Source organism: Blennius ocellaris, assembly GCF_963422515.1.
Source record: "Blennius ocellaris genome assembly, chromosome: 3".
In the NCBI taxonomy this organism is placed as follows: Eukaryota; Metazoa; Chordata; class Actinopteri; order Blenniiformes; family Blenniidae; genus Blennius; species Blennius ocellaris.
This window is the reverse complement of record NC_137652.1, coordinates 20,421,354-20,493,442: the sequence shown is the minus strand read 5'-3', so window position 1 is coordinate 20,493,442 and position 72,089 is coordinate 20,421,354. Positions and strand designations below refer to the sequence as shown.

General features: G+C 42.4%; 3 protein-coding genes across 3 annotated transcripts; 2 read left to right on the top strand and 1 right to left on the bottom strand.

Annotated features, from left to right (window-relative positions):
• The first annotated feature begins 2,075 nt into the window (after window positions 1-2,075).
• On the top strand, window positions 2,076-9,375 carry LOC308145882 (aspartate aminotransferase, cytoplasmic-like). The gene is made up of 9 exons (XM_080517473.1): window positions 2,076-2,298; window positions 5,667-5,848; window positions 5,954-6,077; window positions 6,159-6,271; window positions 6,743-6,847; window positions 7,117-7,267; window positions 7,343-7,508; window positions 7,587-7,729; window positions 7,962-9,375. The coding sequence occupies exons 1-9, from the start codon at window positions 2,190-2,192 to the stop codon at window positions 8,099-8,101; spliced, it is 1,233 nt and encodes a 410-aa protein (XP_080373599.1). The 5' UTR covers window positions 2,076-2,189; the 3' UTR covers window positions 8,102-9,375.
• A 6,823-nt stretch (window positions 9,376-16,198) lies between these two features.
• On the bottom strand, window positions 16,199-32,206 carry LOC308144724 (metal transporter CNNM1-like; the record flags this gene model as incomplete). Its single annotated transcript, XM_080515904.1, is given in 12 exon segments — window positions 16,199-16,278; window positions 16,929-17,033; window positions 17,843-17,947; window positions 18,845-19,130; window positions 20,852-20,997; window positions 21,501-21,591; window positions 21,847-22,016; window positions 22,215-22,355; window positions 22,438-22,581; window positions 30,664-32,139; window positions 32,142-32,166; window positions 32,168-32,206. Coding segments are annotated over 12 exon segments (2,808 nt in total), but the record flags the coding sequence as incomplete, so codon positions are not given.
• Window positions 32,207-35,799: 3,593 nt separating this feature from the next.
• On the top strand, window positions 35,800-55,243 carry hoga1 (4-hydroxy-2-oxoglutarate aldolase 1). The gene is made up of 7 exons (XM_080518350.1): window positions 35,800-36,297; window positions 36,829-36,957; window positions 41,584-41,711; window positions 42,376-42,510; window positions 45,862-45,958; window positions 49,651-49,784; window positions 54,623-55,243. Exons 1-7 carry the CDS (start codon window positions 36,090-36,092, stop codon window positions 54,770-54,772), a joined length of 981 nt encoding a protein of 326 aa, XP_080374476.1. The 5' UTR covers window positions 35,800-36,089; the 3' UTR covers window positions 54,773-55,243.
• Window positions 55,244-72,089: the final 16,846 nt, after the last annotated feature.

Here is a 72,089-nt window from a genome sequence, read left to right as displayed (position 1 = left end):
TTGTAATAAAGTATTTACAAATATTTACAATTATTACCAATTAGTCTTCTTCATGAATGATCTCCCCACGTAAGTTGCATAAAGCGGCGCAAATTCTCAAGATTTTGTCAAATTTGGGAGCCAGGTTAATGGGTACAGTCTGTGAAATGACTCTGAAGTTTTTCAGACGGCGGATGACCCGGTCCACATTGGCAATGCGTCTGGTGTTGCTTGTGTCCTCTTCAGACAGTTGCGTCCCTTTTTTGGTGAATGCTGGCATGATCAGCTTCACTTTTTGCTCACAAAGGAGATCTGAAACTACAAATCCTCTGTCCGCCATGACCTCATCTCCTGGGCGCAGGTACTCCAAAAAGCCACTATCTGCTGTTGCTTGAATTGTCTCCCTGGGCAGCCAAGGGATGTAACTCCTCAGCTTCTCCTCCATGATGTCGTACCACAGCGATGTAATCTTGCTTACTTGTGACTGTGACACATGAAATCTTTCAGCAAGGTCATCCTGCAGCAAATTTAGGCGGAGCTTCATCAGTGACATAAAGATCTGATCACGAGCATCCATCTGAAAGGAATTTTTGTAATCTTTTGTCAGCTGATCAGCCAAAAAACCAAAACCTTCCAAGGGCAAACCAGTGTACAGCAGGCTTAAGTGATCAGAGCGTAGGAGTTGTCTATACAGTTCGGGGTGACCTGAACACTGTGTTGCCTGATCACATTTAAGTGGCTGGTCTAATATTGGCCCAGTATCTGTATAGTTGTGGTCAGGAGGAAGTGAAGGTGTTTCTTCTTCATGGGTATCGTCTTCCACAGCACAGGTGGCAGATGCAGCTGAAGACACAGACAAATTCAATTAGTTTTTAAGAAATTATACAACATTCAGGGGCAAATTATAATTTCTATTGACAAAGCACACTGACCAGAGTCGTTTTTTTTTTTTTTTTTTTTTTTTACCAGAGGTGGGTAGGGTAGAGTATAAAAATGTATACTTAAGAGTAACGTTATTACAAAACAATAGTAGAGGTTACTCACTGTGATACCACCACCAAAGCAAGAACATCAATCATTTTGGAAGCAGTGCAAGACACAGAAGTGGTTTTATATTGTCAAAATAAAGCTTATTAACAAAAACGTTGACAGTTAAAAAATATTATTCAAATGCATTACAAGTATATTACTTTAGGGTGTCAGAAAATGACTCATAAACGTACAAGTTTACTTTATGAAAATGTTACTCAAGTTAACTATAGCTAGCTAGTGTGAATGTAGCTAGCTAACAGTGTACTGCCCACCTCTGGTTTTCATAGTTTAACAAAATGTTACATAAAACACATCACATAGTTACTTAACATAATTTTAACAAATCAAAGAATGAAGTTATCGTTTTTGGTTCGAGATCAGGCCTCGTCAAACGGCTTGTTTAAAGTCGATATCAACTTACTTGATTGTCTTACAAGCACCCGACGAGGTTTCTTCAGAGGAGCGACGTAGCCCAACCATTTCTCTGGGTAAGGATGTTCAGGTGTAGGTTTACCATCCACAAAGTGAAAAGAGCAGACAAAAGGAAACTTCGGCGGATTCTTTAAATTCAGTGCCTTCAGCCAAGCTCGCCGATCCTCGTCCTTGGTAGGGGGGCGGTGCAAGGTAAACAAAGGACCACAACACTCAGATCTCTTCTTCTGATGTTCAAAACAATGCTGCGACAGAGTTAGGTTCCTTTTTCTCCAGCTATTATGACAACCACGCACTGCGCAATTAACGCCGGCCATCTCTGATAGCTTTAAATTAGCTTTAAATTGGAAACAATTAAACAGACTGGTATCGCAAATCAAGTAGCGCGGAGCTAAACCGCCGCCCCGCAAACTTCCGGAATAAGGTAAATAAATCGTATCATGTAGTTTTTGATGCTTTATTCTAATTGGCTGGTTTCAGAGCTGCGTCCGTAGACGTGCCTTCCCATTGGCTGTTGCACCGTCGTCTGTTCTTCGACTTCCGTGAACCGAATTCGAACTCTCGCTCACTGATTGGCTGCTTTTGGGGCTGCGTCATTCGACGTGCCTTCCTATTGGCTGTCACCCCGCCGCTTGTGTAGCGTGTGTCCTGAAACAGCAGTGAAGGTGAACCCGGGTCCGTCTCTCTCTCTGTCAGCCGCTGGAACCTCCACGTCCCGTCAGCTCCTCCTGCACCGCTCCTGAACCATGTCCATCTTCAGCGACGTCCCCCAGGCCCCGCCGGTGGCCGTCTTCAAGCTGACGGCTGACTTTAGAGAGGACAGCCACCCTCAGAAGGTGAACCTGGGAGTCGGAGGTAAGAGTGATTCGCCGTGGGCTCATCCCAATGCTAACGCTAGCTACCCTTCCTTCAGCGAGGCACAAACTCTGGCCCTCGCGGGGTTTTTTTGCCCCTCGTTGGCCTCCGAGCTCTGTGAGTTTGAGCGGTTATGGAGCCGTCACGCTGCCTCACGCGAGCAGCTCACTGCCGTGACCTTCGAGTACAAGCTAACACCGAAGCTAACAGCTGTGGCACCGTCCAGCTCCTCTATATATGGAAAATTAGCAAATATGAGCATTCTGCACGTCTTCTACCGTTTAGAAACACTTCAGGACTTCGTCTCGTCACTGCTTTCTTATACGACCACCCCCGTCTCGGTTAAAGAGACCTCAGTTTAACGTGGCATAGTATTTATAGGCAATATTTACTTGTTCCACTATCATTTGTGTCCTTGAACGCATCATTGTGCTCTGGTCTCTAATAGAGAAATCTCCAGCCTGTTTAAGAGCATCATATGGGCACATTTTAAAGCCTGATTTGGGTGTGGAATTCATGTTGATAAAAGTTTTGTTTACCTCCTGAAAATGTGCATCCTTCATTTGGACTCCTGACCCTTTACAACCTGGTCATGGCCATACTTCTTAAATCACTGAGCACTGTTGTACTACTAACATTCCTGAAATGTGTTGTGTCGTTGCTATGAGATTTGATTAGCACCGTGATAATCTGCATTCGTCTAAACGTGAGGGGACGAGTGATCCTGAAAGTGGTAAATGTGAGTTGCTTTTCTTGTACTGCAATCATCCAGCTGAAGCAATAACTGTCTTAATTCCAGTATTCAGTTGAACATGATGTATATCTGATCAGAGGATCATTTCTAAGAGACCACTCAAAATCCCTGAGATTATACAGTGCTTTGTCCCTATTACAATCTCAAGTCACTAAAACTTATTTTTAGTTAGTCTCGATCAGATGACGTAAATCAGCTCTGCAGCTGTTAAAAGGAGCACCAGCTTTTGTGTTGTAAAAATATGTTGGTTTTCGCTACCATATCGAACCTGTTGTTGTAACTCACTGGTTTCTTGTAAATATCTTTAAGCATTAGACTTCAACTGAACAATCAGAGGTGTTTTGGCTTTCGTCGTCCAAAATGATGGAAACAATTGGACATTTATTATTGTGTGTGTCGTGTGGAAAAGTTGTGAATTATTTATTTTAATCATTTAAAAGTAGTTGATTAATAAATCAAGTATTTATCCAAATAATGTTTCTAATGCTTATTTCAGAAATTATTTTTTGTTCTTTTGGACCTTTAAAACTTTAAAACCTTGTCATCTATTGTGGATTACCTTTCTGGACACAAGAAGATCTTGTAGTGAGTTCGATGGTTTTCACTCATTTTGTTTTGAGAATTTTCTGACATGAAATAATAACCTGAATCGGATTGGCCAAATGTTTCAAAATACAGATGTTTATTGCAGAAATCTAGAATGAACCAACCGTCAGAGTGAACCAACTTATATTCTCTCATAATACAATCTGTAAAAGATGGGGGTTTTGCTAATGATTCCTAACCATTTTGTTGGACTGACTATCAATCTCTGATTTGTCAAAACAGTAGAGTGAAGCCAAAATCTACTTCATCCAAACTATTAGCAACATACAAAAGCAGGCAGTTTCTAAAGTCTTCCTTTGGTATTCTTTGAAAATCTCATTTTGATAACCTTTCAATGGTCCCATGTGATTTCTGGTGTCTCTGTACGATTCAGAGCCAGTTCTTTCCACTAAATAACCTGGAGATGTTTCTCATGTTTTGTCACAGTAAGTTTCACAACTGGGATTAAATTGCAGTGTGATTTGTTTAGCTTGCCTTTTTTTTTCTTTTTTTTCTTCATTTGTTAGAGTGTTGTTGCCCGCCCTCTGCAGGGGTTATTCAGGTGCATAGGGTCTCGTGGTTCAAGAGCCCTGATTGTCGCTAAGCTTTTTCAAGTTGTTACCAAAACATGTGAGCACGAAGCCGGCTGTTGGCGGCGGTGTGGAGCCGCCAACAACTTTATATTCTAGCCAGGCGCCAGGGTTTGGTGTTTGTTCATGTAAACTGTCTCTACGATCATCAGTGCACTCGGCGTGGCCACCACCTGCTCCACATTTCACAGCAGAATCCTCTGAGCTCTTCAGAATGACTTTATCTTCCTCTCATTCCAAACTACAGCGAGGGCTTGTTTGACCTTCCCGGTCACAGAGACGGCCTGATATACGACACGCTTCTGCATAGCATGAGGGAGCAGGAGTTCTTCAGGAGTCAGATATGTCTCTGCTCTGCAGCTGACCTTAACAGGGTGTGTGACGTTACATAAGATTATCTGAAATGTTAGTTCGTGAGAAATGTCAGCTGTCTGCATGAATCCATAATAATATGTAGAACAAAACGTGTGCTGATTCATGTCGCTCAAATCTTATCAAAAGCCGTGGAAGGAAGTAAACCCTGGATTTAATCAGTTTGGACCAGATGTGATTCAGCTCAGAACGATACCCATCTGCTTCAAACAGCTCTCCGAGCTTGTGCTGGAATATCTCAGCTCTGTTCAACCTGGATTCAGCTTGGACCCCGATGCTGAACACGCTGAGGTGTCTATTCATCATTAGTGCTACAGAAGCAGTGTCATCGCCATGCCTTTCTGTCGGCTTCTTTTCCGCTTCCTAAACCGCATGCCGCTGGTGCAGAGGCTCAGCCGGGCGAACAACTTTTAAATCATATTGGGTCCATTTCAGTGTAAAGTGAAAGTCAAGTAGTGAGAGTATCGTTGCAGCGCGGTGGGTATTGCAGCCCTAGTTTTGGGCATTCTTTTATATGACAGTGGTACTCCGAGTCACTGAGAACGCAACGACAAATGGCTCCCGAGATGGACCTTTTTGAAAACGCTCAGACTTCGTCTCCATGTAGAATAGGTGGTGGAAACGGTGTTCCCTGCATATGCGCCACGGCCGTAGTAAATAGTTGTGCACATGCTCAGTAACTGGACAATAACAGTGTTTCCTCCAGAGTGTCATGACTCCCAGTCCATATTCTCCTGGGACTTGGTCGGTTTGTATGTGAGAGTAACCGTGATAACAATCCAACTTGGTCGTCTGTACTCTCATTGTTAATATTTATAGTGTATTGTTCTCTGTGTGCACGTGTATGTGGTTTCAATACAAAAACAAACGGCACACACCAGTGGCCCAACACAAAAACTACATAGTTTTCAGCATTTCTACGGAAACTGAGGACAAAACGTTTCTGAAATGAAAACACAAAAACAGTGCATTCACCTGAAGTGTTTGGTGCGTAAACAAGGCCTCTGTCGTATGTTTCTGGTCTGCGCACGGTCGGTAAGGATGCGTGTGGTGTCGTGTCCCCCCAGCTTACCGTACCGACGACTGCCTACCCTGGGTGCTGCCGGTTGTGAAGAAGGTGGAGCGTCTGATTGTGGAGGACAGCAGCCTGAACCACGAGTACCTCCCCATCCTCGGCCTGCCCGAGTTTCGCTCGGCTTCGTCCAAGGTTGCCCTGGGAGACGACAGCGCTGCCATCAAGGACAACAGGGTGAGGCCACCAAAGAAAGTGTTAAATTAATAAATTAATAATAATAAAAAAAACTCCCAATGGTCTTTTTATATGTGGAGTAAATGTTCTGGGTCCCTCCACCAGGTGGGAGGAGTCCAGGCTCTGGGCGGGACCGGGGCCCTAAGGATCGGTGCTGATTTCCTGCGGCGGTGGTACAATGGCGTCAACAACACGTCCACGCCCGTCTACGTCTCGGCGCCCACCTGGGGTCAGTAAGCGTCTCCTGAGAAGCTTCACAGCCTCAGCTTGGATCTGAGGTTTTATGGCCTCTCGTTTGGTTTCCTTCCAGAGAACCACAACGGCGTGTTCGCTGATGCCGGCTTCAAAGACATCCGGCCGTACCACTACTGGGATGCCGCGAAGAGGGGCCTGGACCTCGCCGGGCTCATGGACGACCTGGAGGTGAACAAGGACTCACCAAATGAGCAAATTATTCTCAAGCGCAATGAGATAAGCATTTATTTTTACAATAAATGCTCAGATTTCATGCAGTGGGCTGTGCTGACTGGAAAAATACAATCACTGTTCATCCCTTCGACAGAATGACTTTCAAATGAAAACCCCAAACTTGTATTAAGTCTTGACTTAAAAAAAACACTGAATTAGTGATTCCTAGAAACTGAACATTTAAATTTTTTCTAAAACTTTTCTCCTGCCACTGTTATCTAAGCGTTGTCCCCTTGAATGTAAAACATTTTTACAACTTTCTTAGTCGCCACCCGAGGCTCCAGTGGAGGAAAATATTGTGAAGTGTTGAGTTAAAAGAGCTGAAGTTATGACTGCAACTGGCGTCGGGTACAGATTAGACCAAAGGACTGGGACACTTAGAGAGTACAAACTCATGAGCTTGTGTGACTTGCTCTCTCTCCCCAGAAAGCTCCGGAACACTCCATCTTCGTCCTTCACGCCTGCGCACACAATCCCACTGGCACCGACCCCACCCAGGAGGAGTGGAAGAAGATCGCAGAGGTCATGAAGGTAAAACTGAGCAATCCTTTTAAAAATATAATCAATGTTTCACTCAGACTTTAAGCCAAAATACAGTAATAATGGTTTATCTGTGGTACTGTTAACAGCTTTCTGTGGTCACACAGTGACATCGAGTTGGCTCAACTGATATATAAGTCGTTCTTCATATAAAACACACATAATTGGCTAAAAAACACAAAAAAATGTTACGATCTTACCAAGTTGTTTTGGTTTTTTTTTTCCAACCACATTTTCTCTCTTTCTTCGCACGTTTCTAGAGGAGGAATCTGTTTGTGTTCTTCGACTCGGCCTACCAGGGTTTCGCCTCCGGCAGTCTGGATAAAGACGCCTGGGCCATCCGGTACTTCGTGTCTGAGGGCTTCGAGCTCTTCGTGGCTCAGTCCTTCTCCAAAAACTTTGGCTTGTACAGTGAGTCGTCGCGTTTCGGTTCTTTCCCCTCTCTCCAGAGTTCGTTTCGCCCCTAAGCCGTCTCTCTGTCTTCAGACGAGAGGGTGGGGAACCTGACGGTGGTTGCCCGGGACAATGAGAACCTGACCCGCATCCTGTCCCAGATGGAGAAGATCGTGAGGACGACCTGGTCCAACCCCCCGTCTCAGGGGGCGCGCGTTGTCAGCAAGACCCTCAACTGCCCCGAGCTCTTCGCTGAATGGTACGAAACGTCACGTGAGCGACAACCCGAGGTCTTTGTGCGGTTGCTGGCTGATGCTCCCGTGTGGTTCTTCTCCAGGAAGGGCAACGTGAAGACCATGGCGGACCGCGTCCTGTTGATGAGGGATCAGCTGAAGAGCAAACTGCAGGCTCTGGGAACTCCCGGGACCTGGGACCACATCACCCAGCAGATCGGCATGTTCAGCTTCACCGGCCTGAACCGTAAGTGGAAAACAGTTTTTTTTTCTTATTATTATTATAATGAAGCCACTCGCGCATGCACCCAAACAGGAATGCAACATCACTTCCTGTGTTTCTGTTGTTACCACGTCGAAGTGAAACTTTAAAAAAAAAACTAAAAACTCTGCATCGTCGCTTGAAACGCTGTGTAAACGGGGCCCCGAGTGATCGGTTGGCATTTCTCCCGTGCTAATCCCAACATTTGCTTCTGCAGCCAAACAGGTGGAGTACATGATCAAGGAGCGCCACGTGTACCTGATGGCCAGCGGACGCATCAACATGTGCGGCCTCACCTCCAAAAACATCGACTATGTGGCACAATCCATCCACGAGACCGTCACCAAAGTCCAGTAAAGGCTCGTCTCCCCCAACCCCCTTGTCTTTCATTGTCCCTCTGCTGGAACCACGGCAGGGATTCCTGTGATTCGACCGGAGGGACGATGAAGTCCTTTGAGTTCTCGGATGAAATTATGAAAGTTTCTGGGAAGTGCAATGTCTTTTAAGAGACCCTTGAACGCACACAGTCGGTCTTCACAGACTCCACGATGTTGTAAAGTGTTTAAAAGCTACAAAGTTAGCATCTTTTATCCTATGGTTTCCCATCAAATACTGCCTTCTTTTTTTTCAATTTTTGTCCAAATCATTTTTGATCCCATCTGACTGGTGGATTAAACACAATCTCCACCAGCAAGGTCGTTAATATATTCACAATATATTCCCTGCAGCTTTCACAAAAAAATTTTAAAATGCATTTTAAGTAGTAAAACGTGCATCGTATCTGACCGGTGCCTTTCACTGCAGGAGATAAATGTTAAGTTTCCAACTCTCTTATAAAATTCAATGTTGGATAAACTACAGCAGCCAAATTAGCATAAGCTGCTAACATAGCCAAGTTAGCAAAGACATGCAGAATAATTAAAGTGGCAAAACAAAACCCAGAAAGCCTTAAGGCCTTTAAAGTGTAAAATTAGCTTTAATGGCTAAAATGTGAAAAATAGCTGAAACTAACAAAAACTGCAAAATTAGCTTGACTGATAATATAATGGTTCTTAAATATAGTTTGAACTGTTTTATCCTTGTTTCAACAGATGCTATCTTTTGCTGCTACAGGCAAACTGTATTTCATGGAAAGTGGTGGAAAAACGTCTCTTCTGGTGATAAAAACGTGTAGAACAAACTGCAATGTAAACCGTTTGTGGTCCGACTCACTTCACGTAACACTGCACTCCCGCTTTCCTCCAGATCTTTAGAGCAATGACTCCAACAATCACCTATTCAGCTTGTAGAATCCACAAATAGCGGAGCGACACTGTAATCTGAATGTTTTAGCCTGAACCTGTCCAACTGAACGGCACAAGTCCTGGACGAGTTCCTCAAATGATCATGGTCTCTGTCACGGCCGGTCTGGAAAGGTCACATAAAGGTAAACACGCATGCCTCTTGTCCAAAGTGTTTCCTCGCAGCTACGTTAACGGCCGCGTCAGTAGATTGATCCTCTTTGTGTGCCGAGACTCGACAAGCTCCTCTCGCTCCTCGTTGTGTTTTCTGCGGTGCTGTGACTGTTACTGTGGCAAGCCACTCCCATCATTGCGTTGATAACGAAATAAACTATAAGTCACTGAAACAAACTGCTGCTTCTTTGTTTTCTTTCCTCAATTTCTAAATGCAGGGTTGAGGGGTCGGAACACTGAGTCGGGTAAAGATGATTGTTTTGTTGATGGATGATCACAGAATTAACCATTTGAGGCTACCAAGGTGAATATGTGTGACCTGCCTAATGACCCATTGATGGATAGATTATTAATCTTGAGGGAAGTTCAAAGACAAACCAGGTCTCAGAAATTGTTCTGTTGTATCTGGTACCAAGTCATTAGAATAAGATCCTCTTAAGACCTGGAGATTTTAAGTCGTATCTTCCGAGGTTTGGACTATTTTGTGCTCCACAGAAGAACAGATTCCACTTGTGGTGGTTCAGTATCGGGTTAGGAGGTTCACCAGCTGGGAGAAGGTCCCGAGGTTGACCTAGAACACAGAGATGACATGTGGTTTGGTCTGGGAGGAGCTTGAAGAGAAGTTCCAGTTGACCTGGAGGGAGCTGTGGATGACGGAAATGTTTGGGTTTCATTGCCCTCCATACTACCAACTGTGACATCTTGAAAAAAGATAATTTGATGGATGGATTAGTGTTGTAGTCAAGATAGAGATCAGAACATCCCAAGAGCCAGACCTTGAAAACAGGATCTCAGGACAAAGACCTCTCTCAAATACTACAAGATGAGAATAAATGGAAATTCTTTTAATAAGAATAATTTTTCTTGCCAAATGAATTGTCTTTTTGTGACCTGAACATGTTAAAAAAAAAAAACTCCCCAGATTTGGCACAAAAATCAGCCCCCATGAAAATGTCATTGGTGTCACTCATGGGCAAGGCAAAGATTTAAAAATTCGTAAAATAATCAATGGTTTCACCGAGGATGATGGAATTTGGGATGCATGTGAAGTGTCAGCTTGTCAGATCTGCAGGTTTGTACATTTTTGTCAGACTGACATGTTGCCAGGAAGTGATGTGTAACTCTACATGCTGCAATCTACCTTAAACTGGACATGTTTAATTAAAGTCCTGCCCCTGGTCACCGCCATGCACGGTCAGAGCGCCACCTTATGGAAGCAAAAATTCAACATTTTTGACAGTTTGATGAAGGATTGGTTACCACAATTCCATCAAACTCTGACATGCATCACGTTCCAACAGTACATGAGTGCTGTCGGAGCCTAAACGCAGTTCATTGAGCTTGGTTAAAAAGGTAAATAATTTAAGTTGATCTAAAACAGCAACAATGTAAGACGTTTAATTTGGTAGGAATTAGGAGGAGCAGTTACAAGTATTTTAGTTCACATGGGCAATAATGTAATAAGTTAATCATTTAAAATGTTGTGGTTGATTTAAGTGGATAAAAGTTAAATTTTTATATTATTTGCAATGTTTGGGAAGGGATAACTGTTTGGTGTTTTTTGGTGGCTGTGCACCTTTAATTGTTTGTTGATGCTCCCGGGTGGGGGAGTTTCGGGGGATTACCTGTGACAGGAAGTCAGGCAGGTGAGAGTGGAGCCGCACGGTTTTTTGACTAAAGTGTAGTTTCCACTGAGATGTGGCCATAGCTTGACGCTCTCTCTCTCTCTCTCTCTCTCCCTTTTTTCTTTTGTGTCTTGGGTCTTGGATGATTAATACTGACTGGATTTAACGGACCACTTACATAACTTGGAACACCTTTGGACATTTTTTCTGTACCACCCTTTTGTTTGTTTCTTTGAAAAGTAAACTGTTAAACCTTACGAGTGGTCCTGTGGATTTTTTTTTTTTTACTTGGTTACGATGTGGATGAAGGAGAGGAGAAGAGAGAGAGCGTCAAGCTAAGGCCACCTCTCAGTGGAAACTACAAGTGCGTGCGCAGCTTTAACTGTATTGTTATTCTTTGCAAATGAAGACAAAAAAATGCATCCTGCTGCCACATGATCCTTAGGTTCAGCCCAAACTGTTTGACCTGTACGCAGGCCCGCCCCTCCCTACACGCAGAACACGCGCTGTGCGTAGGGCCCCGCGATCCATGGGGGGCCCCATTTTGCCCAAGTGAATTGAATTTCCCTCGAGATCAATAAAGTATCACAGTTAGAGAGTAGAGAGAGAGAGATTGCTTCCAAACGTCAATACAATAATAATAGTAATAATAATAATAATAATTATTATTATGTTATTGGAAGGGGGCCCCCAAAATAAAATCCTGCTTAGGGCCCCCACTTGGCCAGGGGCGGCCCTGCCTGTACGTTAGTTGAAAGATAAAATTGACCAGACCTCTGTCTTTATTCTCACTTGTGATGGTCGTCATAGTCATGCATCAATGTACTTTAACCAACTTCAACTTCTGCAGCAGCTTCAGTAACTCGTCTGTTGGCTCGGACCACGCGGCCTCCGCTCCTTCGACTTTATTTGCCCGTGACCCGGAGGTTCACTGCTTTCCTTCCATTGGACGACTTTGGACCGACTCTGACTGCAAGACTGGCTGCACCTCCGACAGCGGCAGGTTTGTACAGTATCCTGTGACCCCATTGTTTTCAAACTCTTGATCCTTTTTAATAATTAACTACTCAATCAACCACCACATAATCAGTAACCCCATTTCTGGCATCAACAAATATTTGAGGAGGTTGGCGCACGTACAAGCAGAGTTGGAGCTCTCAGTTGATTTTCGGTGACTTTGCCCCAGTAAACTCGGGTTGAACCAGTTCATCACCAGCATGTTTCTGTACATCTGATGAAAAACACCTCAGTCAGCCAAGGGTTCATCAGCTCCTCTTCTGGAACACTTATGGCATTTTCTTTACATTTTGTTTTTATATTCCATCATCATATTTGCTGTGTCTTTTGTATAATTTCCTTATTTTATCCATTTACAATCTCCGAATGCATTTTTGCACCATTTTGACTTTGTCAAAGTAAAAAATTTACAAAAAAAAAATCATCAACCGTCAATATTTATTCAAGCTTATTTTCAAGAAATCAGTTCAATGACCACAAGCGTTCTTGAAACCACCAAACACTCAATTATTTATCAGATTTTAACTATTTAAATGCCATGTTTTTGAAAGTATTATTATTAAAAAAAAGAAGAACAACAACATATTCCAGGAGGATGAGGGATGGAGCTCTGATGGTGATTACATTTTTAAATATGTGATGATTCATACCAAAGTCAATTTGATTGCATTAGTATTTTTCCATGTAGTGCCAGAACATCTTTTTCATTCTCCACAGGACTAAAAATGGCCCAATTAGTTCTTTAACCATCGTGATTTTTAAATGTAACGTTTCCAGAGGAGTTTTCCATTTCTTCTTAAGAGATACTACAAAAGAACTTGTATCTCAATGAATCACTTTTGTTCTTTATTCTAGTTTTTCTGGTTTTGCAATCCTGAAGGACTCTGGTTTGTTTTCTGTCTGTGTGGAGTTTGCATGTTCTCTGCAAAAAGTATGATGGAAGATTGATGAATGGTTAAAACACTGTCTTTGTGTGCTTAATTCTCAGTGTTTTAGGGAGTATCACTATCCTACAATGCAGAAAAATCAGCTTTATGTCACTTGCAGTTGTTTTCTGAACACAATTCGGATGCTAAAGCACATTTTCCACCAATATTTTATATATTTCTATATGAATGCATCACTGATGATGAAGCACTTCGCTATAAAGGAGCCAAACACTGGTGTTCATGATTTTATAACGAATAATCTCAACTATTACAACAATTATCTCTTTTTTTTTATCTCTTTCTTGCACATTAATAAATATATTATGAGTGTTTAACCAATAAATGAGTTGAAGTGTGAGCTGGATTTGCCTCCGACAGACCAGTTTTGACCGCCTCACCTCAAATGAAGACAGTAGACTGTTGAACTTGTGTGAAATTATTGTATTTTTTTGTACATTTTGATGCAAAATATCCTCACATAGTGTCTTTCTACAAGTATTCAAGTCCAAAAACATGTTTGTGTTACAAAACTGAGCTGAAAACAATAGAAATCATCTCCACTGAAGTCTGGAAATCCTCAAGTGATCTGGTTTGAAAAGGAGCAGAGCATCCTCTCAACATGTCGCTGCGAACCGGGGCGGCACTCCAATGCAGCACAGTGACTCAGCAGCTCGGACAGAGGAGGGGGGGCGCTTCATCTCTCCTGTCAGATTAACCAATCAGAAGAGCCCAGAAGCTCCCCTCCTCCTTTATCTCCTTGACTGAAAGCCTTTTGTTGGGAATGGATTTTCTAAAAAAAATTGATGATTGTCATTGAAAGTGACTCTTTTCCAGGTTTTCTCACCTGGGAACTTTACAACTGAAAGTTTACTTCCAGCTGAAGGTGAAATCAATTAGGAAGATAATTATTTGGATGGATTTGACATTTTCTCCCATTATTTGCGAGCATTTGCTTTCTTTCCTCCTCCTCCTCCTCCTCCTCCTCCTCCTCCTCCTCTGTACTGCAGTGCCACAAATCTGATCCTGCAGACCCAAATGCAGCCACTCCCATCCACCCGTCCTGCAGGCACATCCATCCTCACTGTGGTTTAAAAGCTTCCTCAGATAGAAATTCAGTGCGTGAGACGCAGGAAGCATGGAGCCATTTGGCATCAGGTGCAGTTGGTATTGCTCTCTTACACTGCGAGCTGCAGCAGGAAAGGACAAGAGAAGCCAAACAAAAACCTTTTAGGGGTCGGTACAGTGCATTAGAAATTGCATTCAGAATCTAACTCTATAAAGCCCGATATTAATCCTTAAACATGTTCAGCGTCACGCAACAATACAAAAGCGGCGATACATTCTCATAAGGATCTGGCGTGACTGCAGGTCCAGAAGATCTGAAATACACTTCGAAAATGTTGAGACGCTTTGGAGGAAACAGTGCTCTTATTGTCCAGCTCCACGCGTATGTGTGTTACGCATGTAAATATCTGGTGGCCTTGGCCCGATTCTCTGTTTTGACTTGAGGCACTGTTGAAGAATGTCTTTGAAAGAAACAACAGACACATTTCCCATTGAGTCACCAAACCTGTTTAGCACGCAACCGAAAACAGCTGTTTACACATTCTGAAGTGTTTGTTCACGACCTTTATTCTAAAAGCAGACCCTGGTCTATTCTAGATTCCAGGAAGTGTCTTTTTATGGTTTCCTTTAACTTGTGCAAATAATACTAGCAGCAACTGTGGAGTCGGCAAAGCGAAGGACTCCGTCTTTGTTCTGTAGGACCAGAGGACTTCCCAACTCTTAACGTCTCGTCAGGTCAGTATTTACAAGTGACGTCTTTCTCATGCAATATCATCCACTTGAAATGAATGATAGAAGATTCAGCAGTTTAAGAGTTGAGCAAAACTGCTAATCCAGACTACTGATCCCAGGCTTCATGCTAAGTTTAACTAACCACTTGAGTGGTAATAAAATCCTAACAGATGAGAAAATGATGACTAAATGGGGAAAAACTGCTAAATACTTCTTGTCAAATATTAGTAAAACATTACATTTCAGATCATTTCCTCAAATGATAGCTATGTCATTAATGAAGAAATTGGCATTTTACCCATCATTCTTCTCACACACTTTGCTTGATTCATGCTTTACTAGATCAATTGGGGGGGGGGGGGGGGGGGGGATGCTGCAATGCCACAGTTATGGTTGATTACGTAGTTTCACCACAAACCTCCGACACAAAAGGCTCTGTGAGGGCGGTGCCGGGGGATACAATCTGGGTCGTGGTCATTCCAGCTTATTTCGAGGTGTTGGATTAGGTTTGAGATCAGAAGGTTGTTGCAGATTAAATTTTTCCCACCAAAATGAGACGATGCTGCAGAGTTTTGTGAGAATTGCAGAGGTTGTTGACAAATAAAAGGTGAGCCTCTGGCCTACTTCGCTCGACAACGTTTCAAATGAAAACGTTTCTTTTTTGTCGTATTGTTTTATTCAGAAAGGTTTAATGTTTACATGGCAATTCCAGAGCCACTGAAAACAATGTCAGTTTAACTTTGGGCCACTAGTGGGGGCTTTTGTTGTGAGAGTCATGACACTCTGCGGGAAACACTCTTCTGAATGTCCATCTGCTGAGCATGTGCACAACAACTAGTTACTACAGCCGTGGTGGGAATGTGCAGTCGCGGTCACAGTGTTTCCGCCGTCTGCATGGAGCCGGAGTGTTTAAATAAAGTGGCGTTTTCAGTGGATCCGGGCAACGTTATCGTGTAAACGGACCACCATAAATGCAACAGAAGTTTCGCGTTTTCACATGAAAACGTCGTGTAAATGAGAACTACGCTTCTCCATTGTATGGGTAAGTGTTAAATGCTAAGAACACAATCTGATCAGACAATACAGTACACGACTCGATGCTCCTAGTTGAGGTTCCTCCTGCGCCTTGTGGAAGAGTGCGTACAAATCAGCATCATCTTTGGAAACCTTCCCCTTTTTGCTGCGTCACATCGTCCCCTTCAGCACCGGCGTGAGTGCGCACGTCAGTTGTGTATAAAAACTCATTAAAATCTAGTATATTCATAGTCATTCTTTTATATACGAGCATCAGCAGGAAAAAGCCGGAGGGGTGGAGATGAGAAGCGCATTGAAGAAGCTAATTCCTTTGTTGATCAAAGAGAGGAGATGGAAGCGGATAAAAACGTTGGTTTGATGCATATTGCCAAAGCTGAGCCTTCTTGAGGAGAATGGCGCCCTCCGTTCACTTACGTATTCCTGGTAATAGATGCACCTCATGGCCTCCTTCAGTGTGAGCGTATGAAATGCTTTCAGATAAAACTCTGACAGCTTTTGAAGACGTTGTCTTTTCAAACAGCTTGAAGAACCATCAGGCGATGGGAGTTTGGAGAGTTTGGGGAGTTGGTAGAGTTCAGGTCTCTTTCACAGGCTCGGCTAGGTTTTCACCAGCGGCTGCTCTGAAACGTCCTCTGGTGTCTTTTCTCCTTCACGGGATTTTTTTCTTTTCTTGTGACCTGAGGACAGAAAAGACATATTACTAGAGAGAAATCGGAATAGCAGCTTTGTCTCCTGTCTAGATCTTTTTCTTATCAACTGTTCTGTCAGAGCTGACACACACACACACATGCAAAGTATGTGTGTGTGTCTATCTGAGGCCCTATTTACTCAACATTTCATGTGAAAAAGAAAAATGTCATATTTCCATGGCAACGTTTTGAAAACGATGTCCGTTTACACGGAAATGGCAGAAAACTATGTAGTTAGCATGGCAGGTCTCGTGTTGGCCTATAAACAGGACATTTTTGTGAAAACGCGCAAATTATGTGTTTTAACTTTAAACATTGTTGTGTAAACGGGGCCTTCGCTGTCCCCCTCTGTCAGCACACCTGAATATAATAACCGCGTCATCATCAAGCTTGTTATTGTAATTGCCTCTATGCAATCAGGTGTGTTTTAACTGGGAGTGACCTAAAACCTGCAGGACAATCTGCCTCCGGGGTTGGAATTGGACACTCCAGTCTTTATGGGCAAGGTGTGTGTGTGTGTGTGTGTGTGTGTGTGTGTGTGTGTGTGTGTGTGTGTGTGTGTGTGTGTGTGTGTGTGTGTGTGTGTGTGTGTGTGTGTGTGTGTGTGTGTGTGTGTGGAGTGTGTGAGTGTGACTGACTGAGTTTGAGCAGCAGCTTCTTGCCCAGCGTATCCTCCGAGCTGCTTAACGACAGGTTGCTGATGAAAGGCGACGTGTCCGTTTCCATGGGAACAGAGGCCACGTCTGAAAGACAGAGAGACTCATGAGTCCGTCCTTCATGAACAGTTCGAGGACAAATTAAACTCCTGTACTCTGATCATTCTCTGACACTCTGACACCTGCAGACTAACTCTTGTGATGATTTGAGGAAAGATTTTCACGAGAAGATAAAATTCAAATTGATGAAAATGTTGAGTTGTGGTTCATTTGAAAAGTAATAAAGTCTAATCCAATAGAAATACTTCAGTCAATAGATATCAACATTTTACTTGTATTTATTCAGCTTTAAACTTTTATTAACAGAATGTTTTGCCACATAGTTACTGGTTGACTGTTTGTTTCCGTTTTTTCAATAAATAAAAAACATAGTTTTTGATGAGAATTAATGCATTCTTGCAAAAACTAATTATATAACAATTTGCAATTTTTTTCTTTATAAAAAGCTGTGGATTTACAAACTGCCACAGCAGATAGTTTCAACCATTCCTGATGTTTTTCAGGGACAAAAGTAAGACTTTTTACCATGGAATAAGGCATCCATCTTCAGAAGTAATCTTTGTTCTTCATATTGAGCTTTACTATCAAAAGCTATAATTGTGGCTTATTTTCCACATACATTTCTATTAACCTCCATTGTTAGAAATGTCTAACTTTGAATAACATCAACCAGCTTTTGATTCATCTCATTACAGAAAGCTGGTTTTTAACTATTTCTGAAGATAAATTATAATATGTAGCCACTCCGTCTTTCAGCTCGGATTCCTGAGGGGGAAAAAAGAAAGCAGCAGTTTCTTTGCCACATTAAAAAAACAAAACAAATGAATGAAACAAACCAGCGTGTGCATCTGGCTCAGCTCTGTCCTCTCTGATGTAGGGAATCTCGTCCATCCTGAGAAATACAGAGTCGCTGGGGCTCTTCTGGCCGTCAGACTTGCTCCCTGCAACACACACACACACCCACAGTTAGGTGTTTCTAATTTCAAATAGAAATTTTCAAATTTCAAAGTGTAGGACTATTTATTTTTAGAGATAATCTAAGGATCCCTTTACATGACACCAGACTTGTTTCTTGAAAAATAACAGGTCAGACTACGACCCCCATTCAACGTTTCAAAAGAATAAGCTTTTGCGTTTTTGATTCAGAAAAGCGAAAGAACTATTTAACTACTTAACTATATTTAATGACAAATGTTTTGTGGTCACACTCATTTTTGTTGTCGCGTTAACGGGGGCCCGATTGAGCCGTTTGCTTGATAAATAGCTGCAGTGAAAGACGTCCGGATTAAAAATGTCTCAAAGAGACACTCAGGTTCAAATGCAACCACACTCCAACCTGCCTTCTCCATCTGTCAGCAGCTCGAGGAGCCACTCGGGATCCGCGTGGTAAAATCCCACCTCAGCGAGAGTTACATGAGCAAAAGTGCCCAATGCATCTGGAAAGTAAAGGATCAAGAGGCAGACTGCAGATTTATCCGCCGCTGGTGCCTGTTCATGCTGACTTCTCTGAAAATGAATGGAGCTACTTCATAGTGTCCGATAATGAAATATAAGATCGTTACGAGTATTGCTCGTCTGACTGATTGCAGAACTAATATGCACATGGCTGAATTCAAGCTGGAATTCGTGAACAAAACTGAAAGGCCGTCCTTTTCTTTTATTTATTTCTTCTATTTTTTAGAATTGAATCAAATAGGAATACAACATCAAAGATACAAACAACATATCAAGCCTGATTTGTTTAGATTTTGTGTAAAGGCTGCTACACCTTCCTGTGTTTCATAGCTGGCGGAGGTCAAGGGTCATGCTTAGATGGCAGACGTGTTTCAGGAACTCACGGACGATTCGGTTCTTCTCATTCAGCAGCGACGTGTTGTGCGGGACGCTGGACTGCTGCCCCCGGCTCCGGGCCGAACTGGGCCTGCCGAGCTCCCGGGGCGGGGGCATGAGGAGGGTGGTGCTGGCGGTGTGCCCGGGGGGCATCAGCGTGGCTGCCTGGTCAGTGGGCGGAGCCTCCGGGGTCGGGCTGTTAGCCTCGGCCAGCCGGGTGTCGGCGTCCGGCGTCTGAGGGGAGCTGTCCATCCGGGTGGCCGTCACCGCGTTCTGGTAGTGGCTCCGGGTAATCTGATGGAGGAGCAAAGACTTCTGGGTAATAGCGAGTCGTGGGAAATGTTCACGTCTTCGTGTTTCGGAATAACAGTGTCCTTTCTCGTTCTGGACCCACTTGATACCAAATGCAACTTTCACCAAGCCGAGCAGTTTGTCGGTGACATATATTTAGCAAAATTGATTGTCGAGGTGAAGTTTTACCAGCCTTAAACAGCAACAGTTTTCAAAATGTATCAAGAAGTCAGAACAGATCTGCTGGAAAGATCCAGAGCTTCTGGGACGACGACGTACTGCCCCGTGTCTTAATCCACTTGTTTATTGTGTGTCAGCAATCAGAGCTTCTTTCCTTTCTCGCTCAAACCAGGTGCCATCAGTGTTGTATCTCTCTCTCTCTTTTGTAACTTCCTTCAGGGTCTGAGTCTCTTGCCTTCATCACGTCTGCATCGAGTGGATTTATGTCTGCTTAATTTGATGGAGAATCTCTACACCCTCCTACCGGAACCAAGGTTTGTCCTCTCCTTTTCTCTCCTTCTATCCCCTAACACCAACCAGAACAGCAGAAAGTCAAATTGATGGCTTTTCTCTTTAAAAGTGCCTTGAAATGATGGTGTTGTTTTTGGTGCCATAGGAAGAAAAAATTTTTGACCAATGGAATGACAAGTTTAGCTTTATGATTTCTTTCAAATTACTTAATTCTGTATTTACAATCCATCTTGATATGTTTATTTTTCGTGGTGAGCAACAAATTGCTGTGAGAATCCAAAACATCCATCCATGCATTTTCTATACTGAGAGAGACGAAGAGAACCACACATGAATTAACACCTAACAAAGACAATTTAGGGTCATCAGTAAGCCTCACATGCATGTTTTCATACAATGAAAATAATGAGGAGTGTCTGGAGAAAACACACACATGCACAGTCCAGAACGCTCACCCTCCCTGAAGGGCCTTAATATTCAAGATCTTCTGCAGAAACACATTTTATGTAATCTTTTGTTATTTCCTGGTGAACAGATCTGACAAAAAGGAAGCATTGTGTTGCAGTGCCACCAGGTATTTTTCCTTTTTTTTTAAACGGGATTGTTGGCTGAAGAGAGCGGTAGCCATAGTGGCAAAGAGCTGGCTTTATGAGCGGAGGGGTGTGTGTTTGAAAGTTTAACTGTGAGGCCACTAACTCAAGAAAACACTCGGTATGTGCTGCACAGTCACAATGCAGAGAACTAATTATACTGTGACTATATATGACAAATATATGACTCTTTTTCAGTATCATGTCCTTTCTGTTTACGGGTGGGTCCGAAGCTTCTTGGTCGGAAAGGAAATGACATCACCTCTTTCCGCGCCTCCTCATTTATGGAATGTTTTTTGTAAAGGGGCAGTTTAATTAGGGCCAAACTTTTTAGCGAAAAGATTGATCTGAGTGACGCGGTGATCAAACCTTTGTTGGAAGCCATTTCACCCGTGCAGCCAGTTGGTTATGACTCTTACCTGCCGTGCGGGGAAACCAGGGTTTGATCCCTCATTGTTGCATTCATTTATTGAGATGCGTTTAGTTAATTTTAAAGATGCAGTTTTGTTTATTCTTTTTGGGATTTTTTTGATTTTAGAACCGCCATTCACTTTCAGTGTTGAAGGTTGCCAACTCGTGACTTAAGCTATCGATTGCATTTAATTTTTGAAAACAAAGTTAAAAACAGACTGTGCTACTTTCTGAGTGAGCTTGAGGCGTCACCTTGATGACCTGGAGATGTGTGAGTTGTCGGACAGAGTAGTCAGGCAGGTAGACGTTCCCACCTCCATTCAGTTGCCCCATACTGCCCCCGTATAGCATGGACTCGGAGCGGTCCAGACCACTGCTGCGAGAGGGGGATCTGTGGACTGCAGGGGGAAGAACGAGACGTGAAGCAGCTCAATCCTCTCACTCCCCTCATTCATTCATCTGTTATAGATATACAATCATATAAATCATTCCAATGGGTATAATAATAAAGAAACTCCTATATCATATTTTAAGAGGCTCGTGTGTCTATTTTCATATGATGGTAGATACAAATCAGCCATAACATTATGTAACACTACAAGACAAACAAATAGATCTCACTGTTTTATTGTGCAACAAAACCATATCTTAATATGCATTCCATGGTATTTCCCTTCATGTTAAAATTTTTCAAGAAATGCAAGTCAAACATGTCTTAGTTACTGTCACATTAAACACACATCAAAGCATCTTCACCTTCAGGCGTTCAGTCAGAACGGTTGTGGGACTGATATGATATTGTGATCATCATGTTCTGGCTGATTGTTGCATACATTTTTTTTATTTTTTTTGGTGATTCTTCTGGTTTGTCCTTTTTAAGTATAATGTAAAGTGTGTGTACCTGTAGGCATGATGGCTGGAACCCCAAAGTAAGAAAAGGCTCCATTCTCAAACTTCAACGCTTCTTTACCGAACTCCACCTCGACTCGACCCTGAGGAACCAGAGACACAGACACACACACACACACACACACACACACACACACACACACACACACACACACACACACACACACACACACACACACACACACACACACACACACACACACACACACACACACACACACACACACACACACACACACACACACACACACCAGACACAAAGAGAGTGTTCTCTTGGCTCTGCTGGGTATTCTGACTGTGGTCTGGACACCGTCTTGGTTTTGGATTGTTTGACATACCTGCAGCAAAAGGATGAAGTAGTCCACCGGCTTGTTGCGCTGAAACAGGAAGTGCTGCTGCGCTCGCTTGTTCTTCTCATCGAACTTGAGCTCCTGAACCACGCTGGGATGTTTGATGAGCCGCAGTAAAATCTTCTCTGAGATGTGAGCCGGTTTGAAGGGCTCCACCTCTGATACAGTATAAACACACACCCCCCCCCCCCCCAAAAAAAAATTACATTTAATTTAAGAATTTTCAAAGAATTACAAGAATCAGTTTTCAGCACAAACACAGATGTGTTATACAAGATATAAAGAAAACTGGACGCATACATTATACAGTTTAGAAACCGACCGTTTCTCAGAGCAGTGATCTGATTGGCTGGTACCTGTGGACAGGAAGCGGTGCGTCGCCAGAAGGAGCTGAGGGGAAATGTTCACTTTCATCTCGTTCTCGGACAGTTTGAAGATGGAAAAGTCCTGCAGCTTCCTCTCGTGGTGGGAAACCCTCCGCTTGGAACGGTTGTCCGCTGAGACACACAGACCAATGAGATCAAGACTCTCTTGTTTCATTCGCTGCGTTAGAAGGAAAGTGTGTGTCAGGATACGTACTGTAGAGGTCCGTCTCATCCAGGATCTCTGACTTGATGATTTCCTCGATGACGTCCTCCAGGGTGACGATGCCCATGACTTCATAGAAAGGGTCCCCCTCTCCCTCGTTGTTCACACGCTGCACAATGGCGAGGTGGGATTTCCCTGGATAGGAAGGGTCAGTGCAACAGCTCAGCTTCAGTTCTTAAAGGATTTCAGTATGGACCGAAACATCAGGGGAAAAAAAGGAAAGCTGACCAAACAAATCTGAAAAAGACCCCGACACAAAAACGTGTGATGCAGTACAGTTGTCACAAATTCACGAAACACCTATATCAACAAATTCATTGTGCATTCTCTGATTTGCTAAACAACATTGGGAAAATTTTCCCAAATTTCAACACTTTTACAATAAATCTCCATTGTTCCTGTCATAATTTGTTGTGATGCTGTGTTTTTTTTCCATTATTGGTTATATGGGTTCTGTTGTCCTCGGCTGTATGGGATGGTGATTGTATTTTTGTTCTTATCTGGTTTTTCTGTGTGTTTAGTTTTTCTTTATTTTTTCTTTATTTTCGACTTGTTGTCTCCCTTTGTTTATGGCCCATTTTGGATACTGACATAGTGTGAGTGCGTTCTTGATGTGTTTGTCCTCCTCCTGTCTGTCGATTTCATCTGTTATGATACTGGCCACTTGTAACATGTGTTCTAATATCCAAAGGAGGCACTGGATGGGTGTTGTCTCGTCTTTGGTAAATGTTCATGTCCAGAAAAGAAGGGGTCCTGTTTGTTTCTTCTTCATGTGTGAATTGTATATTTTCAGTGTTGTTCAGATGGTCTGTGAGTTCTTGTGTGTGTCCAGTTTTTTATTATTTCCAGGATGTCCTCTACGTATCTTTTCCAGAGAGCGGGTCTGCAGTGTGTGGGACTGTGTGGATGGCTTTAGTTTAGATCCTCCGTGAGAAAAACTGCTGATTATTGCAGATATTGGATTTCCTATCTGTCGGGCTGGTCATCTGATAAAGACCGACACGTAATCACGTCAGATGACACTGAGGAAGACAGCAGATGCAGCCGAAACACGTCAGCAAGGTAAAAACATCCTGCTTTACTTGTCAGCAAAAACAGAAACAATAAAATACCTTTAATTATGACAAAATGAACGTAATTCAGTTCAAAGATTAACAAATTAATTCAATTTTATTTATATAGAGCCAATTACAGAATGGCTATCTCATGCTTCCCTTATAAACAAACACTTGGACGAAAATTGTAACCGATCCAGACAAAGAGGTGGCAGATTTCTGCTAAAAAGGACAGAAAAGGACAGGTCAATATCTCCATCTCTAGCGTGAACGTTCGGCAATGGTGAGTGTGAACCTGCATTGTGAACATATTAGTCTGAAAACTGAATCGATGTGCACAGTTCCGCCCGGAAATGGCCCAGATCAGATTATGCCCTGTGAGTATTAATTACATCATTTTGTGTTATTGATTTCTCTCCGCCAACAGGAACTATGTGATTGAATTAACCACCATGCCAGATAGGATCACACTTTGTACTCCAAAGCGAAATAACAATCTGACTTTGAAAGGGCGACATGTTTGGATTTCACTCACCGCAGGAAAATAAATACACAAGACATAAAGTCCACATAATCTGATGTTGTGTATCTGTACACAGAACAGTGTGCCCTGCGTTTCAGGCACACAAATCCCAGTACGCAGTGTTTTCCAGAGAGATTGTTTGATTTGAAATTAGTGCCTGGGATTAGGTTGGAGTGAACCTGCTTAACCGTGTTTGTGTGACTCATCCTGAGTGGGAGTGGAGCTCAGCACTCTCATGTAGAGTGGATGGCGCAGCAGGAGCTGAATGGAGTGGGTGTAAAAACGAGGGGAGGGGTAAACACGATACTGTGGATGTAAAAACACAATCCATCATGTGACACAAACAAAACAGGCTGCAGCGTTTCCCTCTGTATTTCCTCCCAGAATGATGAGCGTGTGCACTCAGGTGAAATGCTGGGGCGTCTCCGCAGATAATTGGTGTGATTAATAATGCATACACCAAATACGTGCAACGCCTGTTCAGAAAGTGGATTTCATGTAAATGCAACAGAGAGGTTTGTATGCATGTGGGCCAGGATTGTGACAGAGAGCACACTGGACCTCCACAATGGGAGGAATCATCAGGTGTGAACTGGCTCGTGCAAAAAATTCAAAACTTCACGCTCAGAAAATGCATTCACACGCGTGCACACCAAAGTGGTAGAAAACAGAGCGAATGTTGTTTGCTGCTCGTCCTCCGCAGTCTGGCTCCAGTTCAGCTCTCCGCCTGCCAACTACCTCAGGCACACACCGAGGCACAGCCATGCACAGAGCTGGGAAGTGTTCACCATTCGGTGCAGCTAATCAGGTCAGGCAGACTTCCACTGGGCTGAGACAGACTCACATGCTGAACATTTTCCTCGGAATTAATTTTTAATTCAAATCACTTTGTTCCAGTTCGGTCTGGTTTCCTTTCAACCGTCTCCTCTGCTTGCTCATCTTGAACTGTTCTTTTTTATTTTCTCTCTCTCTATAAAAGTGTTTTGAAATGATTGTGTTGAATAGGGTGCTCAACGAATAAAATTGAATTGAAATGAAAGAGATCCATTGTTACTTCTTGGCTTTTGCATCATGTCAACATGAGCGGCATTAAACTCAATTCAGTGGTTACACTGTACTGAGATCCAAAGGTCCAAATCAGCCAGGAATAAATGTGAGAAGGCAACTTTCCAATACGGGTCATGTGAGGAACCGTTTACATGACGATTTCCAGTAAAAAAGGGAAAACTTCCATTACGGTTTAAGTGTTCACGTACACGAAAACGTTGCTTGGAGAGTATTTTTATTCATCCATCCATTCCAAACACCGCCTCATGTGGATGATAGGCCAAAAACAGCACGTTTAGGTTAACCGGTTTCATGGTGTGGACGGCCCCTAAGTCAAAACTGAAAAAAAACCAACCCAACAATGCGTAACTCACTGTAGCGGCTTAGCATCTATCTTTCCACCAACAAAGTCCCGGCCTATCAATGGGCTAAACCGGTGCTGAGCTGGCCCCACATTGTTGCTGGGCCAGAGCGGGGCCGGAGAGGGGGAGGACACATCATCAGCTGTGGCCGGAGTTATCTCTACCTACGAGGTGGAAAAGATTCTGAACCGGCATTCTGAAATCTACAGCGAACACGGAGTCCCGCAGTGGTTATAGAGAAAAAAATAATAACAACGCTCCGGCGCTGTCACACAAAGTCATCACATATGTAATTTAGAAGCAGCTTTCCATCGTCATTTTCTTCACGCTTTTCATCACGACATCATTGTAACTAACTTTACTCCCAGGCGTTAACGACTGCAGGCTGAGGTCTGCATGAGGCTGCGTTGCACCATGATGAAGCCATACTTTTCATTCATCAGCAACTAGAAAACAAATTATATACTACTGTAAATGAAAGCTTGGATATTTCTTAGCCATACAATGTGTCTTTGAATGACGCTTCATGTGAAAGAGAACACAGGGTGTTTACGCAGGTTGCCTTTGGAAACGGCTGTAGAGCTGCGTTCTATCATTCTACACCTCCATTCCTCCTGATGTTGAGGCATTTGATTCAGACACGTCCAGAAATAGGAGCAGAAATTCACAATGTAATGCCTAAATGTTGACATATAAGCTCCCAGCTCATTCACGCCTTATTATTATTATTATTATTATTTTTCTCTCTGGCCACTCCAGGGCTCTGGACTAAAGCAAGACAAACGTGAAAAAAAAACCCCTACAGAGCGACGAGGAGACTCAATGTTTTCTGTCTCTTTGCTCTGCATCCGAGGTTCAGGCCAGACGAGATGGAGCGACCCGGACCAAACTGATGAATATAGTCCGTCTCCTCGTTCCTGTACGTGCGCGACATTGGTGAACTCAGTGACGTACAACGTTTTGGAGTTATGCAATGACGTGGCTCTCACTTGGCTCCGTTGACAATGGAAGAAACAACTGGTTCTTTGGTGGTGCTCATTTGAGAGCCGGCCCTGAACTAGCTCCTGGTTCTTTCAGGTGAACAGGCCCTGTGTGTGTCAATGGACTCCCGAAGGTCTCGTGAAGGCTGCAATGCAACCAGTCCGCCATGGTTGTGAAAGAGGGAGGACAAAAGCTCAGCAGTGATAGTAAAAGTGGGTCATCTGTTCATTATCAGATGCTTTAGCTCAAACTCCATAAAATCTAATACTGAGGCTGAGACTCAGCCGTCGGTCAAATGGACCAAATGTGTAAAAAGTGGCACCACAATTGAACAGATGGCAGAGTGACAAACTGAAAATACAGCACAATGAATATTTAATCATCTGTCTCCTGGGGGACAGTGCAGGGATGAGAGCCAAAAGAGAGAGGGAAAGCAGTGGAAGGGGCGTTTCATATAACTCAATTCCTGAGCGATGCCCGTGTTTCTCTACTTTAATCACTTCTGACAGCCCATAAAAGATGGTAAAGGATCCGTTACGGTGACAGATGCAAACGTTTCATGTCTCAGTTGAGACTTTCGGGCTGATAAAATCGGACCTATTGTTGAACTGTTGGTGAAAGACACATCCTTCGCCAGCTCTGGTGGATCATGTCGGATCGGTGTGTGATGCTCACGCTCACCTTCCCATCAGTCTACGCAGCGGCACTCTCTGGCACGGGGAAGGTTTTTTCCCCGTTCTCGCACACTGCTGCTGCCGTTAGCTCACAGCGGGGAAGCCGTCGCTCGGCCAGCTTCATTGTGCCAGACGCTCTGCTTTGTATTCAGGCCAAAGAGCCTCTCTGTGGTCTCAGCACACCAGCAGGCTGGCTGCGACTCGCTTTCACTAACTTCTGCCAGGATGGGGTACAGTTCTCCTCGCAGTTGTAGCTTGTTTCCCATCCATAAACCTCCACTGGAGCCAACAGGCCTCCTTGATACTTTGCTTTTCAAATATAGAGTAAATCAGGGGTCGATAGTTTAGTTTACGTTGAGGCCAGTTCTGCTCAATATCTCTAAATAGAAGACAGTTTTATAGGTCAAATTTTCTCTGATATATCAGCAAAGTTCTTGGATTTCTCTCCATGTTTTTTTTTTTTGTAATAACACTGACTGAATCTTTGTGTTTAAGCTGGTTTTGAACCCTCCTCTGGTTCGAGGACTTGCGTTGCTCCTTTCTCCCTTGCTTTTTTTTTCAGTTAATATAAATATCAAAAATATCCGTCATCCATGGACACTGACACTCGCTCTTTAACAGGATATGATCATTTTCTTTATTTCTACAGTTCATTTTCTTCTACTTTCACACTGAAATTGGCAAAGATCAGAATTACAGCTATGGGAAGTAGAGTCAAATCCACCACATTCACCTTCTGCAAGCAGCTTTTTGAACAAGAAAAAGTCGTCACGAATGAAGGAAGCCAATAATTTCATGAATGCACACATTCTATTGCTGTTGACCTCACGGATAACTTCCAATCATTTGTTGTTTTTTCATTTGTAATAAAATTAACGTAACACGAATTAATTTAGTATTGTGGTCGAGACAATCCAAAAGTATGAGGTTTAAGGAAACGTGATGTTTTGAGATTGTACTTTATTTTCCACCCGGGGTCTTTCCTAATTTTTAGTTTCACGCTACTAGTATTAATTTGCTCTATACATTCAGGTTGAGGGTCTTTTTTCTTTTTTTTTTTTTTAGATTTGTGGATTATTATGATGTGAATTTGTTACGGCCCATTGTCCATGTAACGGGTCTGTGTGTTGAGGAGATTTCCTTGACTGATGTGAGCTGGTTACTACAAGAAGCAGGTAAACACTGCAAAGCTGCTGCTGCAGGAGTCTCAGTGAAATGAATGAAAAGGTCGGCATTTCTTCTGCCGCAGTGCATGCACGTGCTGCTACGGGGGGGGGGGGGGGGGGGGGGGAGAGAACACTGATGGCACCTGGTTCGCCTCCATTACACTAATACCAATAATAATCCATCTTAAGCCCAGAAAAACATTAAAAAAATATATAGTGGATGTATATAAATATTTGCATGTTTTGGAGTTATTTTCATTGGATTCATCAGTTTTATCCTTGCTGTTGATGCGGGACACACTGTTTAGTGATTACAGTTCCAGACTATAAATAAAAGAGCTGTGGAGTGTCTCCTGTCAGCAGGTCAAGGTGTCCTCCTTTGTTTACCTCCCTCTCCTCCCGTCCTCGCCACACACACAAACTGCTGACTGTGCAGCATCACAGAGCAAGCAGGAAGGCAACGATAAGCAGCGAGGTTCGCCATTGGCTGGATGGCACCCCACCCTTTTCACAGAGACACAGGAGCACCAGCTGACTGCATGCAGGATTTTGGTGGGGGGGGGGGCTCTGCAGCAGCACTGCAAAGCCTGTGTGACACAGAAGGAGGGCTGAGCCACCCGCACGGCTCCCTTCCAGCTCCAATTTGTAAAGACACACATTTGCATTCCCCGACGTATCCCACAAAAACCCTCCTGGTAAAGACCCAAAGGAGGCCTTGTTTCAGGGTATTCACAGAGCTGGGAATTTATGACTGGGAAGTGGGAAACTTCCAGCGTCTGAGTAGGACACCTGAACAGGCTCCAGGTTTAAAAAAAACAAAACATCCAGAAAGCATCAGACCAGACAGTTTTGTGATTTGCCACCAATAAAATATGCCTGGAGCTGCTAACACAGTTTCAAAAATTTCACATATGCAGTTTTGAAACAAAATGTGTATCTTATGCTGCATACATGAGGTTTCAATTACAATTTTGGATGGTAAACATGTTATTACATTTTTGACTGTTTTGTACCTGATTTTAACACTTTTATATTTGATTTCCAGCACTTTTGGAATAGTATTAAATAGAAATACCGGTACTCAATTAATCCCAGAGGGGATTTACTTTCAGCATTACTCCACACTGAATAAATAAAACAAAAGTTGAATATCAAATCTGATAAAAAATTAAATAAGTGATTATTTGTACAAGGCTTAACAGTGACAAATATAAGAATTGAAAGATTTAAATGAACTAAAAACACATTGTTTACAAGTAGAAGTTATAGAGGCTTATGGCCATAGGAAGGAAGGACATTCTATCCATTTTAACCATTTTATCTCTTTTCACAGAACTTTTGTTTGTTTTGTTTTTGTTTTTTCCCTTTTAGAAATTCTAGTCATTTTAGTATTATTTTCTCAATTTACTTAGTGGGCCTTTTAGAAGCCTTTTTCATTCGAGAGATAGAAAAAAAAATCATTTTGAAAATGACAGGTGTGTAAATAAAATACAAAAATAAATTCAGGCATAGTTTAGTGAAAGCTTCAGGGAGATTTCTGTGTTATCAACAGAAAAAATACGAGAAACACTGCTTCACATGGCTCTTAAAAACTTCCCATTTTGCCAAAATAAGCATCAATTAAGTGAACTGACAAGTTCCAAAGTCAAAAGTTTCTCAGTTACTTGATTAATTTAATCTTTGTTTAACCGGGTTATGAACACATTCTTAACAAAAATGCAACATTTAGTTTGCTTCTTTTTTTAAGTTATGTGGAATATAGAAGTAAAATGTTACTTTAAATGCTTCTATCAATAAGAAGCTGGTAACTAGTTACGATTTTGAACCAAGTTCCTCAGTTACAGTTACTCAGTGATCGGCTGGATGAAATTGCGCTGTCTCCTTCTGTCCAAGCAGCACTGTTACTATTCTTCATTACTCCTCTTTCCCAAATATAGCATGCCCTATTCGTCCTGAACTGACTCCGGGTGTTTCACTAAGTAGCATTAACATGTATCCAAAGTGGCTCACATCAGCATTAACGCCTTTAAACAAATTTCTGTATGGTGGCTTTGTAGCTGCTGTTTCTCGTAGTAATTCAGTCACAGTTCCTTTCAAAAAGAACAAACGTGCAGATTTTATAGCATGGATTTCAAACATAAGGTCTGCAGACCAAAAGAGGCTCAATCTGGTCAATGACATGACGGAAGCAAAAACAGAAAACAGACTTTTTGACAGTATTGTTTTTCTGTTTTTGATGGTTTTTTGTTTTGTTTTGTTTTGTTTTGTTTTGTTTTGTTTTGTTTTGTTTTGTTTTGTTTTGTTTTGAAATAGAATGTTTAACAAAGCACTGAGGCCAAAACTAGCACCATCCCTAAAAAACAGTAACGCTGTAAAGTATAATTGTAGATCATTTTTTTCTGCTCTGACCTTTCTTGAACTCCTCCAGCATGGCGTCCAGCTTGGTGTCGTTGAAGACGCAGTGCAGCGGGTGCTTGTAGAACTGAGTGATGGTCTTCAGCGGGGTGCAGTCGTCCGGGTCCACGAAGGCCAGGTCCTTGACGAACAGGATGTCCACGATGTTGGACCTCTCGTTCTCGAACACGGGGATCCGGGTGTAGCCGCTCTGCATGATCTCAGTCATGGTGTTGAAGTCCAGCACCGCGTCCGAGGTCAGCATGAAGCAGTCGGTGAGCGGCGTCAGGACGTCCTCCACCGTCTTGGTGCGCAACTCCAGCGCGCCCTGGATGATGTTCAGCTCCTCCTTCACCAGGTCGTGGTATGGGTCCGTGACGCGCAGCATCTCCAGCAGCTTCTCCCGGGTGTAGAAGTTGGAGATCTCCTGGTTCAGGATGAGATCCAGCAGCTTGCTGATGGGGTAAGAGATGGGGAACGAGAGCACCATCAGCAGCCGCGTCACCCAGATGGTTTTGGACGCGATGGCGAGACCGTGGCGCGACGCCACGGAGTGCGGGAGGATCTCCCCAATGAAGAAGATTCCGAAGGCGCAGATGACCGTGGAGAGCCAGGTCATGCCCAGGATCTGGCACATCCATACGGCCAGCGACGCGTTGATGATGGCGGTGCCCAGCAGCAGGGTGCACAGCACGTAGTTCCCATGCCGACGCACGGATTCGATCTTCCGCGCGTAGTTTTGCTCCGTGTCGGTACCGCTGTTCTGCAGCACCTGCAGCTCCACCGGGTCCAGGGCCAGCAGGCTCAGGTTCAATCCGCTGAAGAGCGCCGAGAGCCCAAGCAGCAGCACCGACACCAGCACCTGCAGCCACAGGTCCGGAGCCGCGGAGCGCTCCGCCACGGCCACCCAGAAGTCCCGGGTACGGTAGTGCTCCCACTTGGAGCCGTCGAAGGCGCACATGGAGTAGTACTTCACCTTCTCTCCCCGGCGCAGGTCTTTAGCCAGCAGCTCCACCAGCACCGAGTTCTGGCTCGAGGCGGACTTGAAGGAGCCCAGTACCTCGATGTCGGACGTCCGGGCGGTCTTGTCCATGCACATGTTCCTCTTGGGGTGAACCTGTCCCTCCCTCCCGGGACTCGGCTCCTCGATGAAGGCGATCCAGGGCGCGGCGTTGTTGGCGCGCGTCCCCGCGGTGCGGTTGAGCCTCTGCGGGGAGGTGGAGTAGTAAACCCGCAGCATGAAACGAGTCCCCTCGGTGGCTTTCAGCACCCCGTCCCGCACGGACAGCTCCGCCCCGGTGTCCTCGGGACGAAAGCCGAGCAGCGCGCACGCCGGGGCGGGAAGCAGGGAGCAGGAGAGGAGGGAGAGAAGGAGCAGTAGCCGGGGCAGGGAGCGCGGAGCCCCGCCGGCTCCAGCTCCGGCCCCGGTACAGTACCGCACCGCCGCAGCCTCCGCAGCCATGATGCGGTGTGAGGAGCGGGGAGCACCAGATCACGTGCTGCTGCCGCTGCTGCGTGGGTTCCGGTCCATGTTGTGCGGGGAAGGAGGGACCAGTGATGATCAGTGATGGAGGGGGGGGGGGGGGGGGGGGGGGGGGGGTCAACCGCGGGAGGAAGGGGTCTTTAAATGGGGTCTGACAGCTCCGCCGGCTGGGATCTAACTTTCTAACAATAACCTGCACACGAGTTTCACTGTTTGCTGTGATCCGGAACTCCGTCTTTCTGTTTATCATCATGTTTATTTGTGAATCAACCTGCTGCTCTGGAGCGGCTCCACGAAGCTTTCAGAATATGTAAACATGTAAACAAACATTCTGTTTCTTCATTTTATCTGCATACCACACTGATTTTCAAAAATAGTCCAATCTCCAGGCTAAAAGCAGCTAAAACAGTCAGATACGCTAAAAAAAAAAAAAAAAAAAAAAAACGGATTAAATGGCTCAAACGGAGAAGAAACAGTCAAAGTAAAATCACTTAAATAGCGAGAATAAAATTCCTACAGAAGCTAAAAAAAAATTTTAATCATAAAGAGTAAATCAAAATTGTACTTCATGAATGCTACTCAGTTTTTGTATCTATAGCAAATTTCTTGAGTTTTTTTTTTTTTTTTCTCATTTTGACATAAACAGCCCTTTTGGTCCATCAGGTTCCAGACCCCTGGTCCAAATAAATCACGGGTGTGAAAGATGTGGCCTGCGGACCAAAACCGGTGACATATAAACTTTGCCCAAAAAACCAAAATTGAATTTGTATAACCTTTATTCTCTTCATGAAAATATTTTAGGGGAAATATCACAGAATAGTTTTTCATGCGATCAATTTTGGTCCGTATCAAAACCCACCATGCCTGGACTTGTCAAATCTGGACCAGATAATCCTACAGATGCCAACGAGTCATAAAAACATAGTCTCTGATCTGTGAACCCTTCATTTGATCTGTGGAAACTCAAATAATAACGTTTGATAGACGAAATCCTAAAATTTGCTTGCTTTTGGCAGCCCTCTGGTGGTCAGTGGGTCCCGATGCGTCGAGCCTGTTGGTCAGTAAAATCTACTTTACATCACATCACGTCGACCCTTCAACCTGTTGCTACAAGACAAAGGTCTCCCAAGGTCCTGGAGACCAAGGGCAGACAAATAGTACAATGATTTTCAGCAAACAAATAATTCTATTGTTTATTCAAACTCCCAAAGATACGTGCTTCTTTATGTTGAGTGACTGCAATTCTTGTTGTCCTATATATCTATATATATATACATACACACACACACACACACACACACACACACACACACACACACACACACACACACACACACACACACATATATAGTAGTGTATAATGTGAATATCAAAGGAAGTTGATTGAGCGTTTACTGACAATATTATCAAGAGGAAGCATATATCATGTGAAAAGCACAGGTCCCAATACAGAACCAATGTTTAGCTTTAGTCTGAGCTGAGGAGTCATTAACATGAACGAAGTGGAACCTGTCTGATAAATATGATGGAAACCACTTCAGTGCGTAACATTTAACACTGATGATATGTTCTAGTGTCTGTATTGGGATGTTATAATCAATAGTATGAAATGTAGAGTTTCATCTTTCTGTTAAACCCCATATTCAAAAATAACACAATAAACGCCCCTAAAATGGGAAAAAAGCAGCTACATTCAGACACCTTTTTTGTTTCTTCTCTGGTGAGTAAATATGTTTTAGTATACATACATACATGCATACATACAGACAGACAGACAGACAGACAGACAGACAGACAGACAGACAGACAGACACAAATAACCTTCAGTTAAATATCAATACACAGTGAGTGATTTGTGTTCTCTACATGATGTACTAAATGATTCCAGCTGGTTCAATGTTTTTGAAGAGAAGGTTATATTAAACCCCTTTGAAGAGCATTTTTGAGTGAGCTTGTGCGTTTTTATTGAGCTTTTAATAAGCAGCAGCTCCCTGAGGCCACTTCAATTCATCAAGAAGCTTAATTTGGAGATGAGTCTGTAAAAAAAAAAAAACATCATTCATTACACAACAGCTTTCATCTATATAAAATACATGCAGCGGTCTTTAACATATTATTTTAACTTATTTATTTGATTCTCAGTTAAAATGGACAAATATAAAGAATAGTTTGGTTTATTGAGGCAGATGATGTATTTACATGTTGCATCTCAGGGGATTTACACTCAACATTTAACTGGAAGGATGAATCCAGCTTTAACATTAGCAACCCCAATCTTTTCTTGAAATGTTCTTGTAACGTGTATTATTATTATTATTATTATTATCATCATCATCATCATCATCATCATCATCATCATCATCATCATCATCATCATCATCATCATCATCATCATTATTATTATTATGTTTATCCTCCAAATAACAGATTTAACAGTACAGACAATGGACAGATAAAGTCAGCGGTACAATTTGCTTTAATCTTCTGTGTATGTTTATGGTTGAGTTGATCAATTTATCAACCCAAGCTCAAACAATAAACAGCATATGCAGTTCAAAGTATGTCCACATGGTGACAGTAGTACAAAGGATATCAGAGGCAGAGACGTCCACAAAGTGAAACAAATCACTCAACACACTGAAGTAAAATACTGTATACCTCATACTCATTACCTTAAGCTAAGACAAGCAGATTATTATTTTTTTACTTAAAACCCGTCCAATTTAAATAATTTTTATTTCTTTCATTTCTTTTATTTCTTTGTAAAGCACTGTGAATTGCCCTGTGTCTGAGTGGTGCTCTGTAAATACATTTACCTTGCCTTGCATTCTCTTCAATATTATTCACATTTATACTACAAAGCTGCTCGGAGCCTCTGAAAACACAACTTTTTAAGAACGGCCCCCAAGGTAGAACTTTTTGAAAATGCTTTGACTCTGACTCTGTGTAAACTGGAGAAAAATTAACTTTCTGGAAACACCTGAGCTCCATCTCCTTGTCGACGCTGCTAATGCACATGCGCACCACGGCCATCGCAAATAGTTATTCTGCACATGCTCAGGAGGTGGACGATAACAACAATGTTTTCCTCCAGAGCGTCATATTCTCCTTGTACTTAGTGGTTTTATAGTTGACAGTCACTGTCGTAAGAATCCAACTTGGTCGTATGAATGTCCCCACATTAAAACCGCATGTCCATCGATCATCAAGAGGGCTTCACAACCCCTCATGGATCTGTAGAGCCCCCCTCTGAATGTCACCACCACTGTTTGGAAATCACTGATCTAAGACATATATAAACCAGATTATTGGTTCTATTCAAAGGTACAAAAACAGACAAAAAAATGGAACAGCAAACATGTAATTACACAATTTCCTGAGGCAGATGCACTCGATTCAAAGTTGCCCCTTCTGAATTTTATTCATTTTTAAATATTAAATAAAATGAGATTATTATATTTTGACGGTTGAATTTTAATCTCAATGTCTCTAGTTCCATTTAACGTTAATCAAACGGTGCAGTGAGGGTTTGTGCGTCTCAGGTGAGCAGTTTTTTCAAACCGCGTCACTTCCGTTTGCGTTATTTCTGGAACAAGCTGATGACTGATGATCCCTAAATGGTGTCGGGACGGATTTCCTGCCTGTGAGACAGAGTTTAGGATCCCAAACACACGAGTGCATGCGAGACTTCCCAAAAAGCTCAAAGTTACAGTTGACTCGGGTGTGTGCGTGCTGAGTCTGCAGGTTTTACGCAGCGCGAAGCGCAAAAACCAAAACAACAACAACAACAACAAAAAACGACCCACACCTCCCGTCAGGATCGCAGTGGACCAGAAATGAACACTTGCGGTCAATATTTGAAGAAGACAGTTAGTGATTAACTCGCTGGACTGCAGGCAGCTGCTCAGACTCCCAGACTCAAGTCAGCCAGCGGCTCGATCAGCGTATCCGCCTCAGCATGCAGTGCGTCCGGGTCTGGAGGCGCGCGGCAGCCGCTCCCCTGACAGCGTGGATCCAAACCCGCAGCTGGAGCCTCGCGGCCGCGGCCAGGCTGGACCTCAGCGGGATCTATCCGCCCATCGCCACTCCGTTCACCGCCCAGGAGGAGGTGGACTACCGCAGGTTGGAGGAAAACCTGCAGAAATACGCAAAGATCCCGTTTAAAGGTCAGACTGAGGCCACCGCCATGATATTTATGTGAACTTCTACACTTTTATTTTAACTTCCAAGAAACATGGCATTGGTTTGCAACCACTCTCCTCCTGTATTTATTTACTCAGGGACCTTCAGACACGGGACAAAGTCCAGCACACACTGAAAAACGCAGAACTCCCCCGCCCCCCCCCCCCCCCCCCCCCCCCCCCTGTTTGCTTCTGTCGCCCCCAGTGTTCACTTCCTGCTACTACAGCAGGTTATTAAATCCATTCAGCGCTTCAGTGATGCTGATGTGGAATCACACCAGGAATAATGGTACTGATGTAAAGACACAAAACGCCTCAATCAATAGAACATTATATATTGCTTACCCCTTTCCCCGAATCCTTTATATATGTATATATATATTTCATAAAGTTTTTGCCTTTTCTTTTTTCTAAAAAGAAACATCACCCTATGTTTCTGAATCATCCAGATGTTTTATGAAAGGCCTTAAAGGAGACGTACTGGAGGATTAAACCATTTTGTCTATTGTGCTGCAGGTCTGGTGGTTCAGGGCTCCAATGGCGAGTATCCATACCTGAGTGATGAGGAGCGAGTGGAGGTGGTGAAGGCAGTCCGACGATCACTGCCCAAAGAAAAGCTGCTGATGGCCGGATCAGGCTGTGAATGTAAGTGTGTGTGTGTGTGTGTGTGTGTGTGTGTGTGTGTGTGTGTGTGTGTGTGTGTGTGTGTGTGTGTGTGTGTGTGTGTGTGTGTGTGTGTGTGTGTGTGTGTGTGTGTGTGTGTGTGTGTGTTCTAAAGTTATATACATTATATTGTCAAGTACTACAATCATGAACTGACTTATGATGCATATTGAAGTTGATGTGATTGATGTCTTAGCATTTTGGGACGTTCACGTTTATGGTGGATTTGTTGGCAGGACCCATATAAACACTGTCGGTCAAACAGTTTGAACAAAACCTCAACCAGAAGGAGAGGCTCCTGAAAATAAAATATTGTGTGCCTGAATACGTTACTTCGTTTAGTTGTATGTGTTGTTATAGTTACTACCAAGTTGCTAATGTGAGCTCCTGCTAGCTGTCAGTGATTTTTCATGTTGTACTGAATTTATTCAGTATATCAGTAATCTTTGTTAAGCTTTTATCGACTTGTGGGAAGGTCAAAGGTAGTATAAGCTACCTGAGGGAGTGGTTATTTACCCACGTGACATCAGGAAGGGAACGTCTGTGATTGGACTGTCTGAGTACACGCTCGCTGAAAAGTGGAGCAAGCAAAAAAAAAAAAAAAAAAACATTAGAAAGTGAATTTTGCATAATGTGGGACCTTCAATATATTGGTCCCTTTCTGACTATCCATCAGGTGTGAGTCCAAAAAAGGTGACATCTAAAAATGCCTTAAACGCCTTCAGCCTCAAGTGATTTTACATATTGTTCTAACGTTGACTGATGCCGCTAGAAAATGAAGCATCAGTGTTTTTAGGTTCACATAATGCGAAGCAACTTGGAGGAGTTTGATGTATGTGCTTCAACACGAGTGTGTCTCATCTCCAAAGTTTAGCCCTGCCAACAAGTCCCGATTGCTAAAATTAATTTCTATGGTGTTTTTTAATGAAGGCCATCAAAAGTTCTTTTGAAAACTCATTGAAGCTGAACGTTTCAAATAAAGCTAATTATGTCTGCAGCCAACTTGAATCTGAAGAGGCACTAAAGGATGAAAACATTCAGAGCTGTGCGCAATTTAATTTTCTCCAGAGTGCTGCTACTTATTTTTGTAATTTGTTGAATCCAAGCATCACATATTTGCTTTCTGAATTTTTTGTGGTGGATGTTTCATACTTTACGGGATAAATGGTTTAACTGACTTCTGGGGAGTTTCTTATGCGGATTTTAAAGACCTTGACTGTTAAAAGCTTATCGTGCAGCGGGTGGCATCGATTTTTATGGGTAAACAATTGTACCGTAATAGAGTTTGTTCAGTTTTATCTGGTGATTTAGTTCTACAGTGTCTAATAAACATTAAGGGGAAGAAAAGGTGGAAGGTTAATTCAACTTTTCTCTTTGTTTTTTAAACATTGATCATACTAAACCCTCTATACACATAATTAGTGACACCCTTATAATTCCAGATTAGACCTCATTTTGCTGCATTAATAATCTGAATGTTTTGGCTCCTATTGGGTTTATTTCAGGGAACTTCATCAGTAATCTTTGATTCCTCCACATCTCGAAGGATTGTTCATTGAAATGACTAAACTGACAGCTGAGGAAACCAGTTTGAGACGAAGGAAGCTCGAGCTTCTTGCTGAGAGGAGCCACTAGAAGATGTGTGTGGTCATAAATGGATGTATATGGTTAGCAGCTGTTCTCAGGAATACACTGGTTTCTAACCCTTTATTTCCCCAAAGCAACATGAGGACATTGCTCGGTTGAGAGAGAAATACAGACCTGGATACTCTTACTGTACCTCCACTGAGTGGAAGGTGGTGAACTCAAATCACTTTTCGATCCTAATAAGACGCAAATCATCTTAAAGAAGTACAATTGACCCTTGTGACTGTTCTTAATGAAGCCCATTACGTGCTCTTTACCTCAATATCTGTTTCGAATCATGTTTCCAGTATTTCTGCATCATACGAATTGACCTTTGACTCAGCTATGCTCCTCTCAGTTACTTTTGCTAACTCGGACAAGCCGTAGCAGCTGATTGCATGCTGTCAGTGCAGAAACCACATCGCAACCGGACACCTTTCCTGAGGCAAAGGTTCATCAGGTGAGCTAGGTGGCTAGCTTTAAAGAACCTTGTCGCTGCAAGTGTTATATGATTGATATTACAAGATTGCTAAGCTCATACAGACATTGCCTTACTTTGGAACAAATGTCGACGTCCTTGTTTTCTAGTTGCGGCGTTGAGTTCGTGTGTTCTGCCGCACAACTTCATCCACAGGGGACATTGGCTCAGGATTTGTTTGGGAGCTGGAATATTGTTTATCCTTTCAGGATACCCCGTTTCACTGTTGCATGTACCCCAGGCACATCGTTTGATTAATTGTTTGGGATCTTAAATAGGTGGATGCATTTAATAACTGCATCTGGCGTGTTTTGCTGGGAAAACAAACGGCGCACACCCGGAGCTGCCTGGTTGTGGGCGAGTCAAAGGGAGGGTCTACCTGGATTGGGTTTGGCTATAAACTTAAGACGCTACACAGGGTTTGTGTTCCGGTTCGCTCGTTGGAGCACACACTTTAGCAAAAAATAAACAAGCCAGAAAAAGAGATAGCAGGCTTTCTTCACTTCTGGAGTGTCATTCCCAGGTATGGCGCCACATATTACTGTAGGAAAACCATCAGAAGGTGAATTTTGCATGATATGTCCCCTTTAACAGGCATTTCAATGTTGGGTATCGTTTGAGACAGTTGAGGGAGGTTTTAATTCACCTGTATTGAGGTTCCAGATTGCATGCACACCAGGAACACAGTCATTATTATCTCAGGCCTGCTTGACCTTCCTTCCACAATAGCTGCAGCCTAAAGAACTGATTTTAAACCCAGAGCCCATTTAAAATCCATTTAATGTCTTCTTTGTTTCTTTGATGTCATTCAATTTCCGCGTCCGTCCTTCCATCTGTTTATCTGCTCCATGTATAAAGACAGAGTGCAAGACCCTCGTGCCCACTTTCTTCAGCGTGAGAAATAAGACATGGTGGCAGTGTGTATGCATGCAATATGTAGAAGCATGAGTGGCTTATTCAGAAAACGAAAAACAAATTAGTGCTACAGTATGTAAATTCTGTGGAAAGAAACAGCCAGCTCTCTTGTTGGTATTCAGGGCCATTTTTCCATTCTTTCTAGTGTTATTATTTTTTTTTTCTTTGACATTCAGCCCCTCCTACTGTCCTTCCTGCTCTATATCCACACTGTGGAAAACTGAGACCAAGACTGTATTCGATGGTTTCCTCAGTGCGAGGCTGAGGCAGCGGATGCCTCGCTGGTGAGTGCATGTATTATGTGTGCACACAAATGACATATTATTAGCAAATAAAATGTTCCATAGAAATATTGTCAAAAGACTAGACAACAACCAGCCACAATCCATGCAAAATGAAAATCTGCCATGCCTCTTGCAGTTTGCTTCACTTTTGTATTTGGACCTCAATGTGTGGCTTTAAATTTACCTCTATATGAAGTTTCATCCTTGGTTCCACTATTGTGTCACCATACTGTGACAAAGTGTGAAAAACTCGATGAGAAAATGTACGCTTAATAAGAAATAAGAAAAATAAAATCAGTGTGTTTATCCTTATTGTACTCATAATTCAATAGTTTGTTTCTTTTATTGAACCTCTGTTCAATAAAAGAATGCATTACGTATAATATTGTGCAAGAAGAAAAATAGAAGTCAAAGGCTGAGTATGAATGGAGTATGGAGTTGAGGTGCTATATCATGCAAAATTCACTTTCCAATGGTTTTTCGAATAATAATGTGTGTCCCCAAAGCCTGTGCACAAGGCCCCAGAAGAGAAGAAAGTCTGTCATATCTCTCTCTCTCTCTCTCTCTCTCTCTCTCTCTCTCTCTCTCTCTCTCTCTCTCTCTCTCTCTCTCTCTCTCTCTCTCTCTCTCTCTCTCTCGTTCCACTTTAACTGTAAACAGCACACACGACCAAATTGAGTAACATATTCAGACACACAATGTATTTTACTCACCATCTTCAGGAGCTTCTCCTTCTGGGTCAGGTTCTAACTGGTTGAACAACAGCGTTTACATGAGTCCTAAATGCTGTCGGGACGTCTTTTAGCATCCATCATAACAGTCATCAAAATAGATTCACAACAGATACGACACTTCCAAACTTCATTCTAGAAGCTGTTAAACAATGTTCGCTGTCGGGTTTTTAACAGCTGTTATTAGCAGCAGCAAGGGACGGCAAAGAGTCACCAGATAATCAGAAACACCAGAAATCTCTCCCGAGACTGGCCTGAGGTAGGCGTGGAAGGACAAACACAGACACAGAAACCGCCTATTCTCGGCAGAGCCACTGGAGGGGTTTTAAGACTGGACGAAATTCACAACTAAGGCTAAATTTGAGCAAATACACTTTGAATATAATGTTGTTGGACCTCTGACTTGAAAAACGGTATAGTATGGGACCTTTTAACAAACTTGAAGTCACTTCAGGGAAACCAAATTAATTTTAGCAAACATTTGGAATGATACACATTTTGTTGTTACAGCAATTGTTGTTTGCATTTATTTTGAAATAAAGTTCTTCCTTCTGTGGTTACTCTTTTGGTTCAGCCACCAGAGCGACCGTCCGGCTCACAGAGAAGATGGCAGCAGCTGGGGCCGACGCCGCCCTTGTGGTGACACCGTGCTTCTACAAGGGCAAGATGGACAGTCGTGCTCTGATCCATCATTTCACGAAGGTCAGCAGGCAGCACTAACACAGCCGCACACATTTGTACAATAAAAACTGACATAACCTTCAAGAACACATCACCTGCTAAAATCCTGCCCAAACTCCTTGGAAGTTAAAGTCACTGACCAAGAAGTTACGACATGAATAATGCAAAGTTTATGGGGATCACTTTGTCAGGGATTAAACATTCATCAGGGTGTGCAGGTCATTTTTATGTATGTAGCTTTTAAGGAAGCATCTGTGTTCAGATTAAGGTTCAAACTTTGGTCCAAATTTAATTGAGATGGATTATAAACAAATAATTTATAAAAAAAAAAAATGGTTACAAATGTTCAAAAGGAGTCGAGAACAAGACGAGAGCATCTTTAAGGGGCCGAGACCAATTTAAGACCAAGAGTAGACCATCCCAAGATTAAGTCTTTAAGGGGCCATGACAGATTAGAGACCAGGAACAGTAAGGCTAAGACTTTGACAGTTTCAAGACCAAGACCAGAGCATCCCAAGATCAAGACAAGTCGAAGGCTTTAAGGGGCCGAGAACAGGTTGAGACCAAGACCTTGCTAATGTATCACTTCTAACTTTATCTTCCTTCGTGATTTTTTTGTAAGACAGTGGCGATCTTAGATGTAAAAACGGACTCTGGTTGAACAATTGAGCTTCCTCCCTTCCAGGTGGCGGACAGCAGCCCGGTGCCGGTGGTCCTGTACAGCGTCCCGGCCAACACGGGCTTGGAGCTGCCACTGGATGCCGTGGTGCATCTCTCCCAGCACCCTAACATCCAGGGAGTTAAAGACAGCGGTGGTGATGTATGGAACTCTTTATTTGGCTTTGTAAGAAACGGTCAGTGTTTGAATCAGGGTTTGAATCTGCAACAATCTGATCCTCCTTTTGCAGACCTAAATAAAAGTATACACACATTTGGTGATTTGTACAGACATGAATTGGAACTTAAATTACCAAACAGGTCCAACAAATTCTTTTTACGGTTTGACAGTTGTCAGTCTCAACCACGGTGATCAATCTTGGATTCAGGGGCCGTCCACACCTTGAGACCAGTTAACCTAAACGGCTTGTTTTCCACATGAGGCGCTGTTTTAGGAGGGCAAAGACACATTTTTTTTGAGCATTTTAAAACCCCTGCTCGAGCCGTCGAACTCCCCGGGCTGTGTAAGTCGGCAAAGACAATCATCTGTGGAAAAAAGATGACACACACCATGCATATGTGTGTGTGTGTGTATGTATGTATATATATATATATATATATATATACATACAAACAAACAAGTATGTAGAAAAACCAAAAAGAAAAGAAAGGGGGATTAAAGAAAACACGTGGATGATGTTAATGTCTTTGTCTTTTATTCTTCCATGGAACAATTCTCTTTCTCTCTTTGCTCTTTACATTTACATCAGCTGCGAATGGGCCATATTTTTTGTCTTTTTTTCATCGCATGCTTTTTTTTTTTGCCATTTTTCTTAGATTGTATGCTTCTGAAGTAATTTGGGGTATTTTATTCTTCACTGTTTTCAGAGATACTGTCGGATAAACGGTTTGCTCTTGATGGAGCTCTCGATACCCGTTTGTCTGTGTGGGAAGTGGTTGCAAGAATTTCCAATTGGATTTGTGATTTGGGAAATGGTATGTTTGTCCACCGGCTGGGAGACGGACGTGCAGGTGTAGTCGGAGCGTAGAGAGTGGAAAACAAGGGGTGACGGGTCAATTTCAGAGAAGTTGCAGAGAAATTATTTGAAACGCGTGAGTCAAAGGGATTTTTTTTTCTTGTTTTTTTCAACTCAGAAGGCACCTGCTGTTTGCTGGGTTGATTGAGTCGGCTCACAACTGTGAACTGAACAACACGATTCCGGAAAAAAAACGTCTCTCACAGTTGCTTCAACCCTGCATGGTGAAGATGGATTTTCCTCAATTAATAAATCCAATCATCAAAATCTTTCATCTTTTCATGATATGACTTAGACTGTCTTGCAGGAAAATCAATTTAAGGATATGTTTGGATTGTGGGACCAAAGAAATTCAGGGAGAACCTGCAAAATCCACATAGAAAGACTCTTAAGCTCTTTGAGCCAGGAATACGTTGCTTGACTCTGTGTGTTTTGGAGTTTTGGTTTTCATTTAATTTAAATAAAGTATGGTTTTGGGAGGATCTGTCTCCATGCCTCTGTGGGTGGACCCGAGGGTGGTGGCAAGCTTCACTGCCACAATATTCATTTCAACCATGTTTCGGCAGCTTGTCAGACTTCAGACTGCTGCTGAGGCTCACAGTTTAACAAGTGGCTCTTCACAAATATCGTTTTATATGCACAGCGACGAGCCTGGTGCGAAATTACACTTGATGCGGCCACCCACTGCTTTTAACTAACATGCTGCACAGCTTTGCTCAGCCTGGCTGAGGCAAGAATAGTAGAATGAACATTATAGTAGGACAGGCAGAAGATGGAGATATTTACAGTAGGAAGCAGCTCAGAATGGAACGCATTATGTGGATGAAGATGATGATGATGGTAATTAAGCTAATTATGCTGCTTTCATTGCGATGGAGTTAATGTCACCTCAGATAATCATCATGATCTGTCACAATGAGAAGAGAACGGGGTTCGCTTCTGAGCCTTCATGTATGGAGTCTCCATGGAGTGTGTGTGTGTGTGTGTGTGTGTGTGTGTGTGTGTGTGTGTGTGTGTGTGTGTGTGTGTGTGTGTGTGTGTGTGTGTGTGTGTGTGTGTGTGTGTGTGTGTGTGTGTGTGTGTGTGTGTGTGTGTGTGTGTGTGTGTGTGTGTGTGTGTGCGCGCGCGCACATGTGTGTTTTCGCATGTGTACTTATGCTGTCATACTGCTGGATCTTTTTTTTTTTTTTTTTTAAACTGATGATATGGTCGTGTTGGTACGGCCTGCTTTTGTTTGCGTGTGTGTGTTCATGCTGTATCAATAGTTTTTCTAATCTGCTGATCAGGTCATGTTGGTACGGCCTGTTTTTGTGACCGCTGAGCGAAAGAAGCAGTTTTCTGTCTCATCCTGTCACATGAACTCCAATTGACAGGATTATAAATAGTCCTGCCCTCGGCTCCATCGCAGCGGTAAATAATAGCATTGGCGGTGTAATTACCCCACTCAAAGAAAGAGAATTCTGTGGAGTGAGCACACAGGTTGATCTCAGCCAGCGATGTTTTTCACACTTTAAAACCTCGATGTGGATTATTGCAGGACATCAGAATGGACTGATGGCTGAGGAAGAACATGCAGACTCCACACACAAAGGCTCGAGAAACTAAATTCAGAACTTGAAAGTTCTCCAAATCTCCTGGAGATTCAGGTTGTGAGTCACGACAGATGGCTGCAGTTCACAGCATAATTCATGCTGTGAAAGGTAATGTGTCCTTATGCCCTTAAGTTCCACACCACAGGCAAATAACTATGGCGAGGCTTTATAAAAAAGGGTAATGAGTGTTTCTGTCACCGGTGCTGTTGGCAGGCTTGCTGCAGTTCTGTCTTTCCCATTGGGGGATGCATGTGAATAGCCAGAGCACTGAAGCTTTCAGGGGACCAGCAGGAGCTCCCATAACCTGATTGACTGACTGATCAATTACAGTTCTGCGTGTTTGAAATGACGGATATAAGGTGAACTGATTGACAGTCGGCGGTTAAAAATAGAGCCTCCTGCCGGAGGCAGCAGGTTTTCCCTGCGGAGCTTTCAGCGGCCGCCAAGTCGTCTCATGCCGCCTTTGAACATTTCAGGTTTATTTGGATTGTGAGCTTTATATCCACAGTGACAAAAGAGAATTAAAAGAGGCAAAACAAAATAGGGATCTTATCAGTTATTCATGAGTCCTCCTCCCCCTTTACATTCCTTTTTTTTTTTTTGAAGTTGATTCTTCTTTTTTTTTTTCATATCCTCTCACTTGGGACGTGTCTGTTTTCCTGCTTCTGTTTTGGATCTTCAGCAATCCCCCTCCTTCCAAAACCTTCAAACCACATGAGGAGATGCTGTTTGTCTCAATTTGAGCGATTTGTTTACCCTGTGAGATGTTGGGTTTGTCGTGGTCTCTTGTGACGGCCTCTCCTGGGATTAACAAACTACAGCAGATATTAGTCCTGACAGCAGGGAGGAGCGATGATGATAAAACGCTTTTTCTCTTCTCCTCAGATCACGCGGATCGGCCTGATTGTTCACAAAACGCAGGCGGAGGATTTCCAGGTTTTGGCGGGCTCAGCGGGGTTCCTCATGGCTGCTTATTGTGTTGGTAAGAAAACCCTCCAAACATGCTGCTGCTTGTTGTCCTCCACCAAAGCAAAGGAGTTCAAAACACCAACAACATGACTGTTAATGCCGGAGAAAGACAGTGATGCTCACGTCCACATGGGCGTTTTTTTTCTTGCATGGAAACATGCCACATCCGAAAATTACTCTCTTTATGGGTATCTCACTTGCGGGCCACTTGGCAGTCTCTATAAACGCGTCACTCGGGGCGCCGTCTGCTCCTGCGCTTCAAAAATAAAAGTTCTCTTTATGCACAAAACCTGTGCCGAAAACCAAACTGAACCCCCCAAAAAAGAGTTCCTGCACTGTCATCACCACACACAAACAAAATAACCCAACATAATTTGGACTCTGGTCTCAGGCTACTTGTATGTTCTTGCTGCAGTTGGTGACTTCATCGATACCGCCACAGAATGGATCAATTCTGCAGTGACAAGAAGCAGCATCGACTTTGCTTGCTTTCGTATGTTTATATGCAGCTTGTGTTTTCATCTGCAAGTTGAGCAGTTTATAAAACCCAAGCAATCCTTCACAGCAGCGATCTGAAGTGATGTCTTCTACCTTCTTGGTATGTCGGCCACGTACAGCGTGTTTGGATTAGATAACACGTCTGGGAATAGGCATCAGTATGATGCTCAAGAACCTAATGAGTCATGTTCTCCCACTGCCAGCCCTGTCAAACATGCTGACACACACACACAAACACACACACACACTCACACACACACACACACACACACACACACACACACCCTCTTCCTCCCACAGCTCTCTACGATCTTTGATCCCTGACATTTTCTCATCTCCATAACTAAAATATGCAAGTAACTGATCGTGTGTGTGTGTGTGTGTGTGTGTGTGTGTGTGTGTGTGTGTGTGTGTGTGTGTGTGTGTGTGTGTGTGTGTGTGTGTGTGTGTGTGTGTGTGTGTGTGTGTGTGTGTGTGTGTGTGTGTGTGTGTGTGTGTGTGTGTGTGTGTGTGTGTGTGTGTGTGTGTGCGCGCGTGTGTGTGCATGAGCAGATTTTAACACTGATCCAGTTGACGTGGGAGCCAGGTAACCCAGAGCGATGAATATGCTAATGTGTCAGCGCAGAGTACTCGTTCCAAGTTTTGATGTCCATATTGTCATTATCTAGCGCCTCGCGGTCGTGCCGGACGCCGTCGGACCCTCTGTGTGTGTCAGTCAGAACCTCCTGCAGCTTTGATGGAAACATTACGACAGCAGAGTCACGTTTACATTCTACACCCAGAAGTGTCAAATCTGCAGACTTCTTCAACTTTTTTTTTTTTTTTTTCCCATCTGCCCTTTGGCCTTTTTTACACATTTTCAAGTGAAAATGGGAACAATTCATAGTGTTTTGGATGTCAGAGCTCGGAGCCACTGGAAACACAACTTTTCGAAAGTGCTCCGACTCTGTCTGTGTCAACGAGGGGAAAATATAGCTACTCATGAATAGTTCTTCTGCCCATGCACGTGTCGATCGACAATAACAGTGGTGGACTCGAGTAACTGACACGGAAGTTGCGACTGTCACGTCACCGACCGGCTTCGTGCCGCCGGAGTGGCTCCGGTGCACCGGCCGGCGTTCGCTCTCTCGGAACCAACACGGAAGTTGCAGCTGCAGCTTTGTGGCTGCAAAAAAAAAAAAAGAAGAAGTTAACTAAACACCGAGTGCAAAGCAGAGGATGTAAACAAACGAGGATTCATAAAGTCCAGACCTGCCACCTCAGCTGAGACTACTGTTGCAATGTCACATATCTGCGTAGCTCTAAACCCCGCCTACATTTGAACCGACTTTCTGCGGAGGAAAAGCGCAGCAGATTTAGCTCTGGCTACACTTTGCTGTACTGCTCCGTTCCATCTCTGCACTTTGTGTGCGGCGGCAACAGGGCTCAAGCAGCATCACGCTGGTGGCCGCAGGGTCACGGCCAGAGACGAACAACAACTCGGCTACAAGCAGTGATAAATGCTTTAGTAAATACAATTAATGAGATTCACTGCCATACGTGAAGCAAAAATAGCTACTCGTTAAAAATAACGATTATTCCACTATTAGCTAAAATGTTAACTTGTCTATTTTCTCGCAATAACATGTAATTAGCGTATTAATGTTTGTTTCTGCACCAGAGTGTTCACCAATGGCTGCATTGGTCCTTTAAACATCAAATCAGCCTCGGTCTGCTCGTCGAGGCGTTGGGGTGCGAGGGGGCGGGTCTGTGGGTCTGTCAGTCAGTCAGCAGCGTTGAGGTGAGCTGCTGTCAGCTGTGCGACGTGAGCGACGGCAGGCCACGGAAACCGAAATGAAGCGCAAAGTCCGCCCGTGAGCAGCCGGCAGCGCAGAGACCGTGGGCGGATGCCATCTCCGTCAGCAGACAGACAATAAGATGTCACGCTGAAAGGTGATATGTTGTTGCCCGGGAGCATGTCTGAGTTATAAAAAAAAAAAAAAAAGAAAGAAAGAAAAGGACATCATACATGGTGCTGCTGCTTACTGATCTGACAGTGAAGGAAAAGCGGAGGACGGGCAAAGGTAATCCTTCGCTGACATCTCTGAATCTGTGTGTGTGTGTGTGAGAATGACAAGTGATGGATGGCTTTTTGAAATGTACAATCAACAAGACACCCAAGTCTGTCATTCCTGTTCAGTTTTAGATGCTTTGAACTCTGAAAGCTGCAGCAGGAAACTACAACTGCATTCATAATGAGGGTCTGGAACCTTTAGTTACTACCTACCTACCTTTCCTTTATCCTTATTTCTTGTACACTAGTCTATCTACTACTAGTTTCCACTTACCTACGCCCCAACTACATCAACTATATACCTACTACTTGCCTACCTACATTTATATGATGATTATTTCATAGGATTTAGAGTTGCCATTTCAGAATACTGTTAGTTTTTCAAGGTTTAAATGATCGGTAAGTAGATTCAACCATTGAGTTGTGGATGTTTATTTTTCCAATTTATCAATGTGGTCTTTTTGGCAGAGGTCAAGGCGAGTAAATGTTTTTTGAATGGTGAGGCTGATGTAATCACCGAGTAGGGCAGCTGTTGAGCAGACACCTGCTCATGACCACCGACCTAAAGGTTTCAGACCAAACTGCGTGGAAACGATGAGCAGCAGGTGTGTGTCCGTAAATGCAGTGTTCAGTTTGCGGTGTAGTTTGCAGTTTTGAGGTGTGTTCTGTGACGGACAACCTTTTAACTACCTACTTACCATGCAACTATGCACTTACCCACATACATACTCCTTACCACAATCATACTTAATTGTCGACCTCCTAACCTACTTAAATACCATGTACCCACTACTTATGTATGTAGCAAAGAAAAGCAATGGTTTCCTTCTTTAATTTAAGATTGCCTAACAACACAGTGAAGCTAAACGTTAGTGTAAATGCCCATTCTACAGTGTAGAACAATGTACAGTTTCTCAGGGTCTAATTCTAATTAGATTCTAATTCTAATTCTTCTTTAACATGTACAAATCAAATGTTTACAATCTCAGAGCAGGCAAAAGTGTGAGCCCCCGTGTGTTCACTGTGACCCCCCCCCCGTGGAAAACACTGACACAGTACAAATACATTTTTCGCTCTCTTTGTGCCCAGAAACATATTGGTGTCGTTGATGTGTTGCAGTCAGTCTTTCTCTCTGACTCTCCAACTCTCTCTAGGTGCCGTCGGTGGGGTGTGCGCGCTCGCTAACGTGCTGGGCCAGGAGCTGTGTGAGCTGGAGCGTCTGTGTGTGTCCGGGCGTTGGGAGGAAGCCAGAGACCTGCAGCAGCGCCTCATCGAGCCCAACGCCGCCGTGAGTACCATCTGCTGCACTGCCGCACGCTTTCATCCGCCGCTCTGTGAAACCAGCGCTCCTCACGCACAAACTCCCACAAACGGTGCCAGACTGGAGGTTTAGTCACTTTTCTGAGAGGTTCTGCAGCCTGGCACGCTCTTGACTGCACTACTGCCTCGTGGGCCAGGAGAACGAGCGCGGTTTCGTTCCCCCCCCCCCCCCCCCGCTGTATTTGTGGCTGATTCGATGCTCAACAAAAATGCTCTCCAGAGAGAAATGGGGCATCCTCTTTCTCATCAATACTGTGCCACAACAAATCAGTGGATCCAAAAATGATCCATACGAGCGCTGCACAACATTAGAACATGAACTTGTGATATTGTTATCATGATAACGATAAAATTCAAAATAAATACGAACACCAGCTGATGACGGTGTGCTCTGAGATTAGTTTACAAAATAACAGTGCTCTTTCTTTTGCCAGTTGGAAGTGGGCCATGTTTTTTCTGGGTTTTTTTTTTTTTTCCATCGCGTGTAAATCTGCAGTTTCCAGAAGCAACAGACAGACTTGTTTGTTGTTATTGGTCATTTTTTCCTTGATTTCTGTGCTTCTGATTTCTGCCATGTGAACACCAGGAATGGCTTTGGAAGTAGTTGATCATTATATGATCGTTATCACTTTTCAGTAATATTTAGAAGTCTGTTACGTATTTCACATTCCAAGACTTTTCCAAATGTCGAGAGAGTCCAAAGTCAAGCAATCGTTTCATGGTTGTTTTCACGAAGGTACTTATTAAACTGAGTGCGTGGGACTAACGCAAACTTCTGATATGTTGACAAGGATGTGGTTTCAGCAGTTCAGGGATTTATTGGGGAACTTGACCATGTCAAACCCTAAAAGTTAAGACTAAAATATTGAATTGAATTCAAAAATGTTACTGGCAACCAGTGAGGAGAAGCCAATACTGGAGTCATGTAAGACCTTTTGGTGTCTGGTAAAATTCTTACCACAGCACTGCTACAATAATCAAAATGAGAAGAGATAATAGCTGTCCTGATATTTTGTTTGTCTTTTTTAAAATAGATTACTGATTGATATTGTGGGTAAACTTAAAAAAAAAAAAAAGTTGACTGCATGGTTTTATAGTGTGTCGAGTTTAGGAAAGATTGGAAGGTCATGACTCGTACTGACATCACCGGTCCAAGTACCTGAAGCACTCCATGGCTACCTCATATAAAATGCTGCCCTGGTCCGTACTCTTTAACTCCTGTTCTACCCCCTCGGGTCACTTAAACATGTTAAAGCAAAGTCAAACAAAGAAACTGAAACTTTCACCGATACCTTTATAGAAAAGTAAGCTGTGTAATTCACAGTTCGAATATGTGGTGTAAACTCTTCCCGACTGGATCCTGTAAGTCATAGAAACACAGAATGAAGGGAAAGAAATTGAGTGTTCTTGGAGTTGAAGAAGTGTGTTTTGGAGCCCAGAGTTCATGTCTGCAGTGCGCACAGACTGAAGCGGACGCTGAATGACACGAGGCTGCGCTCTGAGTGACACGGCAAAGCTAAATGTCAGCGCTGTGAGCTGCACGCCGCTGCTCGATGCACTGAACCCGAGCGAGTTGCTTCGGAATGTGCTTCAGGCTACAAACGTGCTCGTTAAGGTGTGTTAAATGTTACTGCCCTAACCGCATGATTGTACCACCTACACACACACACACACACACACACACACACACACACACACACACACACACACACACACACACACACACACACACACACACACACACACACACACACACACACACACACACACACACACACACACACACACGCACACACAGGGGGATTGTTAAAGCTCCAAACTTTGCAGCAGTATCAACATGCTGCAGGTGTAGCTTGGCGGCTAAATATCAATCAGATCCGTGCCTCGTGTCATGAAGAGTAAATTTTATTATTGTTTAAAATTTCATCTTCACTAATCTGAAGATCAAACGGTGACTCAATATATTCACAACGAAGTCTCCCCTGGGGGGCGCCAGAGAGTTTCAGTGCAGCAACGTGGAAAATCTGATCTGTTTTGGCTTCTTTTCATTTTGTGAAATCATGATCAGTAATAAATATGAAACTATTAACTGTGTAACACCAAGTGTGTCATATTTGCTGCCCAAGTTCACCAGACATCTCCATCATCAGTATGACATTGTGTCGTAAAAACACGATTTACATGAATACCCAGCTTTGGAAACCTGACACATACGAGCACTTTACCCAGGTCTTTACAAACATGAGCTTTACCTCGACAAAGTGAAAAACTATTTTCAGATATACGAAGCACATTAAAACGACTGGATACCAAAAAGGTGAATAAAATCTATTGAAAAATTCCTCTTTCTCCATTGGTTGGCTTCACAAGTCAATTTCGGCAAATTAATATTTTGTACGATGTGGGAAAGACATTTTTTTTGTGTTTGTAATGACTTGGGGGGGCTCATCTTGAGCTCATTTCATTTTGTTCAGGTTTTAGAGTTAATTGCTTTGCTAATAAACTGGGGCACTGTGACCACTGAGTACAACTGACTGATTCAGACCCTGCTTACATGACATTTCCAGTGAAAATACATCGTTTTTAATGTTTCACTACAGAGAATTTTAATGTTGTTCATTGTTTTCAAAATGGCAGAAGCACTGAAAATAATGCAGTTTTCATGTTGGGCCACTAAAATGTGCTGTTGGTTGTTTTTATTTATGAAACCACACACACATGCATGCAGAGACCGATTGGTAGACGACCAAATTGGGTTGTTATTACGGTGACTGTCGACTATAAAACTACCCAGGAGTCCCAGGAGAACATGGACTGGGACTCATGACACTCTGGAGGAAACATTGTTCTTAGTGTCCATCTACTTGCACACGTGCAGATGAATTATTTACTTCGGCCCAGGCGCACGTGCACAGTAGCAGGGTTTCTACCTTCTCAACAGAGATTAAGCTTTTAAAAAAAAAAAAAAAAAAACAACCAACAAAATAATAACAGCTCTCTCTCCCCTTTTAGACATTTTAGATACATCTTTTTGTCAGGCAGCTAGGTCTTAGGTTTGTCTGGGGTTTTTCCTCTTTTAGTTGATTTGTTTTATACAACCCAAAACATTTTGGACATTTATTTTTTTTCATTTAACCAATATTTTACCAGCAGAAGAATAAAACCCATTGAGACCAAGATCCCTTTTACAAGGGTGACCTGGCCACGAGGTTCACAGCACACATCACATCCTTATATTTAAAAACAGATTTAACACAATATACAATAGTGAAAATGAAAAAGTGCAGATTACTGTAGACAAACGATAGAATGCAGATTTTTTTTTTTTAATGGCAGATTAGAATAAAGTGCAAAAGAATTTTAAGGTACATTCATTCAATGAAAAAAATTACTTTAAAGACAACAACACTGATTATTTGAACTTAGCTCTTTGAAGAATAATAAAGGTTGGAAATTGTATAAAAATACCAGTTCGGACTTTTTAGTTTCTGTTTGAAGTTGTTCCAGAGAGGAGGCGGATAAACTAAAAGCTCACTTACACAGTTCAGTCTGAACACGAGTAACATGTAGGAGAAGAATGTCTTTGGACCGTAGGGAATAATGGCTGTTGCTTCTCTGGAGAAGAATACACCGATAAGAAGGAACCAAGCCAAATAGAGCCTTGTATACTAAGGTCATCCATTGCATGTATCTCCTCGCTCTGAGTGAAAGCCACTCGTACAGTTCCCGGTGGTAAGTGAGCCGACCACAACCAGTTGCAACCAAAAGGCACACTGGTGCGATGTGTTCAAGGACTGCAGACATTTCAATGAAGCACTCGTATAAAGAACATCGCCGTAGTCGATAAGTGGTAAAAATGTTAGACATTTACGAGCACTTAGGGAATAACGTGATTTGTTACGGAAATAAAATCCAATCTGTGATTTTAAGTTTGCCAGCCAAAATTGCAATGTGCTATGTTCTGGATCAAGAACAAAACCAAAATAGTTGTAGGTGCTGACACATTCTATTTGTTCACCCTGAGTGGTGGTTATTTCTGGAAGGCTACCTGGTAACGCAAAATGTCACTGTTGTTTTCTCTGCATTGAAGATGAGCTTCAGATTCTGCAGGCGAGATCAGTCAACATGGCAAGCAGACCGTCACAACTCAAACGCCCGAAAGCTGAATGAGGAAGTGAGGGAATGAGTTGCCTCATTACTGAAAAGGAGAAAGCGATAACTGAGATGCAGATGAATAATTGTAGTCCGGGTTGGTACGGAGAAAACGGCAGCCTGCAGTCTGTGAGGATTCATGTCTCATTTCCTGTCTTAATGATCGTAGGAAGTCTCACGCGTCCGCTTCTCACCGTGTTCCTTCACCACTGACAGGTGCGGCAGAGTTTTACAAAAATCAACGCCTCTGAGAAATGGTACGCCCAGGGCACCAGGATTATGTTTACGGGGGTGCGTGGACAGGCTGGTTGTCACAATACGCACACTAATACACCTATATGCATACGCATACAGATAGATTTATAAACCCTATCAAAGACGTGCGTTTTCCTTCATTTAAATGGGGATGAAGTTTGAGCATTTTCAAAATGTTCCATGGTTGCATTTTCAGTGGCTCTGGCCACCGTTGTCATGTAAATGGACACCGAAATGTTGTGTTTTCACTTGAGTACCGAGTTATGTAAACGGGTCCGAAGACAGAAAATAAAACCAACTCACAGAGCAGAATTTGAAGCTTCGATCAACATGACCCCCGAGTTGAGGGTCGAGGGCTCGTGTCCAATATAGATATTGATGGGATTTCTATTTTACCAGGTGACCAGGAAGTTGGGAGTTCCCGCCCTCAAGCAGGCGATGGAGTGGTTCGGTTTCCACGGAGGCGCTTGCAGGTCGCCTCTACAGCCACTTACTGACGCAGAGACGCAGCAGCTGAGGCGGGACTTCTCCTCGAACGGGTGGCTGTGAGGGGCCGTCGGAGTGTTGTGCCTTCTCATCACCTTTCAACAGCTTTTAGTATATGTTGGGCTTAAAGCTAATCACATTACCATTTAAATTCCCTGTTTGGAGAAATCTTTAAAAAAAAAAAAACCTGAATTGAATGTGATCATCGTAGTCGAAGAAACAATGATAAGTCTACTTCCTCGCTGGACTAAAAAAAAAAGACTGGATGATGAATCATCCTGTCATATAAGTCATATCATGGAGGTATTCATACACAGAAATAACATCAGCTCACTATTGAAACTGAATCTTAAATATAAACCTTATTGTGCGCCTTCCATTCGTGTATTCACCAGAGTTTTAGTTGTTTACTTTAGTCTTTGAATGAATCACTTTCAATTTGCTCCTCAGCTGCCTCTTATAGCAATGGGCTCTAGATAATGTTTTGAATAATGCAGAGCACCATGTGTGCGCTTATCTTTCCAATAAAACCGTCTTTCTCTTCAATAATCTGTTTCTTTACCTTATTTTCAACTTTCTATTCATCTAGTTTTCCTCCCTTCATCATTATATCATTATATCAACTGGTGGTAGAGCTCGATTGGAAGAGCGGTCGTCTCCCGATCGGAAGGTTGCACGTTCGACTCCCATCTCTGCCTGCTTACATACCAAGGTGTCCTTGGGCAAGACACAGAATCCAAATGAACTCTCTAAGCCCAAGTGACACTTTTGTGACCAGTTTCTGAAGTATAAATCTATTGATTTATTCATCCACACGTTGACAATCTACAACAAATATGTTATCATCTTCCATGTCGCTTTCATTTCTTTATGAAATTCCTCAGACTCTTGCTGGGCTAGAAAAGGAGAATAGGACTCGTTTCACACACGTGGGACAGTTTTCTGGTCTTAATCAATATAAATTTTTTTTAATAAAATGTCCCTAATTATTCTAATTCAAGTAAACAATGCATACATGTTGTTGTTTACCTGAGGGAATCACTTAAAGCAAGCATGTAATACACATTAAAATAACTTAATAACAGGCAAGTGGAACTAAACATGTATTGTATCAGGTTGTGACACAAAATGACGCATGATTAAACATAGCTCCAGAACATTACAACATATATTGCTCATTTACAGAGGGAAAGTTGCCTCTTTAAGAAGCTGAATATCTTTCGTGCGCAGATTTGTACATATGATGTGAGCACAGTAAACACATCAGACAGCAACTGTCATAGCTTTCACAACACCACTGTGTGTCGAGCTATATACAACCGAGGGTAATTGTGTTGGTATGTTTGCCAGCTGAGAGGTTGTACTCGTTTATAAATGGTGCGGAAATGCCAGCAGAAAGTTCTCCAAAGAGGAGAAGCATGGTGGTTCTGTTTCATTATTCTGTGGGTACTCTTTTGAATCATTCCGCTTTTATTCTTCAGTGAAACCCCTCCAGAGTTTGTTTGAAAGCAGACCATGACCTGCATTTCACTAGGTGTCCGTGGAGGTTTGTTTTAATCGAATAAAACATGTCAACTGTGGATGTGCTATGATGACGCAGGCTGTATCTGTTATACCTCCCAAAGAAACTGACATGAGGACATCCTATTGAAATGTCCGAACCAGCTCCAATGGCTACTTCGAGGTGCTTATGACCACAAATCTTTTTTGAAAAAAACCAATGAGAAATAAAATGATTCACATAAAACGTTTTTGTCATGCTGCTGTCATCTTCTGGTAAACCTCTACGAAAAACAAGTTAAATTAAGTCGTGATTCCAGAGCGCCACCAAGCAAACTTTCTGAACCGCCGCCATCTTGGCTGGGACATCATGGCGAGAGTATGAAAGAGTGTTCGCAGGAGTGTTGCAGATGGGACTGTACAGATTTGAGCCATGTCTTGACAATCAACCGAGCAACTCCGGCAAAGCTTCAGACGAATCTCAAGACAAGACAGCCAACAACCTTCATCAGGGCAATGTGAATGTGTCTATATCGGGTGACAGTGCGAGACGACTGAATAAATACTGGTAGATCTGATATATGATAGTACACGTTCCACACACTCGCGTCCTGACTCCAATGTCTCGTTAACACATATGTCTTATTAATATCAATATGCTAAGATGCATGACAGATTTTCAAGACATGATTTCTATAAAGATCATTTTTGAACACGACTTGTATACAGACTGTTATTGCAAATAAGTACTTATTCAGACAAAAAAAAAAATCTAAAAACAACTCCCTTAAAAAGTTTACGTGCCCTGAAAGTTAAAAGGAGAATGAAAAAGTGAAGATTTCAGGTCTGGTCTGATGCCCATTTTCCTGCAGACACACTTGAATCCGGCGAGCCCAGAGGTCAATCACTCCAGTGTACTCTTCCCTTCGAATAGCACAAATCTTTTAGGTGATGGCCACTTTCAACTCGCCAGTGGAATGTGGATTACTTGGTCCTTGAAGAACCCCCAGAGATAAAAAAAAAAAAAAAGAAAAAGAAATCAGAGGATGTTTCGATCAGGTTGAATGCAGACCCCACTCAGGTTTCTGGCACCTGCTGTTGAGCCAATCTGGGAATCGTTGGTACATCATCATTTTTCTTGTGTTCCTCGCACCTTCCCTGTCCACTGATTGTTGCGAACGGCATCTTTCTGATATTTGAACAGGCTTACTCTGTCTGCTCTGGCGTTTGAGCAAAGGCTTGCTGCAGAACAAGCCTGCACAATGTAGAAAAAGAACTAGAACAACAGAAAATCCACTAAAAAATGCACCACAACAATTTGAAAATGCAGCATTCCAGGGTAAATATGTCAGAATACGCGTCTAACGAATACAAATAAACCTTTCACGGTTAATTTTTTAAGACAAAAATGTAACATTTTTTAAAAATGAAATATGGTGTTAACCATTTGAATGTAGACACAACCTTACTTCTGTGTAGTAATCCTGATCACCTGAACTGACTCGCCACATAATACAGACTGAAGTACCCTGGTGGTCCAATAGATATATTGAAAATAGATACACAGGTGTTCATAATTTCATTTTGTATGGCAGACTGGACTCTGGATCCAGCTCTGGCCTGTAGTCTGTAAGTGTGACGGCCCTCATCAAAAGCATTGCAAAAAATAAATTTGAATACTCTGGTGTCATTCATGGTGATAAATCACCAATCAGGGACCAGTGACTTCAAGAAATCCTATCAGATCAAACCAATCACCTAAAATTAACTGATGATTTGTTATTCAAACTGAAACCAGGATCTTTCTCTTAAACTCACCAAGAAATCTTCTATTACTAAACTCCTCAACATCCTGGTGTTGGGACTCCAACAAAGCAGGTGTAGAAAACTGACTTTGATTCTTTGACGTCGTCCTTCCAAGATGTTTCACGACCTTGTTGAATTATATGGCTTCAGCGCACTGTCGCCAATGGAGACGTCTCCATGTTCATAATGACTTTAGGCGCCTTGCTTAGTGTGGTTATTGTGTGAAGACCAATTGTTCTTTAACCAACACTGAAATCATCAAGGTCATTGGGAAATACAAAGTGCTGAATGGAGAGCAGAGCGTGTGCAACCTTTTGCAACCTTAAACACTTTGCTTGATTGTAGGAAGAATATAAGGAAATGTAGAGAAAAGTACTGGACAAAGCATCATTTAAATTAGCCATCTATGTATAATTCAGTTTTGATATGAAGGGTCAAATAGTCAAATTCTTTATATCTGATAGCTTTGTTTCCTCCTCTGGGGATTTGAGTATTTCATTGGTCTACTGCCAGTCCATGATACGGAGTGTCACTCATTATTCACACATTCACACACAAAAAACTCCCATAAAACTGTGGTTTTTGTATCAGAAATATAGATTTATTTGTTTTTTGCTGCTCAGATAAGTTCCACCTTTCAGATCACAGACAAAATTCCTAATCTCAATTTCCGATGTGATAAATATTATTGGAAAGATGTTATCTGGGTTGCAGTACGGCAGGAATCTGGGCTGGCGGTCGCGACTTCAGTTTGCAGTACAACGCCAGCGCACACTTTGATGTGAAAAAGTTAAAAACCATAATTACTGTAATTAAAGTCGAGTGTAGCAGGTAGCCACGGCAATAAGAGCCTTTGGCTTTTTCACATCGGAGCCCATATCTTACCGTGAGTCCAATTAGCACCTTACTTAACAGGAGATATTGCCAGAAATGCTTATAGGATCATAACGAGAGACGTGTTGTCTGTGTTGTTTTTCTCTCTGTTTGGTTGTTGTGAGGAAGGAAAAGCTCCCTGTACATTTCGCAGAAACAACCAGCCACCAGATTTAAGTGAGTCTCTGTTTATATTTCCGAGCTCCAAGACCGACTTTTCTTTTGCTTTTAGGATCAAAATGTTTTAAATTTATTTTTTTATTTCCCGAGCTCTTCGTGTTAAATGCTCTGTCCTTTAAAACCTTCGGCTGAATACAAATTGGATGTATTTATCACTGTGAAGGTTTGACTTCTCACTCTGTTATTGGATGGTCCTGACCCTGAAGGGCAAAGTACCAATTCTGTGACCTGACTTTTCATATATCTATATAAATATAAAAAGGTAAACTGCTGCATGTTGGACTCTTCCAATGAAGTTAAGTCTCATGGCTCTTTAAAGGATTAATTTAAGTTTAGATTCAAAGTTTATGGAAAATCAAAAGAAAGTGTCCAATGAAAAGCAGGACTTTAACACAAAAATACAAACCGCTTTAACTCATGAATTAATTATAAATGGTAAGTAATATACAGTGTATCACTCTCAGGTGCACAGAATATCTTCCAATGATTTTGCATTTGTTGATGATCTAACGATGTACACCATAAGGCTTTAAATAATCGATTCTGATTGACTTTGAAAATGCCTGAATTCTATGCGCTGTGATGCATAATTTGTTGTGGTCGGTAATCGTCTTGTGGAAAGAAGATTCATTTGGTTTGTGGATGAGTGCTGCATGAAGGTCCAAAGAGTGTCATTAGCAGAATGAAACTGGATTCTTGTGGTTTGACCAGCTGCACAAAGTACTTTAGGGAAGAAAAAAAAGACGGCACTCCACTCTTTAGTACTTTGGATCAGAGCTGCAGGAGGAGACTGCGACATACAAGCTTTACCTCCTCGGCGTTGCCACTTTGGACATTTCTCACGTCAGGTTTGGAAAAATCACTTTTGGGTCGATTGATAAAAATCCGGCTAAATCTGGAGAATATTTCAGAGAAAATTCTGGGAAAAAAAAAAGGTTTCATGGATGACTTCATAAAAGATGAACTCAGATATGGACATGATATCATTACTTTGGGTGGAGTAATGAAGACTTCCAGAAACTGCTTGAGCAGTCCCATCACCATTAACTCACAGTCCATATTCCCCTGGGACTTGGTCGTTTCATAGTTGACAGTCGCCTGGATTAGTAATGTGACTTCATCACCTGTCCATAGCAAAGTCTGTGTCCTCACGTTAATGTTTATATGATATTGTACATGAATGGTTTTTGGACTGTGGGAGGAAACTCTCACACACACATCAGGAGAACATGCAAACTCCAGACAGAAAGGCCCCGGCTGGTATTTAACCACTGTACCCGGAGAATCCTTCATAACCTATGTAAATCAGGTTTTGCTTGTGTTACAAAAAGGAGAAATCCAGCAATAAAAAGAATCAATTAAAAAAAACTAAGAACTGTGAAAACATTTTCATTTTTTGGGAAACTTTTTGATTTATCTGCTCTTCTCAACATGATTAGTGACAGTTGGTTACAACTTAACAAGGAAGATAAACAAACAAACATAAAACAAATAAAGAAATGAAAAAGATTAAATTGACATTACATATTGTATTTACAAGTAAACATAAAATATGAAGCAGAGAAGAGTTTCTTTTTTTTTGTTTGTTTGAGCAGCATTTTAAATTGTGTGCGTGTGTGTGTGTGTGTGTGTGTGTGTGTGTGTGTGTGTGTGTGTGTGTGTGTGTGTGTGTGTGTGTGTGTGTGTGTGTGTGTGTGTGTGTGTGTGTGTGTGTGTGTGTGTGTGTGCGCGTGTGTGTGCGTCAACTTCGGAAACTTTTGTTTGTGTATCAAGACACAAAGTTTATTAAGAATTCACTGTCGATATTATAGTTACACACTATAGTTAGTGTCATCGTTGGCACAAAAGGAAATATGAAACGCACCTTTATATAATTAAAATCCAACCTCGTGCAGTCACACATTTGAGATGACATTACTGCTTCGTGTTTGCACTCTGATTACTTATCACAGTTGTGAAGCTTCTGTGTGATTATATCATATTCTTTATTATTCCTTATATATCTCAGATATTTATTGTGACTTTCTGCAGAGATTGTGATGTGGGCTAGTATTTAATTCTGGAAACTGTCAGTCAAACTGACAGCCCCGCTCAGTTGTGACAGCACCATCAAACTAGAGTGTTAATTCAGTGGCACAGTGTTGTCAGGGGTGTCTAACATAAGGTCCCGGTACCAAAACAAGCCCCCCCAAAGGCTCCAATCTGGCTGGAATGAGCCTTCATACCATAATCAATATTAATCGGACAAATGTTTTAATGAAATTAACTGAGGTTCCTAATTTATCTATTAGAGTAGTAAACATACAACGGTTTTACAATACGCTTTAACTTTTACAACAATGCTAAGTACAGGGACGTTCTTATGGACAGACGAAGTTTGGTTTTACCGGGTGTTTGTTAACTATAAAACTACAAAGTCCCAGGAGGATATATAAGATTTTTTGCATTTTCACCTTGTCTCACGCTAATCACGAGGAGGCCAGATTAGAACACGTGGATGAGCCTGAATCGAATGAGTATTTTGACATTTGATGGCAGCTCTTCAGTCCTTCAGTGTTACGTCGAACGTCAGCAATCACTCAGCAAGTTCTTATCTTTTGAGCCTTGTTTACATAACGTTCCAAGTGAAAACACAGCGCTTTTGTGTAAACAAAAGTTTATCATTGACAATGCTATTTATTTATTTCAGGCAAAAGCAATGGCAAAAAATTTTGTTTAAAAAAAAAAAAAATGTCTGTTTTATGCAGAAAACAATGTAATTTTCATGTAACCAGGGAAAGTTTTCCCTTTTCAATGCAAAATGTCACGTAAACGGGCCATTTATCTTATTCTAATGATGAGTCGAATGCCAAAGTTCTTACTATATTATAATGCATGTTTAAAAGAAGCGTCATTATTATTGTTATAAGATCTATAGGCAAGTAGAAGACTTTGCTCATCTGCATCGTAACTTAAATAATGCCTGCAGTTGTCTTAACATTTGAAAATGTATAGATAATAGATTTAAAAAGCTAAAATGCTAGTTGATACTCTGTAGTTGTTAGCACCAGTTGATACCTGAACACTAGAATTCCAAAGCACAAGTTGATATAATGATCCAAAACATAACCTGGGGTTATTTGGGATACAGTTAATGGTGTTAGGAGTTTAAAATCAATTAAAGGTGACGTGTGTTTCATTGCAACGCATTTCAAACACGGTTCTGCTTCTTTGCTTCCATCTGATTGAGTTAAAAAGTCCACGTCAAGGCCAATTAGTTTCTAACTTAATGTGTCTTTGAGTTGGGTGCTCACCAACTCTGCGTGGCTCCATCTTTCTTTGGCCCGGAGAGCAAGGCCGATCAGCACACAGGCAGCAGAACGTCATATCAATCTGCTTCTGAGATCCGTGAGGTCCATGACCCCATCAGCGCTGGCAATAGTGCGAATTAGGCTCTGTGGTTTGTTTTGCTTGCAATTTCCCAACGAATGCCTTTCTTAAAAAAATAAGAAAAAAGGTCTATTGACGAGTGCGGCCAACCGGCTGTTTTTTTTTTTTTTTGAAGACGGGAGAGTTTCAGGGTCTTGTGGTTCCACAATCAAAGACATTCCGGTCCAGGGTTCACATTCATTTAAAAAAAATTCAAGGGTTTCTTACTTGGATGGGAATCATTTTCATTCCCTGTTTGTTAAGACCTCTTTTGAAGGATAGTTGTTTTTTTTGTTTTTTTTTTACCAAAATATGGTATGTTCAAACACAATTACTTTGTAACCTCGGCCTGTTAAACTCTTTACTTCTTTCAGAGCTGTCTCTAAGCAAAATTGGATTTTTTTTTCTTTCTGTTGTTTGGGTGCTTCTGCGTTCTTGACAGTTGATCCCACCACCATTAAACCTGTGGGAGTGAAAAATCCATGTCATTTATACATCCTTCACGTTCAACCAAATGAGTGTTTTGTAATCTTTTGACTTCACAAAGTAGGGGACATATTGGCTTCACTTCCATGTTCGGGCTGCAACTGTTCGTTGAGCAACCACAAGACGGCGACACTCACCACCATGGACCCCCCCCCCCCCCCCCCCCTCCAACCTACCCCACCACCTGCTCTGCGTCAAGGGCATCCCTTTGATCTCAGTTAGAGAGTCTCGGACCCCGTGGGGCAAGAGATGTATTCATTCCCAGTGGGCAGGGGTGGGGGGTGGGGGGTGTTAAGGGGCTGTGGCAGTGCCTCTCTTAGTCCTGCACTCGGGGCGAACGAGTGGCGAGTCAGCAAAAGCTGCCCCGCTACGTCACGAGGACTCGGGTGACGATGACACAGGGGAGGACATCCAGTCGAAATCTCCACACACACACACCCACACCCACACACACACACACACACACACACACACACACACACACACACACACACACACACACACACACACACACACACACGCACACACACACACACACACACACACACACACACACACACACACACACACACACACACACACTTCCTCTGCATTCCATCATCCCTCCACACCTGACAGCTTGTCGTCCCTACTCCTCCCCCCTTCTTCTTCTTCTCTCTATCTGTGTCCCAACCCTGCAGGCGTGTGGTGACCTCTCTGTTTAGTGTAGCATGTAATGCCCAGTCTCTCTCTCTCTCTCTCTCTCTCTCTCTCTCTCTCTCTCTATACATATATATATATATATACATATATATATATATATATATATACATATATATATATATATATATATATACATATATATATATATATATGTATATAACAAGGAATGGAAACTTTGAGTCTAAAGTAACCTGTACTGATCCATCCATCCACCTTTTACTCCTTTCCAATGCTCCATTTCCAAGGTTATGATCACTACGGCTTTGAGGAGTGACGATACAGGTGTATTTGTCCTTGATGTAGCTTGATGTAGCTTGTTGGTGGCTGCTTTTATCAAAGACATTTTTTAATATTGAGGCATTATTTACGCTGAAGATCTCCAAGTCTGATCAAAAATTTCGATTTTTTTGGGGACTTTTTCAAACATCCTTTTCAGATCTAATGACCACAAAGAAGCCGTAGTCACATTTTTTGTCAGTCCACCGTGTCGCTCTGAATCGCCAAGCCTCACGGCTGACAAGGATGGAAACAAGGCAGGAGAAGCAAGGTGGGCAGAGAACCACAGAGGAGTGCCGGGGAAGAAAAAGCATGTACCAGATGGAAGCAGATCAAAGATGTGTGGAGGTCAAAGACAGAGAAAAAAAGATCCTTTAACAAGGGGGAGGGAGTGGATCAGCTGGAGGAGAGATGGAGGCAGCAGATAAAACATAGACATTAAAACAACAACCCGTCAGTAAACACATATATAGATATACATAGATAAAGTGTCTTGCTCAGTTTTTACAGCCAGATTTCAGTCTTGATTGGGATTGGATGTGTGAAGAAAGGTAGCGACAACCTGATTAGCGACTTGTTATACTGGGCGTTGTGGATCTAAATTTAAGCATAATTGAGCAGCTGTGTGACCTATTTTCCACGTCAAATGGAGACGGCCCTCAGCAGAGGAACCAGAAAGTGGCGGCGGAGGAGTGAGTGACTGCTTGAAGCCACCTGCATTTTCCTGCACCTGACAAGATTAATGGCTCCGGTTTTTATGGTTTCAATTTGAAAGCTGGAGAAGTGTGACATCCATGCTGGAAACAATTTTTTTATTTTTTTGTAAATTTGCCTTTGGAGTGAATCTTGAACTTTTTGAAGGGGCTCTGAAAAACATCTAACCACAGTGGTTCTCAATAAAGGGATGCACTTATACCAATACTCGTATGGGGTCCAGAGTACTTGTACTTATGAAAGCTCCCCGATACAACTTGACAAGTACTAAATGACGTCATGTGTCTGCAACATCACCTGCTGGTACACGAGACAACACGAGCAATGTCAGATTTGGAGATTCTTTAATATCAACAAGAATGACAAAAGTAAGATGAACTGTAAATCTGACAAACTATCAAGATGCGACATACTACTTGTGATTAAATGGCCCATATGTACAGTTTTCCAACAGAAGGTCTAAAGCCATGTCCACACAAACCTAAACTATCTTTTTTTCTCCCCGGTGTTCTAAAAATAAAAAACCTATTCATTCATAAGTCACTATGAACATGGCTCAACACGATACCACACGATATTAGTGGAAAAATTAATTCGCCTGTATGAGCGCACATTCGCTAGAAAGTGGAGCAAGCAAGTGAGAGAGATGACAGACTTTCTTCACTTCTTGGACTTCATACACAAGCTATGGAGACACATGGGACTGTAATATTAGAAAGTGAATTTTGCACAATATGGGACCTTTAAATTATGACTGATACACTCATTAACAGCGAGCTGGAGTGTGGCGGTTCAGGCTCGGTTCGGTCTACAGTAGATAGACGCTGTGTCCCGTCGTATCCCTGTTGGTCTTATCGGCACAGAGGCTGTGCAGAGGTGGTTCTCAAGAACACTCAGCCTTCGCATACCGTTTGTGCATGGAGTATAAATGATTGTTAATGGCATTCAATAAGCTTGTATCGCTATTCAGTATCGGCATAAGGCGAAAGGTTAGTTATAGTACTTAGTATCTATTTTTTTTTTTTTCTTGGAGATCAGATTGGATGATATTGTTCCTCAGCATTGCAACGAAACCGAGCACTGGTGGACATGCCCATTCACCAAGTTCCTCCGGTCAGCAGCCGATTTAACAAAGTGCCTCCTTCTGATTTTCTTCTGCAGAAGATTAAATCGCATTTTCTTCACTTCAGCTTTTGAGTAGATCACAGTTCAGCTCTTACTTCCAACCTTCACTCATCTAGTCAGCTGTAATGGATGCTATAATACACTATAGAATGGTTATATTATGTACTTTAAATACTGAGAGCATGTTATTCTCGTATTTTCACCTTCCATTAAATAGGCTACATTTTCACTGTAAAGCGTGTGTTTTAAATAGCTATAATTTCACATAAAATGTACTGAACTCTTCTCTGACCACATAAGCTCAAGGGATTTTGTGAAAAAACATCGGTATGAGCTTTGGCTTTACTCAGTACTGGACTGGAAGTTCGATGAGTGGTATCACACATGGCCATTAAACAGCAATGAGAAAAAAAAGAACAAACAACATGGTAAAAATTATTTTACCAAATCAGGCTTCATTCAGCTCATTAAAAGTGTTGGGATCATGTTTAGAGTGAGGCCTGAATGTGCAGGTCATGAGACGCCTGTGGTGACAAGACAACCGAGTGAACTGCGATCTCAATCAAAACGCCGACTGGAATATGTGTTTGGAGGAACGACTTTGGCTTTGAGCAAATTTTGGCTCGGCTGGATGTGTTAGTCTGAAAGCCGAGGAAGAAGAAGAAGAAGATGAAGAAGAAAAAGAAGAAGAAGCTCCACCACAGATGGATTACATGCATCTGAGCATCAAAGTGTGGATCCTTCCTTGATGGGGCTCAAAATGTTGAATATGTATATCATGTCTACATATCCCCCGGTATGCCATGCCCCCCCCCCCAACCCATCACTCCCCCACTCCTCCTCCTCCTCCTCCTCCTCCTCCTCCTCCTCCTCCTCTTCTGATTCCTCCTCCTCCTCGCCCTTCTTCCCTCTGCCTGGAGCACCTGCAGGGAGAAGGTGGTGCCATGTTAAATGTGAAAATATACCCATAAAATTAATGTGTCCTGGTCTTAAAATCAAGATGTGCTGTGATGACTCGCCTGAGGGAGAACTGTAATGAAGATCTGACTTCATCTTGAATGAACCAATGAATAAATGAGGGTCTGATCAATTTCTTTTTGGGAGACTTTTCTGCAAATAAATATTCTGCAATATACATATATATATATATATATATATATATATATATATATATATATATATATATATATATATATATATATATATATATATATATATATATATATATATATATATATATATATATATATATATATATATTATTGCATGTTGAAGCTCACGCTGGCCTTCCTGGTTCTGAAGAAGCAATAATATCTTTCCATCCAAGGTGCCAACCTCCTTTCAATATCTTCTGGTTTAACCGCCCGCCAAAAAAATGACAGGTTTTCCGAGCAATTTAATTCCTCTCAGACTCGTGTGGTTTCTCTTTCTCTTCAGGTTAGTGGTTTTGAGCAGCAGCTGATATATGATTTTTAATAAGAAGAAGCCGGCGTCAGGGTGATGTTTCCGTCTAACCTTTGCTGTCGCTCGCCGCCTCTCTTCCTCGAGCTGCAGCTCAGAGTTGAGGAGCAAGGGCTGCTGAAATTTTTTATTTAGCAGATGAATACACCTATTATATACCTCCCCCAACGCACTCATGCATGCTAGCTCCTCTCAAACACACATACACGCACAAATGCACATGCACACATATGCACAAACTCCCAAATGTGCTGTTGTTGTGAGCAGTGAGAACCCAGAGCAATTAAAAGCAGGCAAAAATCCACGTTATATATGTGTGTGTGTGTTTTATGTTACCTTGCCCCAACCCCCTCCTCCTTCTCATTTTATCGTTCATCCCCCGATTTAAAAAAAAAAAAAAAAAAAAAAAAAAATATATATATATATATATACATATATATATATATATATATATATATATATATATATATATATTTTGGCAGCTATGTGTGTAGCGACAGCGTGCTTCTCCCTGCAGTGTCAGGCCTCTCTTATCAGTATGCCACGTGCACTTCCTCTCTAAACATGGCCAAAGCTTTTGGGAGCCGTGAAGCTTCACTGATAAGATAAGAGACAAAGCCTTCTCTCTTTAAGGAATGCATGAAATAGAAAATAGGAGATCCCTCCCTATGGAATTAGACAGAGGAGGAGGAGGAGGAGGAGGAGGGGGGAGGGGGGGGCGGGGGGGGAGGAGCACTGTGAAATCACATGTTTGGAAAATGAAATTTTACAAAGGAAACAAGTCCTCTGCATAGAAACTGGATAATGTCGTAGCTGCTCAATGCTGGTCTGATTCTGGTGTGATTGTGGTTTAAATGGTGCACCATAAATGTACCAGCCCCAAAACACAATATAACGGGCAAATGCAGGGTTTTGTTTCATTTTTTTTGCTTGTCTTTGTTGATCAATGCTGCCAGGTGCCGGTCTTTGTTGGTTTGTAATGGTCCTGACTGTCCTGCACTGGTCTGGTCTGGTCAGTTGCTCTGTTCTGGGTACTGCTTGTCAGATTATTCAGCCCTTGTGAATTCAACTCTTTGTTGATGTATGCTGGTGTCATGGTCCTCTATTCTGGTCTAATCCTTGTCTATGCTGGTGTGAAGTTTTATGTGAAGCTGGTTTAATGTTAGTATGAAGATGGTCTTGTTCCAGAATTAGATAAGCTGATGTTCTTCCAGTACCAAAACATAACAAAGTGGTTTCTACTGGTCTCGGTTGTTGTGCTGTTCTACAGTTTATGTTTGTGATTTTGGTGATCCAGTACTTCATGCTGGCCATACTACCCTGTGATTGACCTATGCTTATCATTACTGGCCTTCATTGGTTTAAACTGCTCTGTTAGTGGTTTTTACTGGTCTATGCTGATGGGAAGTTTGTTTGAATCTAGTCTAATGCTAGTAAACGGTCATCTACAGTATTCCAAAGTTAGTTTAGTTGATGTAGAGTCATCAAACCAGATTCATGCTCGTTTGATGGTGGCCTTTGCGGGTCACAGCTGATCTTTGTTTGTTCATACTGGTCTGATGTTATTTTTTGCTTATACTGGTTGCTTGTCTGGTGCTAGTCTGTGGAGAAATGTCCTGGTCCAAGTTGGTCTGATATGCTGGCCTGTCTTGGTCAATAGTGGTTTTTACTCATTTGCTATGGTTTCTGCTTATCTGATGTTATTCTATGCTGGTCTGGATGCGGACTAAGATAGTTGGCCAGGCCTATGCTGGACTGAAATTGTTCTGTGCTAGTCTGTGTTGATCTTTGTTGGTCCGTGCTGGTCTTACGTTGGTCTATACCAGGGGTCGGCAACCCGCGGCTCCGGAGCCGCATGCGGCTCTTTCGTCCCTCCACTGCGGCTCCTTGAGCCTCTGTCCCACTGCAGTTCATTCCGGAGGGACGTAAGGAGGCAAAGCCACCCAGAGCGCAGTCCCGCTACAAAGAGTGGTAAAATGTAGGCGGGTTGTGAACGACGCAGCGATGTAACGTCATTGCGCAACAATAATGGCATGAAGAACGGAGAATTGCGGCTGCAGGTCATGACAGTGGATCAACCGGTGTCTGAAGCTGGGCGCTTCCTGTACCTTTCACAGGAAAACCGTTGCGCTGCAGAGCGCCGACAATTCCAGGAGGTTCATTGCAGACTTGTTAAGAGTGACGGCAAATTCTAGTGAATTACAAAACAACTACAGGACATTGAAAGCCACACCACTCACACTTATGGTTCTAAAAATCCCAGATCTCCCACATATATCTTGCATTTTAATAATGTGTAGCGATAAAGGAGCTGAGAGCTGCAATGCATCATGGGAGTTTCTGTTTGTCGTGTTTTAAATGTAATTATTGGGGGTTATGTTAGGTTTGTAGTGTTGGTAATAATTGTGTTGTGTTGTGTTTTTGTTGCTTGGTTCATGTACTTAAGTTTATTAGTTATAAGTTGGCAACCAGCAGTGTAGAAGGTTTTGTGTGTAGTGTGGTCCTGGCATGATCTGCCAGTGGAGTGTCAAAATAAAATGTGTGTGGCTCTTTGGGTGTCGTGAGCAGAGCGAGATGGGTCCAAATGGCTCTTTGAGCATTAAAGGTTGCAGACCCCTGGTCTATACTGATCTAAACGTTGTCAGTGCAGGTTTATGTTGATCTATGCTGGTCTGAAGTTGGTCTGACGGCAGTCTGTGCTGTTCTATACTCCTGTTTGCAGTGTGTGGACTGCGGGTTCAGCAGAGGAAAGGAATTCACTTTTAAGCAACAATATATAAAATCACAAAAAAAGCACACTTGCACAGCTGCCCGCTCTGGTGTGATAGGTGAGGGTGAACCGTGGAGCATATTCAAATACTTCGCCATGGCAACAGGCTCTATGATTAGGGGCAAACAGGCAAAACTGCGGAAGCACTCGGGATTGAAATGATACAAATTAAGGCAACTCTGGCCGGTTGCCAGGGAGACGAAACAGACGGAGGGGTTAAAGTCCAACCTAAACACACCTTAAAGCTATTTTAGTGAGTGTGGGCGGGGGAGGAGGGGTGGATGAGGCCGGGGGGAGGGGTGGGGGTGGTCTCTCTGACAGCTCAAGCTCCACAAATAATCGTTAAGACCTGCTGAGATGTGTGATCATGGTTCAAACTCCATGTGTGTGTGTGGTGTGTGTGTACCTTTCATTGTTCTGATTGTCTCTCACACACCTCTGCCGAACAAAAAGACAAAACAAAAAAAAGGAAAAATGCACACACTGTCAATTTCATGCATTTTCTTTATTGTTCATCTGTGGATTCATTCCCATTTAAAATATCAGAGCTTTTCCGTTCTTTTTTCAACATGACATCATTAATAACGTGGCAACACTTACGGTAATCGTAAAACGACCACAGTGACGTTATGGCTTCGTTACAACAACGGGCCTCAGTTTTCAGATGCTTTCTCAGTGTTTTTTTTTTTTTTAAAGGTGCCAAAAAGGGCATGAAGCCCCGAATGAAACGTGCTAGAAGATTTCCTCAAGAGGTCCCAGATTATCCAGATTTATTCCAGATTTACTCATTTTAGTATGAGTTGCCCACATTGAATGCATCTCTGAGAGGAAGGTATGACGTGTTCAAAAGTGTACCTTTGATCTGTGATTGTCTCACCTTTTTTTTTTTGTAATCATAGTTTCACAATTCAGTGACTTCTGGTGAAGGGAATAGCATCAGTGATGAATCAAACTGCATAGTGTCGAAGATTGGTGATGTGCAGGTGAAATCTGTGCAGAAAAGCCGAAGAGGGGATCTTTATCTATAAAATTATTTAAATGAACTCAGTCAGTCGTGACCTCTCATAGCATTCTCTTTGTTTTTTCTTCATGTTTGCTCACATCTCCATTTAAAATGGATCCTCATCTAATTTTATGAAATAAGTCAAATCCATTGTGATTTTCAGTGGATATTTATAGAGAAAGACAAAATCACATTTAACCTCAGCTCTTAATTTGTCCCTTGAGATAATTTCTAATGTTGATTCAAACAATACACTGAAATCCAATTGACTTTGAGCCAACAGGTCTTTCACGAAAGAAGACTCTCTTTTTTTTTTTTGTTCATGTCTCAGGGAAATCAGCATTCAACTGTTTAACGGCTAAACAATTCTACTCCATGTCTTGAAAAGGAAACTCCATCAATTTCCAAATGCACTTGTGTGACTAGACGTCCACTAGCAGACGATCTCGTCACGACATCGATCAACACAACATTCTCAAGTTAAGACATATTCTGGTGCTCCGCCTTCAGGCCACATTTCCAAACACACACAACACAGGAAGAGCTGGAAACACCTTGAAACAGCCCGCATGGACAGCTTGACTGATTAAAATAGAAGTGCATCTATTCTCTCAGGCACGTGCAAGAGGGATGACGAACCTCGACCAAAGCTGAAGCACTTTGTCAATTGGCAACACGAAAATGTCTACTATGGATCAGAAATACATACGTACTATAGATACGGAGGCAAGAAAATAACCGATGCAACATGTGTTGCGTTAGAACAGCCTCCTGATTTGTGTTTGAAATTGACAGGCCTGAATGATCAAAGTATGAACCCTAAATCAAATTTAAACTGACATGACCACTTCTATCTGAGCAGGAATGAAGAGCCTTCAAGAGTTTCATGACATAGTAGCCTCGCTTAGCATAAAGGAACACATTGTCCAAAATATATTATATATTCAAAAGAAACTCCTCGAATCACTGTCAAGCATTTTGGCCTGAATTGTTAACCACTCAATACTTAATGGTATTGTGAACAATGCTTATTCTGGTAATAATAAGTTATCCTATGACGCTTTACACGCTTTAGG

Excerpts from the sequence above, each read along its gene's own strand:
- LOC308145882 (XM_080517473.1), top strand. The coding sequence starts at position 2,190 with ATGTCCATCTTCAGCGACGTCCCCCAGGCCCCGCCGGTGGCCGTCTTC. Across the intron at positions 6,848-7,116 it reads AGATCGCAGAGGTCATGAAG|AGGAGGAATCTGTTTGTGTT; the intron begins GTAAAACTGAGC and ends GCACGTTTCTAG. Across the intron at positions 7,268-7,342 it reads CAAAAACTTTGGCTTGTACA|ACGAGAGGGTGGGGAACCTG; the intron begins GTGAGTCGTCGC and ends CTCTGTCTTCAG.
- hoga1 (XM_080518350.1), top strand. The coding sequence starts at position 36,090 with ATGCAGTGCGTCCGGGTCTGGAGGCGCGCGGCAGCCGCTCCCCTGACA. Across the intron at positions 36,298-36,828 it reads CGCAAAGATCCCGTTTAAAG|GTCTGGTGGTTCAGGGCTCC; the intron begins GTCAGACTGAGG and ends ATTGTGCTGCAG. Across the intron at positions 42,511-45,861 it reads TTAAAGACAGCGGTGGTGAT|ATCACGCGGATCGGCCTGAT; the intron begins GTATGGAACTCT and ends TCTTCTCCTCAG.